Here is a 72,089-nt window from a genome sequence, read left to right as displayed (position 1 = left end):
TCTAGCAAGGAGGGAGGAGAAATTGAGGGTAACTCCGACAACACGAGGCGTGGTGGCGATGGAGTATGTGGCTCTCCGGTAGGGCTTCGCCAAGCATGCCGGAGGAGGAGAAAGAGGTGGAGAGGTAGGGCTGCGCCATAGGTGATCAAATCAGGTGTGTCCACTATATATAGGAGGGAGGGAGAGGGGGTGCACCACCCCTAGGGAAACCCCACGAGGTGCGGCAGCCCAAGGAGGAGGAGGGGTCGCGCCCTAGGTGGGTGGCTTGCCACCCAACACAGCCCCCACGCCTAGGGTTTGGCCTCCCTTGCGCATTGGGCCTCCTCCCCTTGGTGCACCAGCCAAAAAGGGGCTGGTTCCTCACCCCTTTCATCCCATGTGGTTGTGCGGGACAGGTGGACCCTCCCGATGGACCCTCGGTACCCTTTCGGTGGTCCCGGTACAATACCGATAAACTCTGAAACCTTTCCTGCAACCGAAACTGGACTTCCCATATATAAATGTTTATCTCCGGACTATTCCGGAACTCCTCGTGACGTCCAGGATCTCATCCGGGACTCCGAACAACCTTCAGTAACCACATACATGATTCCCATAACAACTCTAGCGTCACCGAACCTTAAGTGTGTAGACCCTACGGGTTCGGGAAACATGCAGACATGACCGAGACATCTCTCCGGCCAATAACCAACAGCAGGGTTTGGATATTCATGTTGGCTCCCACATGTTTCACGATGATCTCATCGGATGAACCATGATGTCGAGGATTCTCAATCCTGTATGCAATTCCCTTTGTCTACCGGTATGACACTTGCCCGAGATTCGATCGTTAGTATCCGTATACCTTGTTCAATCTCGTTACCGGGAAGTCTCTTTACTCGTTTCATAACACATCATCCCATGTCTAACTCCTTAGTCACACCGAGCTCATTATGATGATGCATTATCGAGTGGGCCCAGAGATACCTCTCCGTCACACGGAGCGACAAATCCCTGTCTCGATTCGTAGCAACCCAACAGACACTTTCGGAGATACCTGTAGTGCACCTTTATAATCACCCAGTTATGTTGTGACGTTTGATACACCCAAAGCACTCCTACGGTATCCGGGAGTTGCACAGTCTCATGGTCTAAGGAAATGATACTTGACATTATAAAATCTCTAGCAGACGAACTACACGATCTTGTGTTGTGCCTAGGATTGGGTCTTGTCCATCACATCATTCTCCTAATGATGTGATCCTATTATCAATGGCATCCAATGTCCATGATTAGGAAACCATGACCATCTATTGATCAACGAGCTAGCTAACTAGAGGCTCACTAGGGACATGTTGTGGTCTATGTATTCACACATGTATTACGGTTTCCGGTTAATACAATTATAGCATGAACAATAGACAATAATCATGAACAAGGAAATATAATAATAACCAATTTATTTTTTCCTCTAGGGCATATTTCCAACAAGCGGCTCAAAGGGCGCAGGGGCCGCTGTTGTGGAGTAGCGATCGATGGTAGAGGGCCACTGAAGTGACGTCGGCGACGAGGGCAGTATGCATGGCCCGACTCTTGAACTATTTCATATGGCATTCCTCCAGACGGAGATAGGCCACAAACTTGGCGAAGGAGGGATAGGTGATGAGGGAGAGGTTGGTCGGGGCTTTACCTAAGTCCTTGTTGAGGCTGGCAATGAGCATGCTGAGAAGGGTGTCATTGGCAATCTTTGCACCATTGTAGCGGAGCTCATCAGCAAGGGTCTTGAGTCGGAGACAATAGTCCTTGATGGAAGAGTTATCTTGGCGGCGTTGGAGGCGATTGTCGGTGAAGAGTCTGTTCAGCTTGGTCCAGAAGGCGCAGACATCATCATCGTCGTTCATCGTATGAAACAGGTCGGGCGAGAGGATGAGGAAGAACCATCGGATGAGCGTGGCGTCGATGGAGGAACACTCATGATGCGCGGGCACGAGGCTTGAGTCAACCGAGCCATCCACGTGGTCGACGAGGTTGTACTCCCGGAACACAAGGGAGAAGTAGGTCTTCCAAGCGTAATAGGAAGAGTCCGTCTAGGTAAGACAAACCAGAAAACGCTCGTGGATGTTAAGGTCGTGGATGTCGGCTGCGTCGGGAGGGTTGGCATCGGCAAACGGGTTGGAGCCGGAGGACGTGTTAGAAGCCATGAGGAGGGTGTGGCGGTAGCGGTGCTAGGGATCACGACAGGGGTGGATGGGTGATGCGGCAGTGGTAGCACAAGGGAAGCACGGCGGCGGCGGGTGGATGAAGCGTTGGCAGCGGTGCGAGGGAGGCGCGACATCAGCGACAACTGGTGAAGGAAACGACATTGCGAGGGAGGCACGACGGTGGTAGGTCGGAGATGCGATGATGGCACGGTTGGAAAGGAGGCACGGCGGCAGCGCGCGGAAGCTAGGGTTAGAACCCGGATACATATACCATGTATGATGATGGAATTGCACGACATATTGATCAGGTGCAACCGCACGTATATATGATGTATAAGGTGGGCCACGACCTCAACTATACAAGGAACTAGGAGGTGGGCCAAATACACAATATGCACAGAACATATATATTCGACACCCCCCATAGTCGAAGTGTCACCATTGCTGACTCAAAGACTGGATCAAAACTCCTCAAAGGACGCCGTGGGCAAGCCTTTGGTCATGATATCCAAAAATTGTTGGGATGTGGTAACGTGTAGTACACGAGCGTGGCCAAGGGCCACCTGATCCCGAACAAAATGAATATCAAGCTCAATGTGCTTGGGTGCGGCGATGATGGACCGGGTCCACGGACAGGTAGACATCTGAGATGTTGTCACAGTACACCACCGTCGCCTTATTAACAAGGCACGAGAGCTCAAGAAGAAGCTAATGAAGCCATGATCACTCGGCGACAACATTCGTGATGACGCGATACTCAACCTCAACGCTAGACTGGGAGACCGTAGGCTGCTGCTTGGACCACCACAAAATGGGTGATGGACCAAGGAAGACACACTAACCCGAAGTGGATCGCCGTGTGTTGGGGAATCCAACCTAGACAGCGTTGGTGTAGGAGGTGAGGTCGGCGGTGGCGGTGGCATACAACATGATGCCAAGATCCATAGAGCTACAGACGTAATGGAGGATCCGGTTGACGAAGACCCAATGAACATCCCGATGAGCATGCGTATGAAGATTGACCTTTTGGGCGGCATACTGAAGCTTCGGTCGAGTAAGGGTGAGGTACTGTAAAGCACCAACAATGGAGCGGTAGAACGCAACATCCGAAGCAGGAGAACTATTAGTGGGAGAGAGCTTGGCCTTCGCGTCGACACGCGTGGCCACGGGTTTGCAATAAAGCGTGGCAACGATCAAGGAGCTCATGAGCGTACTTCCGCTGGTGAAGAAAGAAACCATTAGGATGATGGAGCACCTCAACACCGAGGAAGTAGTGCAATAGACCCAAGTGCTTGACATCAAACTGAGCGCAAAGACGGTGAGTGAGCCGACTGAGAAGTCGAGGCATGCATGGTGTCAGAATGATGTTGTCGACGTAGAGGAGAAGATACGCATGCAGTATCAGCGTCCCCGTGATAGACAAACAGCAAAGCATCGGTGCGTGTAGAGTTGAAACCGAGATGATGAAGTAACGCCGTGATGAGTTGGTCCCAAGCGCGACGAGCCTCCTTGAGCTCATATAAGGAGCGCGAGAGTAGGCACACGTGATCTCGATACTTTGGATCAAAAAACCGCGTAGGTTGCTGACAGAATACCTGCTCCTGAAGATGACCATGAAGAAAGGCGTTGGAGACCTCCATCTAGTGTACCGGCGAGGCACGAGAGACCGCAAGCTGTAAACAGTGTGGATCATGTCGGGCGTTATGATCAGAGCAAAACTGTCGGTGAAGTCGACGCCGGCACGTTGACGGAAGCCACGAACAACCCAACGCGCCTTGTAGCGGTCAAGCATACCATCAGGTCAGAGGTTGTGCTTGAAGACCCACTTCTCGGTAATCACGTTTTTGTGTCGGGGTCGGGGAACAAGCTGCCAATCTGGTTCCGCTGCAAGGCATCAAACTCCTCCTGCACAAAAGATGGCCGTAGGACCGCGGGTAACCAGACCAACCGGAGGACCGGCGGGACCAGTCGCAGGTGGCAGCACTACTAGGGAAATGATTATAGCTAGAACATCAATTGTAGCACTGGAAGATATGCAGCGCTGCTACTACTTAGTAATAGCGCTGGATTTGGACAACGCTACAAGTGATGCCTTAGGAGTAGCGCTGGAAATACAAGTGGTGCTACTGCTAAGTTGGATCCAACGAGTCCACCGATGCTAGCTGTAGTAATAGGGCTGCCCCAAAATACAGTGCTACTACTAAGCACCTTAGCAGTAGTGCCGGCTGGAATAAAGCGATGTTGCTTAGTGGGACTCAACGAGTCCACCGACGCTAGCTGTAGTAGTAGCACTGCACAGAATACAACGCTACTGCTAAAGCCGTTGAAGTAGCGCCCTTCTCGGCCCCGGGCTACATGTAATTACTACCCTCGTGGACTTATCATCTTCCTCGTGCATGCCCCTCACTCTCTCCCTCTCTCCCTCCTCACTCCCTCCCTTCCACCGCCGCCGTTCCTCCCAACGTGACCCCGCGCGACTCTCTACTACCCCCGGCGAATCTCTACTGCCCGACGACCCCGACCACGACCCCGACCAACTCTGCTGCCCCGACGACCTCGACCCCGGCCTATGCTTCTTCTCCGGCCGTCTCCTCCGTGCGTTGGCCATCTCCTTCTCTGGTGAGACACCCCGACGCCTCCTCCACCCATTTGCTTGCTAGGGTTTCGGTGGATTTCTAGGGTTCTTGCTAGGACATTGTTTCTGAAATTGTTTGTGAAATTAGATAGTTAATAACAAAACCGAGTCGAAAGTGAGTCAAAAATGTGTTTCAAAAATTAACCATTTCTGAAATAGCAAAATTGAGTCAAAATGAGTAAGAAAAATGGTTTTGATGCCCAAATTCAAAGGAGATGATTGCTGTCCAAATGAAAATTAGTATTAGTTTGGCATGCAGTACCTATTTGGACATGTTTTATATAATGTCCTTTATGAGAAAAAAGAAATTGTTCGCATATTTCTAAGAAGATAACCAGAAAGTAAAACACTAAACGATAATAAAATGTTCTCATAGGAATTTATTCTCGACGTTGATGATGCCCGGCCTGCATCCTCGTCGTCAACATCCTTGAGAGGTGCCATGTCCGGGAGTGGGCTCCGCATGGCTGGCAATGGGAGGTGCTACCTTCCGAGGCGCACAACTTAGTGAGTAGTCGGGGTCTCGTCGACGACCCGAAGCTTCTTTGGTGGCGGCCGCGTGGGCCACTATCGGTGCAGAGGGAGTGGGCCCCCACGGAGGTGGTACGTTTCCGTGTCAGGGAGGAGGACGAGCACGTCCATCGCTACATGGCTGTGTTGGATGCCAGGTTCTCCAATACCCGACATGTTCTTGAGAGATCTCACCTGAGTTATGATCCTATGATGGTTCCTTCTTTTTGGGTGTCCATCGTCCGCGGCTCAGGAACGGTGAGTCAACTAGATTATTGGATAATATTCGATCTATATTAGTGATATTATATGATAATATGCGAGATGTATTAGTGATAATATTCGATGATACATTAACTGGATTATTCGAGATGATGTGTTAGTGATATTATATTCCAGTTCATTATCAATTGATTAGAAATTGCATGAAAATAGGTCTACAAATTTTTAGTAAAAAATAGGTACTTTCGGTCTGTCATTGCTCCTTGTGTGACTTTCATGTGTTTTCGTGATGGAGGAATCCCGATTATTGTCGTGGGGGCGCTTTCTCCTCTTCTCTTCTTGCGATATATACCTTGGTATAATGCGCAAGCAGAGGAGAGAAGATGTGTCCATCACCGACGGTCGAACTACTAGTGTGAGAGAGTGTCCACCAACATATATACACCACCATATCAGTGTGAGAGAGTGCGCATCAACACACTATGAGATATGAGAGTTATTTAAGGAAAGTCTCGACAAACCGAAAGTCAGTTGATATTGAATTAGGTCTATTTGGACATGTGTATACGTATGTTATTGCAGGGGACACCTCCTAGTGCCTATGTTTTGCCGGAACGTTGATTCATTTATGTTCCGTCAATTTTCAGGCACTCAATATGTCTTATTTTAGTAATGGTCATGCCAAATTTTTTAATCATGAACACATGAAATGTCTGACGGTGATTGAGAGTGTGAACTGTGCAGCGACGATCGTGGTTTGTGTGACAGGCCTCACCTGTGAGATGACATGTTCTTCACCATCAAGCTTGACGAGACCTTCATTTTTTGTACGATACGCAATGATGACAAGAATTTTTTCCGTAATTAAGCATGACTTCTGTTTCTTTGCTTCACCAAGTAATTTTGTTTTATACAATTCGAGTAGATCATCCCCTGCCATGCAATACGGTATGTCTTGGAGAGGCTCGGTTTCGAAGACCATGAAAGTATGGAGACGAGGAGAGCTAACCTGAGGACTAAACATGATCGCACATTTCTGGTCAAAGTAATGAATGCAGTTGATAACACAGAATTAGGGTGCTCAAATTGACAAGCTCTAGCCAAGGCATATGGATTTCAGGAGGATATGGAAATAACCCCTTCGATCTTCGTCCTCAAGATCATACTGAAGGTAATATCGACATTTGGATGGATGTTGATATGCTTCCTGGTTTACCTTCATGTGAGTTTATCAACCATATTTGTCTAGTAATTTGCATTGTATATTTAAAAATTGTTGGTGTTCATCCATACTAAATTTGTTAATTTATAATTTACAACGTATTTCCTTTTTTCGAGTGAAACATGGAACATAGTTTAGACGAGACACTACACTTATGGATCACATCTAACTTGGGACGAGAAGGATGTTCTTGTCACCTTTGTTATTGGTGTCCTGTTTGGTAGGGACAACTTCCTGTATAATATGGGACCTGGCACAAATTGTACTTCATACATGGCACTCGTGCATAGGTTGAGGGCTGATGACATTCACGCAAATATCTTTGTAAGAGTTATTAATTAAGTACACTACTATTACGTAAATGGTGTTGATTACATTGTTAACTAGGCTACTATTATGTTCTTCAACAGAAACTACCAAATGATGATGTGCCTTCGTTGATGCATGACAAAGGTCATATGACAATTATAAGCCCTACAATGGTCCAGTTCACTTTTCCATACTCGACTGAGTGCAAATCACAAGTACAACTCCAAATTGAAGCATGTGGAGAAATAAAGAAGGATCGCAAGCCACAAGTTGGATACCATTGGATCCCTCTGCTTCATCACGGAGACCTAGGGGTTATTATGTTTTATGACATTTTATCTAGGAGAGAGGACTAGGTCCTATGAGTGAGAAGTTGTTCTGGTCTATATTAACTTGGCATGATCAATTAGGATGACGATTATTATAATGTTTTTTTGTTTTATGAGATTTTAACTTGGTATTATTAAGATGATGCTGAGTTGTTAGATGAGTAAGATGATGATGAGTTATATGACATAATATTTGATTAAAGTGGATGGATGCGAGTGATCATGTTGAATTAGAGGTAAATATGATGTTGCGAGTCGCAACATCATATTTACCTCTAATTCAACATGATCACTCGCATCCATCCACTTTAATCTAAATGATGTTGGTGGCACAATAATTTTTGATGTTGTAGATTAATATGTATAACCGTGTATAAATACAACATAAATATTAAAAAAAATATGTGCGTTTAATAGTGGCATGGGTTAGAAAAGTAGTACTAGCACTGGTTAAGAAGTGCTACTGCTAAACTTTAGCTGTAGCGCTAGGAAAATGGTGCTACTGCTAAAAATTAGCTATAGCGCCTTAGCAGTAGCGGGCACCGACCTCGGCCGATGGGCCGCTTCAATGGTGGATGCAATGGGTTCTCGCATTGGCCCTGAGCTTCCTTCAATATGGAGCGGCACACCCTACGACGACATGAATGTGGACAACTGGTGTCGGGTGGGAAGCGCACACCGGAGGAGTCCAGGTTTTTTATGTGTCAGGGCGGTCAGAAGGGAGCTTAGGTTCGGTTGGGTCTCCCGCAAACCTCCCCCACGTTTGTCTTCGGTTTACAGGAGAAAACGTGTCCGGACCGTGCCGTGGACTGATACACGACTGTGTTATATGGCTTCCGCAGTCGGCCCAATGCAGTCCAGACGGTTGCGGGAGGTTTACGGGTCCGCCTTGGAGATGCAGTTAGAAGTTAGTTGTTCTATATAGAGGTAATATCACGAGTGGTGCTTAAATTCGCCGTTTGATGTTCATTTTAGTGTCTAAAATTAAAAAAATACGATAAATTACTTTAGTACTTGGCATGAACGTGCAAATACGACAATATTCTCATCTGTAAACGTATAATGTGCCGACCTGACACCATATTTTAATTAGCATGCTGAGGTGGTATGGGACCCACTTAGAACACACGGCTTGCTTTATATATATATGCCTCGATGACTATGTCAACACATAAGGAAATGAACAATTATGAATATTCTAAATGATACAAAATTGATTAAAGAACAGACATATGAATTAGAAAAATATGCATATAATTATTCAAATGTTTGTATAACTAAAATAATATATATGAATTATAATTCACAAAATATATGTGTTATTCTAAATTGCATAAAAATTATAATAAAATTACTATTTTATGTATATATGATATTTTCAAAAATAATACATCAATACTTTTTAAAACTAATTGAATATTTTGCTAAATAAGTTACCTTTTGTTTGTATAATATTTATAGGGAAAAGTTTGTTTTTTCCACTCTAGTTTTTGCCCACTTTGCTTATGCCACTCTAGCATTTGATATCTCAGTTTTGCCATTATTAGCTTTTGATAATACATCACAATTGCCATTGTGTGGCAAAAGCAGTAATTTTTTATTACATTTTATCACTTGTAGTTTTTGACAATGTATCACATTTGCCATTCTGGAAATTTTGTTTTACCGTTAGGATGATCATGATTTATAGTTAGGATCGTGTCTCAGTAGGGCCCCTTTTGTAAGGGCCATGTTAGATAACTAATGTACATATTGTTGTCGCACATGTAGTGCTTCCTTTGCTTTGCTAGGTGTTGTATTGTAAAGACTTATTTGCCGTATGTGATGTGATATATTGTGCTTGTGTTTGTTTCCAATTTGCAATCTATCCCAGAAGACTCAGATCCAAACACGGGCTAATACGCAGGGCACATCAGGTTTGTTGAGCCGGGGTGCAATATTAGGGTTGTGCTAAAATTGCGAAAGTTGGTGTGAAGGCCCTAAATACATACATAAGAGTTTGCAAATTTTAATACTGTGTATCCAAGCCTAAGATCAAAAAAATAAACATGGGTTTGATAAAATCAAATAATATTAGTTATAAAAACTAATTGTTTCAAGGTATTCAATATTTCTGTCACCTGCTTGAAAATATATTGCATGGTGGAATAATGCATGATGCCAAGATGTTTGCAAAATAAAGTATTTTTTATTTGGAGTAGGGTATTACTTAGGATGTTAGACCATGGCGCTTAGATTCATCACATATGCATGTGCCCTGGTGCATAGCACTCACAATCGACATGGTGGGGCTCAAATTCAAGCTATAGTCTCTTCATTGTAAAAGCGATTCTTATGAACACCTATGATATGCAACTTGCTGTTAGTTGATTTTCTTGCTCTATATAAGAACTTTGTAACACTATATTTAATCAGTGGAAGTACTCAATCTTGAAATTGAGTGTATGATTGTCGACTTGAGGTGAGTGAAAAGTGTAAGAAAAAAAATATGGAGCCGACAATATGGCGAATCTCAGTTTGAGCATTGCCTCGGCACGATGCTCATGTCCCTGTGCTTAGTTGTTTTGTTTCTTGAGCATGAACTTTGAAATATAACTCCAACAGAGTTGGCGAAAAACCTCCTAATCGCCACTCAATGCAACAATTTTAGTAAGTCGTGGCGCATCGTAATGGGTCAACCCATCCAAGCAGGTTTTATGGTTTTGGGAATCTTTGGTTTTCTATTCGGCTTTTCTATGTTTTTGGTTTGTGTTTTTCCTGTTTTTGTATGTTTGGTATTTTCTCCTTTATACTTTTCATTTATTTTTTAAAACATGGCCCTCTTTATAATCTATGAATACAACAACAACAACAACAACAACAACAACCAAGCCTTTCAGTCCCAAACAAGTTGGGGTAGGCTAGAGTTGAAACCCATAAGATCTCGAAACCAAGTCATGGCTCTGGAACGTGGATAGCTAACTTCCACGCACCCCTGTCCATGGCTAAGTCTTTGTCGATATTCCAAACCTTCAGAATTAAATTCATGAATATATTTAAAATTTGAGATTTCTGAATTAAATTCATGACTTCTCTGAAATTCATGAATATTTTTAATTTTTTGAGAGTTTTTAAAAATTCATGAACCTTTTTTAGAATCTGCAAATCTCTGCTGGATTGACAAATGTTTTGAAATAAAAAAAATCGGTTTCTCTGTAGCAGCAAAATGGAGCTGAAAAAAGATTGAACTAGGTAGGCGAGCGAGCCTGCGGGATCAAGTTTACTTGGCTCACCCATGTTGCTGGAATCGCCACCGGTCCAACTTAAACCAAATTCCCAATTCTCCATTGTGCACACAAAAAATAGGATGAAAATGGATTGGAAATTTTCTATTTTCCAGAAGTAAAATGAAAGCTGAGAGGAAATATGAAAACGAAAACAGAAATTTGCAAAACATATGGAAATGGATTTTTTTATGAGGAAACAAAAACAATAACTGAACAGTGTTTTTTGGTGTAACACACGAGGAAACATAACTTTCTATTTTCGTGAAATTACTATAAGCATAGCCTGTTTTGTACCACAATCACCAAACAACACGCAATGAAACAATGGTAGAATATATCCTTTGAAGCCAAAGTTCTACTAGCACACATTTACTCAACTAGACACTATACATGATTGTCCGTTCCTACTATAATACTACGCTAGGTTGCCAACATGATTACATGATTATATTATTTTGTAGCCATGTTGCCAATTCATTAAATTTGTTTGTTTTTGTTTGTATTTCTCTACGATTGAAGAGGCTTTTAAGTTCATTTCAACACTCACATCTGTTTTTGTGTCCACTCTATATTTGCTCTTTGTCTTTTTGGTAGTATCTGTTTTCGTATTCATTTTCAGAGTTTCTATATTAGATTCTGTTTCTGCAGAAAAAAAATGTAAAAAACACTCAATTCCGTCTGTTACAGCTTCATTTTTATATCTAAAACGAAAGCCGAATTACCCACTTCCAAGATGTAGGCCAACTCACTTTGACTGTAACCACCTAGAACGTTACAAGAGCCAAGTTGTTTCTGTTCTTTTTTTACCTTTACCAGTTTTTATAATTTTATTTTTGTTTCTTTCTGCTTCTTTTTTCCTTTTAAAAAAACGTGATTCCATAAAATCTATTCACAAGTTCAAAAATATTCGGAAATTTGAAAATGTTCACGTTTTAAGAAAGAATCCAGACTATCAATCCTCTTAAAACATCACGGATCCAGGTTTTTCTCGTTATTCACATATTTTGTTCTTACTTACAAAAATGTTACCATTTTCGAAAAAATAAATCATTATAAAAACTGTTTGTGTTTTCCAAAAAATGTTCAGATTTAAAAAAAAATGTTCTTGTTTGTCAAAACTGATTGTGATTTAAAAATTTGTTCACATTTTACAAATATCGTATTTCTGTAATATGTTTGAATTTTTAAAATTATGAAGAATTTAATTATTTCGTATTTTCAAGAAATACTTTCGAAAAATATTTGACATTCGGAATTATTCATAATTTTCAAGAAATGCTTCAAATCTCGACCCTCGGTGTGTTCTTAAATATTCGCAGTTGATCAATAGACCGCGGTCTTCAGTTTTAGTGACTAGCAACCCGCATTCCGGAGTGGGAGGTCGCTAATTTGATTCCCTCCAACCGTGCTGCCTTTTATGGATTTTGATGTCACGCGCTACAAAACACAACTCGCTTTGCCCTAGTGGACCGGCCTGCCGCTTGGACTTGTTTGCGCCATGCTCCTATATGACACAATATGCGACATGTTGGAGGTTTTCAACTTGCCGCCTTAAGGCGCTGTATAGGAGGATCTCCCAATTTGGGGGTCGAACACGGTTGAGTCATGGGTTGGTGCAATCCACAGTAATCTAGTTAACGAGGAGACACCGACAAACTCGCTCTGAGAAGTATCCGCTAAGTCACTAATATAGACCAGGAGAAGCCGACGAACGCACTCTAAGAAGCAAATCGCTGCCCCAGAGAGAAAAAAAGCACCGATAAAGGCCAACACAAACTAAGAAATCCAGAAAAGATGGCAACCTTTTTGTTGATATTTGGATTTTGTTTTCATATAAAGTCATCTTGTAGTAAGAAATACCATGTTTCCTTGGGAAAGTCTAAGAAGTGGTAGTAGTAGTCAAAAATTTCATTCTTTAAATAAATTTTGGGAGTCTAATCCACATATTTTTTCCGCTCCTGTTCTACCCAATTAGTGAATCCACATACCCACCGAAAGCTAAACTGACCGGATCCTGAAAGACTCGCTGGAGACACAGCTCCTCGTGACCTTCGCTGGTGAAAAACACACCAACGGAACGGGGATAAGCCGAAGAGAACATTAATTCTACCCTGAGGCAACCCTGCCGTTCCATCGCTTCAAACCATGCAAACACGAAGGCTAAACAAATCCTAAAATAATTAGCCATGTTGTACGACAGGTCCTGATTTAATGTTGAGATTACCACTGTACAGAACCGTGCATCGATGCTCTTCTAATTAATTTGGTCTTGAACTTGGATAACTTTCGTACGTGCTCCATGTCGGTAATTAGCATTGTGCCCTCGCCATGTATCTATCTTATACCTCCGTTTCTGCACAAGGAATACTCCTTTCGTCACGGTTTAGAAGACGAGCTTCAAAATTCTCTGAAATCGAGATGATTATTGGCTGCGAGATAGATTAAAAAATAGCATTCACACTACATATGCATATAAAAGTAGTACACCGAATTACTAATTAGCTGTTAGGAGTAAATGCAATACACACTAAACCTTATCTATTGTGAAAATGCATGTAAATTTAACCGTGTCTTCTAAACCGTAATGGAGGAGTATGTTTATGGACCCTAATAATGGGCGAACGATATCCAAGGGAGGTAGTCCTAACGAACCATGCATTAGTTCGCTAGGGTGGGCTCAACCCAGCGAACATTGTCGATCGCTAGGTATAACTTCCACATCTCTAGAATGTCACATATAAATACACACCTAAAGCACAAAAGATTCTAAAAAAAAGCTAGAAAAAAAAATGTCATCATATATAAATTGTGGATGGCAGATCTGAGGATTTAAACAATGGATGTTCTACAAATATTTTCCATGGAACACTAAAACATAGAAAAAAGACAAAAAAATGTTTTTAACTTGCCATTGTCCAATAATTTCAGTTGCCATGTCAATAAAAAAATAAAAAAAATAACATGATAAAAAAATGACATCCTCCTCATAACAAAAATGCCACCCTCTTATGAAAAATGCCATCCACTTATTAATAAAAATGAAATGCTACTACTTATTAAAATGTCATGCCCTTAATAAATAAAAATGCCATGTTACAAAGTAAAAATGCCATGTCAACAAAACAAGAAAAATGATATGATAAAAAATGTCATCCTCTTCATAACAAAATGTCATACTCTAAATGAAAAATAAAACTGGCATCCCCTTATTTTTAAAAGTGCCATGTTATTAATTATTAAAATGCCATGCTCTTAGAAATAAAACTTTCATATTCTTATTAATAAAAATGTCTAGTTTTTTATTATTAAAAGGCCATCCTCTCAACAATAGAACTGCTATGTGAGAAAGTAAAACTGCCATGTCTTGGAAGACAAAAAAATGTTGTGGTTTGGATAAAAAAAGAAATTGCCATGCTATGTGTAATAAAATGCACATGGCAAGATTACAAAAAATAAAATCATTATTAAAATAGGGATTTTTGTTATTTAAAAAATAAAAAAAACAGGATCTTGTGGAATTTTTTCCCAAATGAAAAAACAAATTAAAACTAAAAAAACTCAAGTAAATAAAAGGTGTTTGAGCCCCAAGTCCTGGCAAATATTCACTCTGTCCCAAAATAAGTGCCTTAACGTTGTACTAGCTCTAATACAAAACTATACTAACCTTGAGACACTTATTTTGGGACCGAGGGAGTACTTCTCTAGCCCAACTGGCGGGTGCACATGACTACCTTGTAGAAGGGTGTCCCCCTCCTGGCTTCACACACACACATTAATTTTCCCCCTTCTATATAGCTGACATGGCATATGTTTTACGCCAAGATCTGTGCAGCCAGATCAGACGGCGGGAAGGGCGATCGGCAGCATCACCGCGACTGTTCGCCAAATAGTGTTTCCCAATGTTTATTCGTCTGCATTATTCTTCTGATGCCTGCTGGGAGCTCCTGCCATAAGGATGTGTGAAGCTTAATTTTGATGGTTCCTTTGCTGCAACAGATGGTGAAGCAGGTGCTGGCATGATTCGGTGTAATTCATTGAAAAAAATAGCATGCTATAGTGCTGTTAATGGCATGTTATAGCATGTAGAAAATTGTCTTGATAGATTGATATGTGTATAATGTCTCGCTAATAGCATGCTATAACGCGCTATGAAACGTTAATAATATTTTTAAAGGGCCGCGCTATTTTCTATAGGGCGTTATTTTTTCCTTGATGTAATCTCACACGGCAAGTAATTTTGACTGCAGGTAGACAACTCCATTGACTTCTCGAGTCTGAGCTTGCGGCGTGTGGGGAAGGGCTACGATTAGCTTTACGTACACTGGTCCCAAGCGCCGCTGATGATAGAAGCTGACTGCGGAAATCATTTGAATCATCAATATTGGCGCAGCAGATGGGTGCAGGAATATGTATCAAGTTGCTGACATTGTTGGCCTGCTCAAAGAACGTAATGCTGTAGTCCGCAAGATCTGCCGTGCACATAACAAAGGCTGGGAATGCGATGGGAGCAGTTGGGCGTGGACAGCATGCAGCAAACAGCATGTTGGCTGAGAAATGTACCACCGGAGATTAGCGCAATACTACTCCGTATTATATATAGAGGATTGTAAAACTATTATCACTCAATTAATGAATTGCTTTTCCGCCCGCAAAAAAGAAAAGATGATTGTCGTTTTCTCCAACGGAATATAAGTATTCGTCATCACTAATTGCATTACTGTTTCGACTTGATTGACACTTGAGCCGCACACGTACGCCTCCATCAGCCCGTCATGAAAATATCTCCGCCGCGGCGCACATCAACCTACCGGCCGGGCAAAGTGGTTCGCTTGTCTTCACCCCTCTTCCCCTATCCATCGATGACGACATCGGACGAAAAGCATTCTTCCACCCCGAGAAAAGAAACCAAGTCAATGCGAACAAGGGAAGGAATAGCACACGAACACGTTGCTGGTTATTCCCCACCCTTCTCCGCCCTCCAATCATCCTCCTCCGGCACAACTCCGGATTGGCGCGACTCCTCTCGTCTGCGGGTAAGATCAAGCTAGCTAGCCTTGCCATTTTTCAGTTTCTTCTTGGTTTTCATCTTCCTTGTCACGGCAAGGACTGTCGACCTCAAGCAGTCATGCATCATCGGTAGGGAGCCCTTCCGAATGCCGTCAATTGCATTCGATTACCGAATGAACGAAAATAAGTTCTGTCGGAGCTCATACATGCCGTATTCATGTTATCAGGTTTGTTCTTGCCTTGCGGACCATGGACGACAACGGGGACATAGATTTCACCAATCCGGAGACGTACCTGTGCCCAGCCATGGGCGGCGATCCCCACGACAGTTGCTCCATGTCAATGGACAGCTACTTCGACGACATCCTGAAAGACCCGGAGCACCTCGCATGTACTCGGATCCTGCTGGCGGAGTCGGATGATGTCGCCGAGACCTCTGAGTCGCCGCAAGAGGACGGACCCAAGAAGAAGCGCCCGCCCGGTAACCGGGCAGCCGTGAGGAGGTACCGTGAGAAGAAGAAGGCCCACACGACGCTGCTGGAGGAAGAGGTGGCTCGCCTCAAGGCTCTAAACAAGCAGCTCGTGAGGAGGCTTCAGAGTCAGTCGTCCCTCGAGGCTGAGGCCTCGAGGCTCCGCTGCCTGCTTGTCGACATTAGAGGGAGGATCGAAGGGGAGCTCGGTGCTTTCCCTTACCAACGGCCAGTGAAGAACAAGGATTTGGCTGACCAGGGAAGTTCCCTAGGTATAGGTGGTGCCCAGAAGGTTAGGCTCAGATGCAACAATCCGGTTTACTGCAGTCCAGAGATGCCGGCCACGACAATGGATGACGATGGTGTTATCAGTGGCGAACTGTTGGGTCAAGGTGCAAATGACAAGTGGCTCCCAGGTTTGCCAGATGATGTAAAGAGGTGAAGGCAGGTTAGTTCTATTTATCTTGTCTATCAAGGTGCCGGTGATATCCTCAAAAATACAAGAGCTTTTCTAGCAACATCAATTTGGGGCAATAAACTGCTAGTTACTTTTGCCTTTCAGTATGTTCAAACTCACATTATTAGGCCCTCCACCATGTTATCGGTGCTAAATTGCTGAAAACGGTGCCACGTCATGATGGATGCCAAATAATTTTTTTATGGCACCGGCCTCACAGCGTAGGGCACCACTCGATCTAAAAGAAGGCGACCCCACCGGAAAAAAATAATTACGCCAGAGTGCCTTGACCGAGTTCTTCCTCTCGTCCAGAAAATTATCCTTCGTTTATCCAATCCATTGTCCAGCCCGGCAAGACGAAGACGACGGGCCGGAGAGGCTGGAGGTCGCGAGTAGCACGACCTTTGCGGTGGACCCACAGATAATATGAGACTAACATGTAAAAAAACACAACAACCATGCCGATATCAGTCAACTCAAACTCCACCATCAACATGCCCACAACCCGGAGATGCGTGGGCGAACTCTTCAGAGGCGCCTTCAAGAAGCATCGTCGTCGGTATCCATCGGCCCCCATCGAACCAAGGCTTACCAGAGCAACCCATAATAACCCCGCTAGACGTCGGGATAAGACTAGCCGCACCAACAGCCTTCAAGAAAACCCTCGAACCAAACAAACCGCAATCTAGTGGACAAGAGGAACTCTTCGGCGACAAACACCAAGAAGCATCGTCACCGTATCCTATGACTCCCGTCGAACCAAGGATTTTTCCCAGAGCCCTAAGCTTCTTCATCTATCTAAGCCATGACGAAGGAGCCTTAGCCACTGCCGACAGAGAGCAACCTAACGACATATGCAGATCAACTGCACCGAACCTAAAATCCTCCGATCGAGCCACATATCGCTCAAGAGACAAGCAAGTGCCAACGAATATCATATCGCCTCCGATGCAATTAATGGCGTCACCAACGCCATGCAGGAGCCGCCATCCAGCCTGAATATCATAATGCATATCGTCCTTGCCGTACTTCCGATTGTACCTTAGGTTGTTCTATAACCGGCAGTGATGCATGGCTTTCATTAGTATGTGCATCTGACTTGTAATAAGTAATGACATCATATAGTGGACTGACTATCTTCATGATGTTGACACTGAATGTAGAAAAATTGAGTTAACATCCCAGTATGCGGAAAAATGTTTTTGCCCCGATTTATAAAGAAAGCAACAGCGATGATACATAGTTCAAAGTTCAAACGGAACCCATAAAATAGGTTTAACAAACAAATAATTCAAGTTGAGGGTAGTGGCACAACACACCCACAAAAGCAAAACTAATTGCTATATAACGAGCAGAGAAAGCCGCCCCTTGAAATTTCTTGTAAGCGCGTTGATAGCCTGCGAGTCATGCCTTTTGCTCCGGGGTCTTCGATAGTTGCATGAAATCACACAATTTGTATATAGGTCAATGCCCGAGTGAGGTGCACATGCTCAATTACGAGCTTTTTCCAGTGCCCCAAGCGTCCAAGCCAGGGTGCCAAAGGATATCCACATCAACCTCTGGTTCTGGATAGTACAAGCGGTGGTACTTATATATGCATCGGTGAAGTTGGCAAGGTACCACCCATTGGCCTAGTCGATCTTCGCGGACACAACTCCAAAACCGGGTAGAAACACATGAGACAAAGATATGGTTCATGTCCTTTGCCACCTTGCAGAGAGGGCACTACCCACCCCTAGGTCATGGTGGTTCAACAGTTAGTCACTAGAAGGAAGCCGTCCTCATATTAGTTGCCGAAAGAAAAAATTATGCCTCGAGGAAGAGGCATCTTCCAAAGCTTTGTCATCTCCGGTCCCTATTCTCCCACTATCTTACTGTGAATGATTCCATGAAGAATTGACCTGAAGGTTACAACATTCGTGAGGTAATGTCCGGCGAATTGGAGAGCGAGAGATAGATGAGGCCGCCCACGAAGAACATCCAATACAGAAGCTCGGTTGGACCCAAAGAGAGGTCAAACAAGAGGTTACCAACCCCATGGAAAACCGCCTAGGCTAATAAAATACCACGTTGGTCAGAAATAACAAACATAATAGGAAATTTATCTCTTAACAGACGATCCCCAAGTTACCGGATCATAGCATAACTCTAGGCTTAAAGTATGGCTTGAAAGAATTGCCTCTACAAGTACTTATCTTCGAAAGGTCCAACAACAAATCATCAAGAACAATCCTTCAAATACATTTGGTCATAAGGCAAATATTTATGCACCTAGTAGACATGATGCCTATGCTGGTCCTTCGGTCTCCATATGTCTCCCCCTTAACCATATGGTACTGTTGTTTATCTGCTTCCCATTGCCAAAAGAATATAGATTGGTATTTATCAATGTCTACATGAGAGTCCTCTAGAAACAAGAATAAGCCAATAGCAAAAATAGGGAGGCTAGCCATGGAGGTGTTGACGAGGATGACTTGTGTGCCTTGGAACGAAGTTTATCTTGCGAGTGATCCGCCCAATGTTCGACATGATTGGATGAAGGTCTTGCATGAGAATCCCTGGACCACTAAATGGAAGACAAAGGTAAGAAATCGGGAAGGAACTAATATCACAGTTTAGAAGGTTAGCAATGGTCAACTTTCATGGTCGGAGTAACCCATCACCATAACCTCACTCTTGACGAAATTAACCGTCAAACCCGACATCACCTAGAAGGCGAAACTTCAAGTTAACCATGTCCATCGAAGTTCCTTCTACCCTCAGGAGGATGTCATCAGCATACTGAATATGAGAGACACCACTCCCCTCAATCAAATGGGCATGTACCCCCCACAAGTGGCTCGACGATTTTCACGCTTCGAGAATATCGGTGAGGGCATGCATCCACAACAAGGTTAAACAATAATGGGGAAAATGGATCGCCCTACCCCACTCTCCTCGAGGTTTTGAAGTAGGGTCCATTTTTCCACTCATGTTTGTGGTTTTGCTCCAACTACTAATAAGTTGCAATATCCTAGTGATCCATCCCTTATCGAAACCCTTGTGCTGAAGGACATCCCAAAGGAAGTCCCAACTAAAGTATCGTAAGCTTTATGCAGGTCAATCTTAAAGAAGATTGCCCATAGGCATCTAGTATTAATTTCATGCATGATTTCCTTGAGAATTAGAAGGCCATTATGAATCAGATGACATCTCAATATAAAAGCTATGTTGTGCAAATACTAATAAGTTATATCGATTACTTGTGAGTTGCGATGTACATAGTTTCAACCTCCATTTATATCAGTTAACGACGTGCAAGCCATTTCTTATGTGGAGATTATTTTCCATTGTATTTTCTAGAATTATAGGTGTTGGTGCGGGTGTTTTCTCAGGACTCAAGCAACACACATGTTTTGCTTTTATTTTTCAGGACATGCCAACTGCTTATCTTCTCTTCCTGCTGACTATTGGCTTCATGTTATTAAGGAAGACTAAACATTGCTTGCTTCTATCAGACTGGTTGTGTATGGGTCAAATTGCGTGTTGTCGATGATATCTTTGATGGAACCTGAGTTGCTGCAAATTTGCTAGCTTTGATGTTACCAAGACATGATCTCTCATGTTGCTTTGCTCGGTTTTCAGCTATGTTCATGGAGTTCTAACAACCTCACACCTAGTCTTAGATTCCTCCTTATAATGAGTAGACACATATTGCATTCCTAGTTATTGTAAACAATTAAGATTTTTTTCATCCGTCGTTTGTGCCAGGTTATATATCAGTTTGGGGTAACCCCAAGTTTGTTATTAGTGGATATTAACCTTTGGAAAACCACATATCTACTTGGTGGAATTTATAAATAGATCTTCATTGTTCACAACAACTTCCATCAAGTTGTTGGTATGATTGTCTTGTTGTATCATGTTTGTGACTTAAGAAAATGGGTTCCACCATTGTTTTGACATGTTTCTACATTATTAATGAAACATTTTGTGACACAAACATGCTACGCTTGTGGCTACTTTTGTTAACAATGTTTCTTCTTACTTGTGGTTACGTCTTCAAGGCTACGCTTGGGTGGATGGATGCTAAACATGATCACCGATGGATATACATATCAAGGCTTCCTTCTGCCCAGGCTGATGTTTGAAGATTTAGTTTGCTTTCAGTCTTCTCCTGGCAAAAAGAATATGCATGCTACTTGTTTGTTTTGTTGCTTAGTTCACCATCTCCTGGAGACTATAACCTGAGGCCCTGTAATATAAATACCTCAATAACAATCAATGTTCGTATAAATAAAATGTTACCACCAAACAGTAAAAAATGGATGCAAAAGGAATATTCGTATATTCTATCCATGCTACATTAATATTTTATTATATTTCTAGTTGCATAATTTCTAGATATTTTTTTATAAAATTTAATGAAAATATTAGTGATTCAAAAAGTAGTGCAAAGTTACAAAATTCCTGTTAAAAAAACTAGTACGAAATTACAGAGCGAGCAGAAAAAATCAATAAAATATGACCAACTATCACATCAAACTCACAAACGACAAATGTTAGAAACTATATATGCATAAGCAATTTCTAATCAACCGATTATTAACGTCGCAAATCATACAATGAAGATTTAATATTGAATCATCAATTAATCTCTTTATAAATTATCATAGCAGACTTACATAGGGCATTGGTTTCTTATTTGGATTGAAATGGCACCATCGCGATGCCTGGTGGGGTTGATGTGATCTTCTTTCAGCGACGCGGGCTCTTTTCTCTCGGCGTGGACGCGTGGAAATTGGTGAAGGGATGATTGCACAGAAACAGGAGTAGAAGATCGAGTTGTGCTATCACCTAGCGCTAGCTATAGGTGAAGAATGAGTTAGCTAGGTAAACCAACGACCAGGTACAACTTCCTAGGCTAGAAAACATAGGAGAATGGAAGGTATAGTTTGACTTAAAAAAGGGAGATGAAGATCAATTGGAAAAAAGGAGATCAAGACCAATCACTGGTACACACGAGCGATTTCATCTCTCACTGCTGGGCGGCGTGCCTGTCCGCTATTCTTCCATGGGTCTGCCCTTGTTCGCTCATTTTCATCTCTCACCACTTGTGGCCGTTCCTGGCATTGTAAGGAAGACACTATACAATACCGTTACTCACGTTCCCCAACAGAAAGGCCTCTGTTTAATGCACTGCAATATATTGAGACAAGCAATATTCCCTCCTTAATATATTTGTATGAACTGACCATACTAAACCTTCAAGGAAACAAATAGTGAGAGCACGTGCGTATGACTTTTGGCCTCAATGTCTAGCTCGATGCCTTCCTATGGTGGTGCTCGATTTTCTTTGTTGATTCCATAAGAGACAGTTCTCTGGGTTTTCTCACTGACAAGTTATCTTCCACGTGCAATAGGTTCGACAATAAAATGGCTTTGGGGGCCTCACCCTTACTAGGATCATGCCTGCTTCTCAGTTCGTCTACATCATTGCTTCCTCCAATCTTTTCGTAGTGTCATCCCACACCCCAAGAATGTTGGTTTTGAACCTGGCTTGGAACAAATCACCTTAGCAAAACACACGTATGTAGGCGAATAAGCAACCAAGCAGGCAGCTTGATGGATTCTTGTACGTGGGTCTAGCTGCGGTGTGCGTACGCTGCGTACTTAAGTAGCTATTGTCTCGGATCGGAAAACTTCCTCAGCGAACGAATCAGGAGCGAAACTGGGTGTTTTCGGTGCCTCTAAACTTGCACCTTTACAGATTTTCTCTTACGTATATAAAGGGATACAATCACGTCCAACACGTTACTGAATCGGCGACCAACACGATGCGACCCCGACTCGTATACGAGACAAGTCCGGTTTACCGGACGTAGTCCTTTTCCTAAACAGCATCTATACAAGCTTAGCAAGAAAACTATCTAGAACTCTTTTCCGTTACCATAACCTGGTTAATTACAACAAAGAAAGGTGGAGGATTTATCTCAATGAAGTAGCACCTTTGTCCATTGTCTTATTGGGGAGCAGTGGCCAGGACAAAGGCAGTGGTAGAGCTTCTACCATGTGGATGGTGGGAGTCTCTTGAATGGCGTTCCACACACTTATGTATTGTGGTCAGGTGTTTGCTTGCGGGCGATGGGCATCATGACAATCGGTCTCTTGGTCCTTAGAATCAAATTCCGTCAGTTTTGAGCGCCTTGTCTTGCTCATCGCCCCGCTGGCCACCTTGTGCAATCCTTTCCTTCCGGAGTTTGCGGGACCTCTTGAGTTGGTGTAGAGCATCATGGAGGCAATAGGTTCGACTGCCAAAATTTGCTTATTTTCTTATTTGGCCTAGAGTCTACGCAGTCAAATGGTTGGATATTATATACGGCTTAGAGCCCCTGACATCTAGAGTTTTATGCAACTTACATTCACGAAAATTCGGGTTATGGCGTAGAGACCCTATACCAAAGTCACCAAGGATAGGAGGAAGAGGTAGAGTAATGTTCAAGCCTGTTGGCACATGCCCGATCAAGCGTTGTACGTCGGCTCTTTGACGAGTACTTTCCGTCGACCGAACTCGTACGTACAGTCGACCGAACTCGTACGTACAATACCACGCTGATCGATTCATCCTGAGACAAGGTGCACGTACAAAGCTAGCTAGCAAGCAGCCTAGTAGCTGGATGGATTTTACTCGGTGTCCAGCTAGCTTCGAATACTAGCCAGATCAAGTCGTCGGCAGAACACTGGAAAATACATGCACGCAAGACAACACTAAGTCACCGAGATTGATGGCTACGGGAGCGTGTCGCTCCCGAATATTTTTGTGTATTGCTTTGATCTGAGTTCAATATTACAGGGGTACTTGTACGTATATATAGTAGCTAACCAAGACAACTACTAATCCTATACCTACACGGTGACGGTTCCAAGTCCAAGCCGGACTAGGACTCGTGGTTAATTCCAACAATCATCCCCCTAAACACGATGTCCTCACTTCACAGCTTGGACGCCGATCCTTCTCCGCATCTCTGTAAACTTCTGTCGTCCCAAAGACTTGGTCAGGATATCTGCAAGCTGGTCGTCAGTGCAAATGTACTTGACGTCAATCTTGCTTTCTTCCACGCACTCCCGTAGGTACCGATACCTCGTATCGATGTTTGTGCATCTATCATGACGCACTGGATTCTTCCACAGAGAGATTGTAGACTTGTCGTCAACGTTGTGCACCACTCGTTCCTTACCTGTAAGGTCACCGAGTAGCCTTCCTAGACACACACCTTGAAACACCGCGGTTGCAGCTGCAATATACTCTTCTTCACGTGAGGATAATGCGACCACTTTCAACTTTTGTAATAGCCAACTCACTATATTTCCTCCCAAGAAATATACCATGTCCGAGGTACTTTTACGGTCGTCCACATCTCCTGACATGTCGCTATCACTGTAGCCCAGTAGCTCCAGCATCTCCTTCTTCTCTCTCAAATAGACACAACCAAAGTTTCTTGTTCCTTTGATGTACCCGAGTATATTTTTCACAGCTACACAATATTTCATCGTGGGTGCTTCCATGAAGCGACTCACTATGCCAACAGAATAGGCCAAGTCCGGTCTTTTATTTGTGAGATACCTCAACTTTCGGACCACACTTCTATATTCCGTTGCATCAACCGCATGTGCTTCACTGTCCTTGCTTAGTATAAATCGAGGCTTCATCGGAACATGACTTCGATTGCAATCTTTAATGCCACAACTTTCAAGTAACTTCTTTGCATATGCCTCCTGGCATAATGTGATCTCCTTCGACTTTTGTTGTACCTCGATCCCAAGGTAGTAACACAAGAGCCCTAGATCAGCCATCTTGAATAGCTCCTTCATTTGTAGCTTGAAGTTTGCAATCACCTCTTCGTCAGCTCCAGTTATCAAGAGATCATCCACATAGATGCCCACTAAGAGACGATCATTGCCTTTACCTCGCTTATACATCGTATGCCCCAGTGGACTCTTCTCAAATCCAAGAAAAATCAATGTACTGTCAAGCTTGATGTTACATGCCCAAGGAGCTTGTCGTAGCTCGTACAACGCCTTGTGTAGCTTCAATACCTTGTGTTCCTCTCCTTGTTTGATGTATCCCGGTGGTTGCTTCACATACAATTCTTCTTCTAACTCCCCAGTCAAAAACGCGGAGTTCACATCCATGTGACGTATCCTCCAAGATTCTTGAGCCGCGAGAGCAATAAGTAGCCTCATCGAATACATCCTTGCAACTGGAGAAAACACTTCTTTGATTTCCACACCTTGCTCTTGCACGTTTTCTTTAGCCACGAGTCTTGCTTTATGCTTCACCAAGTTTCCTTCGACATCCTTCTTGACTTTGTACATCCACTTGAGCTCTATGGCACTATGTCCGTTGGGAAGATCCACGAGCTCCCATACTTTGTTGTCTCGGATCGACCTCAACTCTTCATTCATAGCATAACTCCAACATTCTTCCATATTTGCGTCTTCAGAAAATTTCGGTTCCTCGATCTGCAAACATAGTTGCCCTTTACTTTTCATCTTCACCGAATTTATTTGAAACCCTTTCACTGGTTCATGTGGCCTTTCTTCTGTGTCCAGTGCTTTCGAAAGAAACGACACATCTTCTGAAGTTGCCAAACTTCTCGTTTCTGGCATTTCGGACTCTCTCGAGCTGGTTGCATTTTCACCAGATGAACCAGCCATGTAGTCATGCATTTCTTCACGTGCATGTACTTCTCGAGATGTCCCACCAGCGCCTTTCAAAGCAGCACAAGGCCATGCAAAGGCTGAGCCGTTGCTGCTTCCATCGATTGTGGTGGCTGCCACTACTGTCGGCCTTGCTTGCGTTATTTCCAGGACGCCTTCCTCTAGCCGGTTTGCTGCATGGCACTCGAACTTTGTGTTATCCACCTGCATGCATGAACTCGTTGACGTGTCGGTCGCCTCCTTGCTCGCAAGGTCACTTGTAGAGTCTGGTACGAGCATTCCTGGCACGTCTTGCATAGCGCCTCGTTCCCTCGACTCAGTGCGCGTGGCTGACACATCAAGCATCGCCCAACATTCTTCTGTCGTGCCGTCTGATCCGAGTCTAGCTCGACGAGTGTGGTGGTCATCTGGTCCGAGTGCAGCTCGCCGCGTGATGCGATCTTCGGGCGACACGTCTTCGTCGTCTTTTAACGTGACCACACCGTCACGTATTGTGTTATGAACTTCTGGCATCATAACTTTGCTCGTGTCTTGCGCGACCACACCATCACGCCTTGTGTCATGGGCTTCTAGCGTCATGACATCACCTGCTTCTAGCGTGATCACACCGTCACGCCTTGTGTCATGGTTCTCTGGCATCATGACATCAACTGCTTCTAGCGCGATCACACCGTCACGCCTTGTGTCATGGTTCTCTAGCGCCATGACTTCGCCTGGTTCTACCGTGACCACTCCATCACTCCGTGCATCATGGTCTTCTGGCACCATGACTTCGCCTGGATTTACTGGTACAGATGCACTCACCGGATCCATGTCCAGCTGATCATGATCATGTGGATCCTCTTCATCCACCAGCTCGCACATCAGCATCATATCCCCATCGTCTCCTTCCTCGGCCATGAGTGATTGTTGCTTCGGTGCTTCCTCGCAGTCAGCCTTGAAGTGACCGAGGAGGCCACACTTATGACACCTCACTTTCCTGATGTCAAACTTCCTCCTCGGTGGTGCAGGCGCATCCTCGTCGTCCGAGTCGGCGAAGTTCTTTCTTGCTGCTGCTCGTGGATCCGCCTTGTTGTTCTTTTGACAGGGCAATCCATTGTGCCTTTGTCAGCATCAGGTGCTCACTCGCCTCTGCGTCGCCGAAACTGAGACGAATTCTCTCGTCGTGGGCCTTCAACCTTCCGACGAGATCCTCGACCGTGAGAGTCTTTAGGTTGAGACATTGCTCGATCGACGTGACGATCTCGATGTAGCGTGTCGGCGCGGCGCGCAAAAATCGTCGGACGATCGCAACTTCTTCTAGGGTTGAACCATAGCCCTGTATGCCATTGACGAGGGTCTTAAGACGGGAGGCAAACTGATCAACCGTCTCGCTTTCCTCCATCTTCAGTCATTCGTAGCTTCTCATCAAGGACCGAAGGTGTGCTTCCTTGACACGTTCATGACCCTGGTGCAGGATCTTGATGGTCTCCCATGCCTCCTTCGCTGATTTCTTTCCGACGAGGTGTTGCAGCACATCCTTCGGCATGGCGGAGTAGATCGTCGTTAACGCCTGACGATCCGTCCGATACTTTGCCGCGCCCTTCGCGTACTCGGCGCCGCCGGGATCGACAGCTTCCCAGAATTCCGCTCCCTCCATCGCGACCTCCATGTTCATCGCCCATAGTGCCTCTCGATCCAGCCGAGGGAATTGCGACCCCCCAACCATCGGCATCGGTGCTTTAGCTTCCGCCACAACGATCTCCTTGCCCGGGTTTGACATGATCCTTCGATTGCTTTCCGAAGATCACGCCAATAAACCAAGCTCTAGATACCAATTGTTGGCACAGACCCGCGTCGGACGTCGCTCCGGACGAATACTTTCCGTCGAAGCACGTACGTACGCAGCAGTAGAAGACGCACGTACAGCCTAGTTGCGCGTACGTTCCTAAGCAACCAGTCAGGCAGCTGGATGGATTGTAGCAGCGGTGGCTAGCTAGCTTGCACTGCAACTGGGTTGATCGATTTGAACTAGCACAAGTTGCCGAGACACATGAACACGAGGCAGTACAGGTTGGATGGCTTCGGGAGCGTGTCGCCCCGTTAATTGCTTTGTATTGATCTTTGATCTGAGTTCAATATTACAGGGGTACTTGTACGTATATATAGTAGCTAACCAAGACAACTACTAATCCTATACCTACACGGTGACGGTTCCAAGTCCAAGCCGGACTAGGACCCGTGGTTAATTCCAACAAAGCCCCTAGAGAAATTTAGAAACCATGGGAAAAAATTCAAGAAATTTGTTGCAGATTCAAATCCTCTTCATATTTTGTAGGTGGATACCAGCCCCATCTACAACTATGGAGGAGGCATGTCAGTCCCGCTAACTAGGATAACACAAACCTGGTTTTTTTAACCAAAAGAACTCGACAATGTTGTGATACCATCCTGAACAAGTCTTCATTGCAAAGTTCCAAGAAAAGTTCATGAAACATTGCCTATCAAAAGTGTTGTCCACCCACCGATATATTACACGGTAGTATAAAATTTTGCCAATAAATTACCAATGAACCAGACATAAATCTTTGGCACCCCAAGATTGGAGCTGATTAACAACTTCATACACACATTATAAGTGAACAAATCCGTAAAACTTGAATCTTTCGAGGAGAACTGAGGAACTATACCATGTCATCTAACAGTACATCTAAGGAGAAGACAACGACATGACCAAATTAATGCGCCATGTGGAGTGCCAAGAAAAAATGCCTCCTCGATTAATGATATTTATGAAAACAATTCATGATTTTATTGTCCATACTCCATGGCTAAGGACAGGACAGCTCCCAGCTCAGATCGGATCGCCTCCGCCTCCGCCCGCCTCCCAGCTCAGATCGGATCGCCTCCGCCTCCGCCCGCGCCCTTGGACGAGAGCTCCGTCACGCAGCCTCCCGCCCGGCCGCCCGCCCCCGTACCGCACCGCCACCGGACCCCCTCTCCGCCCCCTTCCGCTTCGCCGCTGCCGGAGGGGACGCCGGCGAAGCCGCGCGCGCCCCGGGGATGGCGGCGGCGGGGCCCCTCGCGTCGGCCCTCGGGCTCTGACGGCGGCGCCCCGCGTCGGCGGTTGCGGGATCCGGTGTGATCTCGCCAATCGGCGACGGCGGAGGGCGGATCCGGGGCTCCATGGCCGGATCTGGCGGGGCACTCGGCCCTGGTGGTAGGGAGCGGCAGCCGGGCACGGCTGCGCTGGTCGGCTGGGCACGAGCAGTGTCCAGGGCGCGCGGTGCAGTGGCCTTGGCTGGGGGTCGTGATGGTGCGTGGCGGCCATGCTCAGCGGTCGGTGGCGGTGGATATCCAATGTAGTTCTGAGAGAAATCCTTGCTCCGGTCTTCATCGGATCCGCGACCCGCGGGTGCCGCTATCTTTCTTGGAAGTGTCGTTGTGGAGGTGTGTTGTTCCCCTTCGTCGGCCGCTGCCCGCACCGCCACCTGCGCCCCCCAGGTCCTGATCTGTGGGCCTCTCTCCTGCGGATTCTTCGCGGTGCCGGCGTGGTTGCCGGGGCCCTTCCTGCGGGTGAAGCCGGTGGAGGAGATTCGAATTGGGGGAAACCCCTTTGTTGGCTCAGGACGGCCGCGCCGACGACGACGCTCAAGGGCGCCGTTATTCTTTTTGGAGACGTCGGTATACATCTGCTCCTCTGCTCCCCTTCCTTGCCTCTCGGGTGAAAACCCTAACTCCGGTGGGCGGCGGCGGCATCCTTGACGTCGTGACCTTCCTGAAGGCGTCGCCTTGAGGGCTGAGTGGTGGTGGGCACTGTGTGGGTCCTGAACGGTTTCTGGTGGTGGGCACTGCTTCGGGGGAAACCCTAGAATCTGGTCTTCCAGATCGGACGATGGCGGTACTGCGGTGCCGTTTCTCTCTTGGGAGCATCGTTTGTGGAGCAGCGCTGGCAGACTGAGGCAGGAGATTGAGCGGCTTCGTCTTGCACGGAATTTTGATGGAGCTGTGAAGTCATGCCTGGCCGACAGGTGCTACGCTGAGTCATGCCTGGTTGGCAGGTGCTTCGCACGATAGATCTCCTGGAGTCTTTGCATCTGGACGGATGAGCGCAGGGCGGTGGCGCCGTTGGGCGCCGTGGTGGCGTCGACGGATGATTGGACTGGCAAGGATGATGCGGATCTCTTTCCTGAAGATGGGTCAGTGGTTCGAGGATGATGGCGGCTGGTAAAACGTGTGTGTGAGGTGTGCGTTTTACGTGTGCTGCACCGGCTGTTGTTCCCGATACGTTATGTGGATGGATTGGAAACAACACCGGTCTTAGATATGTTGAGTGAGAGCACTCCACATTATCGAGTTTGTAGGTGTGAGTGGTGGCTTTGGGTGGATTGATATATATTCTTGTTAGACTTTGTGAAATAATTAATAATAAGATGGTTGCATGCATCGATTGATGCAGAGGCCGGGGGTTTAACCTCCTTCTCTTAAAAAAAAACTCCATGGCTAAGAAACACGGGGTTTTCAACAACGAACACCACCAGATTCACGATCATCTCGAGGCGAATAGGAGACCCCAGAGCCACGCGGCAAGATGGTGCTCCTTCCACAAGTCCAAGTTCCATTGAACAAATGAATGTCAGGATCAAGCCCAACAAGTGTCCACCATGCCCCACTAACAAGATAAAACAATAATATGTACTACTAAACCTAGCCTCAGAAACACATGCACCACCCTGTCAATGGTTTTTATTATTTAGCCTCGCAAAAAAGTGCATTACTATTATTGTATTTAATCCACAAGCTCAATTGAAGACAATATATCAACAGTGGCCTCATAAATAGGCATTGAAGTAGAATGCTACAAAATATATTTTATTTAAATATTATATTTACCCGTCTCCCAATGACCACGTATATTCCCTTTTGTACTCACAAAACGATAAGTATTGTATAGTTATATGATAAAGGAAATATATTTCAAATTCAGCTCAGATAAACACAACATACATTCTTCCACATTAGAAGGAAATGATATTTCAAATACTCAAGACGGAGTTGAGCGGTAGATTAATTTACACAAGCCACAATAACATTCCTCCTCTCCCGGCACCTTCATTTATTCACTGCTGGATAAATATGCCAGCCATACCCATTATGATAGTTCAGAAGCAAACACAAGCACGTCAACACAAAGAAAATGAAACACACAGAACTGAAAAATAAACGAAATACTCCCTATCTCATGTTTCTCTCATTCGCTCAATGGTATTGAAACTTTGGATGGGTGATAATTTGTACATCGTCAAGCTTGCACAGCTTTGGCGATTCCATATGCTGCAGCGGAAGCAGCAGCACCGATAAAAGTAGTCTGGAGAGCACTGAAGAGTGGGCGGCTTCCAGTGAAGCGGCCCTTGACGTAGCCAAAAAAGAAGAGCGCGACAAGCGTGGCCACGACCGATGTGAGCATTGCATCATAAGCTGTGGAAATGAGCATGTAGGGCATGAGTGGGACCAGCCCACCGACAACGTAGGAAAGCGCTATCGTGAGAGCGCTCTGCAGGGCTCTTCTAGGGTCCGGCTTCTCTAGTCCCAGCTCAAATCTGAATTAAATAATTAAGAGCAACTTAATATAAATTCCGCATAGTAGAAGACTTGCCTCATCACACATTCATGTAAAGAACAAAAACATACCTCATCATGAACTCGAGCCAAGCTTGTGGCTTTCTACGCAGGCCCGTAACCATAGGGCCATACTCATGGGGTTCGAGTCCATAATTTGACATGATCTCTCCGATCTCAGCAGCCTCTGGATGCTCATAATGATAATGCCTAAAATTAGAACGCCAATAGTTAGAATTCTGCAACGCGCATGTGAATATATACATATGTATGAGTACGTACTTTTTGACTAACTAGCAAAAGGGCCCGTGCGTTGCAACGGAAGAAAAAAATACCACACGCTTTTAAATTTTTTATAATCATTTTGATTTATTAAAATAATAAGCTAACTAACTAATGTAGTCAGTCCTATCCTATTTTGTTGAGAAATCAACCCGTCCATTGTTAATTCCACCATGATGAGAAATTGAGCGGGACAAGCAAAGCAAAACAAAAAGGCTACGTGAATTGATCAATGGATTGTTATCTTATTTCACTCATGGGATAGAGAATGTGGGATCAGATGACAAACTGAAGGTGGTGTTCCATTCTCTGTCTCTACAACAATACAATCTTACATTTAATACATTCATTAATTATCAAACAAATCCCCACAAAACAAAATTTTTTGCCGGTGTTTGGCACACGGTTAGAGGCATGGGGAGGGAATCTCACCAGGTGATGAGTTCCTGCCGGAGGAGGGGATACGATGAGGGGAGCAAGGATTAGGCGTCTCTATCTGACCATAAGGAGTCGCCGTTGCCGCGCCATAACCTTGGAGTTCCCCGTGTGAGTCATGGAGGCCCGCCTCCACCTGCAAGTACTTCGCTCCGCCGCGCCTTATCCGCGCGCCGCCGCCGTTCTGCATCGAGCAGACGCATCATCTCAATCAATGTAGCTGTCGCGTTGATTTGATCCAGAAGTTGTGCTCGAGCGCCGAAACGGGGGCAGCAAGCGGGCAGAGGTACGGCCGCGGAGGCGGGTGGGTTGAGATCGACAACGGTGGTGGTTGAGGTCGGTCGCGGCGGCGAGTGGTGTGGCAGCGGCCTGGGCACAGGCCAGGGTGGACCAGGGTCGACGCGATGCGCTCGAGCGCCGCAACAGGGGCAGTGAGCGGGGAGAGGTACGGCTGCGGAGGCGGGTGGGTTGAGATCGGCAACGGTGGCAGTTGAGGTTGGCCGCGGCGGCGAGTGGTGTGGCGGCGGCCTGGGCACAGACCAGGGTAGCCCAGGGTCGACGGGAGGAGGCGATGCGTACGGGTATAATTTTTTCAGCGAATCGTTTTTTCCTTTTGCGTTCCAGATAAATGATGGAGCGCGGGTTGAATAACAAAAATTACAGGTTTTTTTTTGTAAAAATGCCTCGGTGGGTTTTCCGACGGAAGCAATAGCCTCTTTATTATTAGGTATAGATATAGACTAATAATTGGGAAAAAAACATGTTCAATATTTTTGGTAAAAGAAAACATTCAAATTACCGATGTCAGGGACCGTGATGATCTCCTCTTGCTCCCTACTTAACTCCCGCTCGTAATGATCTGCCTCGCTCTTAGCCGCCAAGTACCTATAAAACGTTGTATTGCAGAGATGCGAATATATCTCAAGAAGGTTAAGCAAAATCGATAACCTTATACCTGTGTAAAACACTAATTAATTGCATCTGTTTTAAGATACGACTTTTCTAACATCCTTTCTAAATTTGTGACCGTTCAAGATGTGAAGCCCTGCAATGCGATAATACGTCAACCCTCTCTACCATGTCAACTAGGGTAATTTCAAGACACTATCCAACTTACTCCTGAATCCTGATAAGAGAAAAATAGTTAATATTTGATTCTGACTACTTAATGATAAAGTGCAAGTTTTGACACAAGTTATATAAACAAATGTTCCAAACTGATTTAATGATCACTTCCATATAAAGAAAAAGACACTAGTATGTGAGAGGCGAAATGGTAGCGTGCATGGCTACCAAGATGAACAGTAAAACATGCCCAGGTGTATGTGAGAGACTAAATTTTACATGTACATCAAAGACATAGACATATGCATTTTCATGATTTTAATAGACTTTTGAAATTTGGGAAATTAATTTACAACGCTAGAGTACATTCTCAGGTGTACGCTTTTTAATTTCTTCTTTGATATACCTCATAATACATACATCTTATATGTTGAAACATTATCATTATCTTACTATGTAATATGTGCATGGAATAATTATATTATGTCCTCTCGGAATGGGGATCTCGAAAAACTTACCAACATTTCAACTTAAAATTGTACTTTCGTACTTACAAAAAGCACATATGATGTACCACATATATTAGAGTTTGAGTTAAATTGCCAAGTAATTAATTGTACTTGCCACCTCAACTCCCAATCATGGATAAAAATGGTTGCAGCTAACATAACACAAATAAAAAATTGTACATTTACTCTACAGATTTATTTTTGGAAAAGAAGCTTAATTTGCTAACCCTGGTTTATTCACTAATGATACACAAAGCCAAATTATTATTATTTTTGACCGGCCAAAGCCAAATTATTACTCCGTGTATTCACTATTATAAGATGTTTTAGTTTTTTCCTGATTCTTGTGTATTTAGAAGCAATTTAGTATGTTTGTTCACTCGTTTCACTCTGTATGTAGTCCATATTGAAATATCTAAAACATCTTATATTTGTGAATGGATGGGGTACAAGATATGGAGAAAAGACCATGCTAAAATGCAATAAGAGAAGCATCAAGTTAAATCTAACATAAACAAAATCATATCCTAAAACTAATAATTCCCGCACTATAAAAGCATGTGCCAGAACTCTATGAGCCAATAAGCCGCCAAGAACAGACACTGTAAATTGAACATACATTATAAGTTTACAATATTGTTTCAACTCGTTCTAATAAACATCAGGAGCACGGCGGGCAAAGTCTAAAGCCCGTCCAAGATATCAATGACTAAAACCTCTTGTGCCATAATCATTAGTTTTTTCAACTTTAGATGTAAAATTCCTTTAAGACGCTCCGACTTACCTCCTACATGGCAATATGAATATTTAATCCTAACCATCCATTAGCAAAGGTTGGTCATGCCCAAGTTTCACTTATGGCAAGTGATTTTGGATGTTTTAGAAATGAAGGTTTCATTGCAGAACATAAATTTATTTCCTAATCATAAAGAACCCTGAATATACTGCTGGAGATAGAACACCTATATACTTATCTTGTTCACAGCAAATATTAGTACCACACCAGTGAATTACAAACTTCATGTTTTGTATAGATATCACAAAACACCATTTCTTGTGGAAGATATTCGTGTACAACATTCAGAGTGAGGAAATGAATGTATAGCATCTGGACCATAAATTTGCATTTTGTATTGGGCAGTGTACGTATCATATATCTATCTAAAATGTAGACAATGCAAACAAATATAGGTTAAACTCAACTATGCACCAGAGTTAGCTAGTAAATAAAGCAAGATTGATAGTACTTTCTCCATATCAATTTACATTGCACATTAATCTTTTTTTAGTTTTATCAAATTATATCATGCATATTAGAATACAAGATAAATGTAACCAATGTGTGCACGATCATCTAGGATAGACGCTCCATCAGCCGATGCAAGAGGACGAAAGGACGAAATCATTATTCTGCCCTTCTCAGCGATCTTTGTCATAAATTAAACTCGACATGCAAGTATTTCACGATCTGACCTTTTAACAACGACATAGCCCGTTGCGGTACTGTCCAATATAGAAACGCCGAGCTAGATAGCGTTTCTGTCCTTGCTCACTGCCAGGCCGAGCACGCGTATGTGACAGGCCAAAAACGCAGAGCTAGATGTCAGAAACGCCATTGACCCCGGCGTTTCTATGTAGGGCAGCAACGACGAAGTCCTTGACATTTCTATGTTGATTGGAAACACCAAGGCCTTTGGCATTGCTGCCCTACATAGAAACACCAGTATCAGTGGCGTTTTCAGAAACGGGATCTAGTTCTACGTTTCTAGCCTGTCACGTACGCGTGCTCGGCCTGACAGTGGCAAAGTGCAGAAACGCTATCTAGCTTGTCGTTTCTATGTTGGACAGTAACATCACAGGCTATGGCGTTGTCAAAAGGGTTAGATCGTGAAGAAATACTTTCATGTCGAGTTCAGTTTGTGGCAAAGATTGCTGAAAAGGTCAAAACAATGATTTCGGCCGATGCAAGAAGCCTAAACAACCCCTCTTAACTTGGTTTTGTTATGAGTAATTTTTATGGTATGAAATTTAAAACGAAACAAAGAGAGTACATATAATCACTACAGTTAGTTAGGGCTGTATTTCAATTCCAGCAGCATGTATAGTCGTTGAACATTTATTTAAATATTATTTGCATGCGGTGAAATGTCCATAATAACCACACGCGGTTATAGATGGACTCTTAGGTAATAATGTTATGAATCATCAGATCACACAGAATAAATGGGTCATATATTCGTGGGTGCGTCTGAATATTTCTGTTATGCGTAGAGTACAGTGAAGAGCTATACGATCAAACTAAGCGTTTCACTAATGATGTTTTCTCGGTATTGAGCTAGTAAGAAGTACTCATTAACTAGGCTAGGCTAGAACAGAGTAGCTGTAGATGTGGCTGATACTTATTGGTGTCTAAAAGAGCAAGTGATTACCCTCCGAGTTCCATGGAGATGGCGCCTGCTGCTACCTCGGCGAGGCCAGTGGTGAGGACGAGCGAGGATGGTGCGCTCGCTCCCGACAGCCCTGCGGCAAGGGCGAAGGGAACGGTGAGGCCGTCTGAGACGCCCATGATGACGTCGCGCACCACCTCCCCCGCCGTGAAGTGGTGCTCCTTGTGGCTGCTGATCAGCTCCTTCTCTAGCATCGTCGGCTGCTCCCGCCCTTCGCCGGCGCCGGCCATCTTCACCAGGCGAAGCGAGCACGCTAGACTACTGGAGATAGAAGGACGGGCTGGCTAGCTCTACGCGCACGTTCTTCTTTCCAGGGCTTTGGTACGTTCGGCTGTCGTGACGCGCGTGTGCTCTCCACGGACACGAAGAACCACTCTTATGTACTTCCTCTGTTTCAAAATAACTGTCTCAACTTTATACTAGCTTTAGTATAAAGTTATACTAAGCTTAAGACAGTTATTTTGGGACGGAGGGAGTAGTACATGAGCTCCTAGCAATTCCTGTTACCAGTGTTAGACTATATATACGTAGCCCTGTATGCATATACTGTATATTGTATTGTATCCTTGGGTACCCTTATATAATGAGATAGCCACATCCCGTTTAGGGTGTCGAGCACTTCCCAAAACGTTATGTCTTACATGGTATCAGATTAGGTCACGATATCTTCCGCTGCACCGCCGCCGCCACCACCGCCACCGACCCCTGGCGCCGCCCCGACTGCCGTGGCGCCGGCCCTCGTCCCCGCGTCGCCGTTTCTCGCCTCCCGGCCCCTGGCGACAGCCTATGGGGCCCCGGCGTCGCCTTGCAATCCGAGTGGATCGGATCTCACCACCCCGCCTGGGGCTACTGCCACGGCCGGTGCACCTCATCCCGGCCATGGCGCACCGCCGTCGTCGTCCTCCTGGACGGCTCCCTATGGCGCGTCCTCGGTGCCGCAGCACTACGCCGCGCCTCCCCCGCCCTACTATGGCGCGCCGCCGCCGCCGCACCAGTCCATGCCACCGCCGCCGATGATCTGCGGGTCGTCTACCCCGCATCACTACTCGCCGCCGACGGTCTACCCCGCGCCGCTCCAGTCGTCCCAAGGAGCCGCCGCCGCGTCACACTACGGGGCCCCTGCCATGGAACCCTACGCCCCCCCCCCCCCCCCGCGCTCGGCTCCTCTGGTGCCCCGCCCTACTCGGTGGCCGCTGGTCATCCCGGGGCGGCCCCGTCGATGGGGTTCTATGCACCACTACCGGTGCATGCTGATCCGGCCGCCCTGCCGTCGCCGTTCTACTTCTCGCATCTCCTGCCGGTGAAGCTGGCGTCGGACAACTACTTGTCCTGGTGTGCCCAGGTGCTGCCCCTTCTGCGGAGTCGCTACCTCGAGGGCTACGTCGAGGGCTCTATCCCGTGTCCGCCGCCTCATCACCCGGCGTATCACACGTGGGTGGCTCAGGATCAAGCCATCCTCTCCGCCATCCAGTCCTCGCTCACCCCGAGCGTCTCCTCGCTGGTAATCTTCGCCGCTACATCCCGGGAGGCGTGGGCGGCGCTTCACACCAGCTTTTCCTCCCAGTCTCAGGCACGTGCTCATTCTATACGCACCGAGCTGGGTGAGACTAAGCTTGGTGACCTCAGCATCACGGACTACTTCAACAAGATGCGGGGTCTAGCCGACACGTTAGCCTCTGTTGGCCAGCCGCTACAGGATGAGGAGTTCACCACCTTTGTGCTTAACGGGCTTGATGATGATTATGACAATCTCATTGAGAACGTCCACGGCCGTGATGATCCGCTCCCGTCTCGTGAGCTCTATGCACGGCTCCTTGGCCGTGAACAGCGCATCAAGGCGCGCCGTGTCTCCCCTGGCCTTGCTGCTGCCAATGCCGCGACTCGTAGCAAGCCCTCGCGGTTTTCTGCCTTCAACACCAGATCGGCGTTGTCACCAAAACAGGCTTCACGGGGCAACGCTCCGACCATCACGGGCGGCAACCGGCCGGTGGCGTGCTGCTCCTCTTGTGGCGCCCCGCAGGCCTGCCAGCTCTGTGGAATTGAGCGGGACATTGCCTCTCGCTGCCATCGTCGCTACAAACAAGACTTCCTTGGCCTTGGCAACAATGGCAAAGGGAATGATAAGCAGGCTGCTGCTGCGGTGACGGGTCATGATTCTGGACGCACGCCATCCTACTCCATTGGTCCTGCTTGGTACATGGACACTGGCGCCACCAACCACCTCACCAGCGAGATGAGCAAGCTCTCTACTCAGGAGCCATATCGCGGTCATGATCGGGTTCACACCGCAAACGGAGCAGGTATGCGCATCTCACATGTTGGTCAGGCCTCTCTCCTTACACATAATTTTCGCCCATTGCATCTCTCCAATGTCCTTCGAGTTCCCTCCGCTACGCGCAGTTTGTTGTCCATTCCTCAACTCACTCGTGATAATAATGTCCTTGCTGAGTTTCACCCTTTTCGTTTCTTTATCAAAGACCGGGACACGAGGGCCATTTTGCTTAGTGGTCGCCTTCGGCATGCCCTATATGCTCTTGATGCGCCGCCACCACCTTCCACGCCGTCTTCTCCCCAGATGTTCACTAGTGTACGTGTGCCATCTACACACTGGCATGCACGCCTTGGTCACCCGGCGGACCCCATAGTTCGACACATATTGCATCGTCATGATCTACCAGTTGTGTCCAATAAAAATGCTGAAACTATCTGTGATGCCTGTCAGCAGGGCAAGAGTCATCAACTTCCGTTTTCAGATTCTAGTCGTGTTATGACACATCCTCTTGAGCTTGTATTTTCCGATGTATGGGGTCATGCCCACACATCCGTGAGTGGTCACAATTATTATGTCAGTTTTATTGATGCTTACAGTCGATTTACTTGGCTATATCTTATTAAGCGCAAGTCTGATGTATTTGATGTCTTTGTTCAGTTTCAAGCCCACGTTGAGCGTCTCCTTAAGCACAAAATCATTCATGTGCAATCTGACTGGGCGGGTGAATACCACCACCTCAACTTGTTCTTTAACAAGCTTGGGATCTCCCATCGTGTGTCATGTCCTCATACCCATCAACAAAATGGAACTGCCGAACGTAAGCATCGTCATCTGTTCGAAACAGGACTAACCCTACTAGCTCATGCTTCTGTCCCTTTTCGTTTTTGGAGTGATGCCTTCTCCACAGCGTGTTTTCTTATAAATAGGCTTCCCTCACGACTTATAAAAATGAAAACCCCACTTGAACTCCTACTTAATGAAGTTCCAGACTACACCTTTTTCAAAGTGTTCGGGTGTGCATGTTGGCCTCATCTACGCCCGTATAACAAACATAAGCTTGAGTTTCGGTCCAAGAAGTGTGTTTTTCTAGGGTATAGTTCTCTTCACAAAGGGTACAAATGCTTACATGTCCCTACCAATCGCGTCTACATCTCCCGTGACGTTGTGTTTGATGAAAACGTGTTCCCATTTTGCACACTTCCGACTCTTCCTACCGGTCAGCCGTTACAAGTACCCATGCCTATACCTTCACCTGACCAATTTGTTGATGTTGCATATACCCCTGTGTTGCTTCCTAATCATGCTGCAGGTATTGGACGTGGCGCTCGCCTGGAACTACTTGAGGAGAGGATTCCGGACGGTGCTTCTCCGGACGTGCATGGGCCATGCATAGCGGGTGGAGCCTGCAACACCCGCCCGCCCGTTCCTGTCGCGCCCGTGCTGGCGCCCCTGCGCGACGTGCATGGGCCATGCATCGCGGGTGCTGCTCGCTCCGCCCGCCCGCCCGACTCCGCCCCGCCCGTGGCCTCCGTCCCGTGCGATGTCGCTGCGCCCTGCCCAGCGGGTGGAGCCCGCTCGCCTGTCACGCCGACGCATGGCTCCACGCTGCTGGTCCCGCCGGCGCCAGCTGAGCCTGCCTCGCCTGGTGCTCAACTGGCCTCTCCTGTGTTGGCCACTGCTACGCCCGGCTCTCCGTCGGCCTCGCCTGGGCTGGCTACTGCCTCGCCGGATCCCGGGCTTCCGAGCAGCCCTGCGTCAGCGGTCTCGACTCCATCATCTCCTACGCCAACACTGCCTGCCCCGCCCGATGTCATGCATCGTCCTCGCACACGTAGCCAATCCGGTGTTCTTTGCCCCAAGCAACGCACGGATTGTACGGTTGCGTGGCTGGCTGCGTGTATGGCTCATGTTGCTGCTGATCCCACTGCCGAGCCTCGTCACTTTCAGGCTGCACTCAATATTCCACACTGGCGTATGGCAATGCAACAGGTAGTTCAGGCTCTTCATAAGAATAATACTTGGCGTCTTGTTCCTCCAGTTTCTGGTGTCAATGTTATTGATTCCAAGTGGTTTTTTAAAGTAAAACGACATGCTGATGGCTCCATTGAACGCTACAAGGCAAGGCTGGTTGCCAAGGGTTTCAAACAGAGGTATGGTCTTGATTATGAAGACACGTTCAGTCCAGTCATCAAACCCACTATCATTCGATTGCTACTGTCTCTTGCTGTTACTCGAGGATGGTTCCTTCGTCAGCTAGATGTGCAGAATGCTTTTCTCCATGGAGTTCTGGAGGAGGAGGTTTATATGCGTCAGCCACCTGGTTTTGTTGATCCGGCTCGCCCTCATCATCTCTGCCGTCTGGTTAAGGCATTGTATGGACTCAAGCAGGCCCATCGTGCATGGCATGCTCGTCTTGGATCTGTTCTTCGGGCTCTTGGGTTTACTCCCTCCACTGCTGATACGTCGCTTTTTCTCCTACAGCGCCCTGAGGTTACGATGTATCTTTTGGTATATGTTGATGACATCATTCTCATCAGTTCCTCTGACTCTGCTGTTGATCGTATGGTGAGTGCCCTCAGTGCTGATTTTGCTGTCAAGGATTTAGGTGCTCTGCATTTTTTCCTTAGTCTGGAGGTTTCACGTTCTTCTGCTGGGCTGACTCTCTCTCAGAAGAAGTATTCCTTGGACTTGTTGCGACGTGCTGGTATGCTCAAATGCAAACATGCTGTCACCCCGATGTCTGCCACTGATCGGTTGTCTGCTCTTGATGGTGATTCTCTATCCTCCGATGATGCTACTGAGTATCATAGCCTTGTTGGTGGTCTACAATACCTCACCATCACTCGACCTGATATTTCCTATGCAGTCAACCGTGTGTGTCAATTTCTGCATGCACCCACGACATCTCATTGGTCAGCAGTGAAACGCATTTTGCGCTATGTCAGCCGTACTGCTTCCTATGGCTTGCTACTACAGCCGGCACCTTCGTTGGAGTTGTCTGCTTTTTCTGATGCGGACTGAGCTGGTAGTCCTAACGACAGGCGATCCACGGGGGGATATGCAGTATTTCTGGGTTCTAACTTGATCGCCTGGAATGCTCGTAAGCAAGCAACAGTGTCTCGCAGTAGTACTGAAGCTGAGTACAAAGCTGTTGCTGATGCAACTGCTGAGATTATATGGGTACAGTCTCTATTGAGAGAGTTGCATGTTACTCAAGCTCATCCTCCAGTTCTGTGGTGTGACAACATTGGTGCTACCTATCTTTCATCCAACCCAGTGTTTCATGCCAGGACTAAACACATTGAAGTGGACTATCACTTTGTTCGGGAACGTGTTGCACAGAAGCTACTTTCCATCAAGTTCATCTCATCAAAGGATCAACTTGCTGACATCTTCACGAAGCCTCTTCCACAACCACAGTTTGTAGGCTGTAGGCGCAATCTTAACTTGCTTTGTACTTCAGGCCACAGTTAAGATTGAGGGAGGGTGTTAGACTGTATATACGTAGCCCTGTATGCATATACTGTATATTGTATTGTACCCCTTGGGTACCCTTATATAATGAGATAGCCACACCCCGTTTAGGGTGTCGAGCACTTCCCAAAACGTTACGTCTTACAACCAGTACAGAAGTGGTTCATATTTTTGTGATTTTGTTATACTCGATTGTCATACCCACCCGATACAAGCATGCTAGGAAATAACCGGCCTCTGAGTAGCAAAATACACATAGCCAACACATCAAACTCTCAAGAAAAAAACATGACATCAGAATTTAAACAAATAAAGAAACAAGGCCTAGGTACTGGGGTGCATCTCTAAAAACTACACCACTATCCATGCAAGGAGAAAACCTCCCTCACCCTATGCTACCACCCAATTTATCTAGAGCTGCCACCAGATCCCTCGTCCGCCGCCATCTCACCTGACACCCCTTCCTCCCCCGCCGCACCTTCTTCCCCTCGCCGCCGCTTAAGCCATCCTCCGCCAAAGTTTGGATGGCTCTGAGGAAGGCGGCAGCGGGGCCCTTCTCCGGCTTCACGGTGCGGGTATGACGGCTGCGTTTCATGGATTAGGGACGGCGGTCCCTTTGGTGAGGCTTTCCCGTCCGATGGTGCAGTGGGGCTGGCGGGCCGTCGGAGGTGGGCTTGGGTGACTAGCGGATGGAGCCGTTTTGTTGGTTCGGGCTGGCGGGCTCCTAGAAGTCGGCTTGGGCAGGTCTGGTGATGACCTGGTGGCTGACAACGCCATTTTGTCCGCTGCCTACTATCATGCCTAGTTGTGTTCCAATCTTGCCAGACTTGGCCATGTTGGCTAGCTAGCCGGTCATTAGTTTGTGGGCGGAGTGGGAGGTGGGGATCCAGATCAGGATAATTCCATATTCGGCACCTGCAGGCCAGCCATGATGGCGTTGACGCCCGCGGGTTACAATTTTCTTCTTGAAGATGCCTTTTGGTTCCTCCCTACCTCTTCCCACCCCACTGTCTATCGGGTGAAAACCCTAACTACGGTGGGCGGCGATAGTGCTTAAGGCGTCGTGTCCTTCCTAAAGGTGTTGTTGTGATAGCTTTGTGCTAGTGGGCACAATTTGGATTCGTTGGCAGGTACAGGTAGCGTGCCCCTCTTCCTCCAAGGGGCGAGGGGCATCTGTTTGAGGGGAAACCCTATATCAGGGTCTCCGGATCAAATGATGACGGAGATTATGGTGCCGTTTTCTGTCCTGAGGCATTGTTTTGGAGTAGAGACTTGCTGGAGGCGCCAACAAATGGAGCCGTGTTGCATATACCACATTGAAGATGAGGGTCTCGGCGATGTGGAGAAGTGGAGCCTCGGTGTTGGACGCGGTTTGATGGACGCGCATAGGCTGGTGGCATTGTCTGATGACGTGGCGACGTCGATAGTAGATGCGCTCGACAAGGTATATGCAGTGATTCCTCCTGAAGATGGATCAACGGAAGATTGCGGTGTCGGAGCCGGGAGCATGCGCATGTGGTGTGTGTTGTTGGACCCCTAGACCGTTTGGTGCTCCATGCTTGCGAGGCGGGTGGCTTTGTGAGGCGACAATATTAGAGGATGTCTGTTGATGTCGTAAGGGCACTCTTTATACTTGTACGTGTAACGATTTTGTTCGTCTCGAAGGTGACTTTGGGTTGGTCTTTGTATTTTTTTAAGACTTTGTTGAATACCCTAATATAGATGGTTGTATGTATCATTTTGATGCAGAGGTTAGTGGTAATCTTAGTTTTTCCTTTTTAAAAGTATATTAAGGATTTCCGTGCGGCGAGAGCTAAATAAAACGAGTTGACGAAAATTTGCCATTCAGATGTAAATTCCATCTAAAGCCATGTGGCTTGTCCCTGAATGGGTATCATATTGTCAACAGCTCATTCCACCCAACAAGGCCTGGAACCAACAGCCTATTTGATAGCCAATTGGGTAGGGGAATGGAAATTTGCATCAGGGGGTTTACGAAGGGTTTATACATGGGAAGTAGAATTTTACTTCCATTTTCTTGTTTGGTTTATGATGAAAATTAATGTGGGATGAAACTCTGCCCATGAATTAACAAGGTACATCCCAGGAAGAAAACGGTGGGAGTTGGCTTTCGCAACTCCCATGCCCCTTTCCACTTAGACTTTCATTCCCTCTAATTAATCAGTAGACTTTTAATCTCTGCATCCCATAACTCCTATTCCCTATCTCTAATTCCCACGAAGCAAACACGTTGTAAGTCCCTACCGAAAGAAATGTCAGGTTCGATTCGTATTTTCCTAGTGGGGACGTAGTGTTAAATTTACAGATTTTTTTTCTGAATAATTTTCAGATCAATTGCATGAACGATAAATGATTAATTAACCAGTTGACATTTCGTTTTGGTTGTTCGTGCATGCCATACCATACCATGTGTACTACTGTGTACGCCGCGCCGGGATGCATGTCCTGTTTATGTGCCATTGTGTGCACATACAATTATATATATTCAAGTGGAGTTGGTACTGACAGTCTGCCAGGTATTAGTTGGCATGACCGCACAATCACTACAGCACTATATCAGCTGGTCGGATTTGATTGTTTCCCATAGTCTAGCAGATAAAATTTTAGGGTTTCGACATCTTATTAATTTTATATAAGAACTACTTCTTGAGATGTTGGTACATCTGGATGCACAGGCTGACAGGCTGCAAAAGATGCTTTTCTCTAGTATCTAAATGAAAGTTGATTTGACACTTAAGATCAAGTGAGCCAACAATGTCGACACCACCATTCTAGAGTCAATCATCAAAGTAGGCCTTGCAGCCGGATGCCAAAACCAGAACGGTACACGCGGGAAAATGACAAGCTCGAACGTATGCGGGCTTCCCATTCGCATCTGACATCAAAATTTGTAGCAAAACCATATATATGATCGTGATATTGTTGAGGGAGACAGTCCCACGCATGATAGAAGATTGATTAAATTCCTACCATCTGCGAACCACTTCACATGCACCATGAGTCATGCCGTTCCAGGGGATGGGCAGAAAGCTCGAAGCTCAAAGCACGACGCTCGGTTTAAGGCTCAGAGGGCGAACTACCTGAGCCCAACCCTCTGACCAGTTTCTGAAACTCCCAATCTCGATCGAAGGCACACACAATTTTTTTAGACATGGCCTTTGAAAAAAAAATCACAATATAGGTAAGCCTTCATCCATAAAATATCCTAGCACTTTTTTCTTTCACCAATAACATTCAGTGCCGTCAAACCATATAATCCCATTTCTCTATTATCTATTGACAGTTAAGATCAAGTGAGCCAACAATGTCGACACCCCAGTGTATAGAGTCACTCATCAAAGTACCCCAAAACTAGAATGGTACATTCGGGGAAATGGTGAACATGATCGTGCGCAGCATTCTCATTTGCATTTAGCATAAAATTTGCTAGCAAAACCATTAGATGGTCATGACATTGTTACGTGAGATGGGGCCACGCGTGGTAGCTGATTGATTAAATTCCTACTACTTCCGAACCACTTCGCGAACCACCTCACGCGCACTAGGAGTCACGCCGTGCCAGGGAAGGGCAGAAAGCTCGACACTCGAGGCTCGGGTCAAGGCCGAGAGGACGAACTAGCTAAGACTGGGGTCATTAGCTCCCATGCGACGCCGTTGAGTTGAATTATCTCTCATGCGACGTCGTTGGTTATAATGGCTCTCATGCGACATCTCCGAGCGCAGAAATAGCTCAAACAACACAACCCGTTTACGGGGCTGGCTGACTGTTAGTTAGGCTGAGATTTGGTTAGGAATGTGCTCTGACTGGTGGGGTCCACCTAGGGCCACGTCGTCAAGAGTCAACCGTCCACTACTCGACCAGTGATTGTGTGACCATACTCGACTCGACCGTGCATGACTGGGCGAGCAGCGCCGCCGTGTGCATCTTCTCCGGCAGAGGCAGCAGTTTCTTCTCCGCGGTGGTGGAGCGCCTTTCTCGGCAGCGGCAGAGCTATTGCGAGTGAGTATTTTCGAAACCCTAGTCCCATTCCCCAGAATTTTGGATAGATCTGTGGCCTCATGCTCTGTTTCTTGGCGATTTAGAATCTCGATTGGATAGGAGCGCCGGGGCTGAATTAGATGGAGCGAGGAGACAGTGCTTCAAATCGGTAATGCCACCCCTCCCTCTTTTCTCTTTTAGCTGTTATCAAACTCGATTTGGTAGTGACCGTAGCTTACACTGTCGCTGCCCGCCATTGACAAAACAGGGGAGGTTCTGGTTCTGCCACCACATTCGCAATAATAGTGGATTTTTCCCTGTAAAGCCAAGCTCAGTGATGGCAGTGTCCAAGACATTTATAGAGATACCTCCGTGAGGTTGGATGTCGAACTTGCAGATGTTGATCCCCAGGAATTAGAGAACATGAAGGAGAAGGCCGTGGGCAATTTGGTGGAGAGAATTGGGGAGAGTATTGTTTGGGGTCCAGAACAAGAGGTATCTCTGCAACGTTTCGACAACTATTATGGTGAATATGTTAGAATTGAAGATGGAGAATCCATGGTTGCTGAAATTGATCAGAAAGAAGGGTGGGCATGCAAACAAGTAACATTTTATGCAGAGCTAATTGATCTGCAAACTAACTCCAGAGTTGGTTATATGCCATCAAAGATGGCTGCACAGCTGGAAGATGATGTGTGGGTTTCACAAAAGAATGGTACATTGGCATTGTTGACTGAACCGACTATAGTAGATGAAGATACAGGGATTGATGCAGATGGAGAGGAGGGAACCCATGGTGCTAGGAAGATTGTTGTTGACTGGAATGTAGTAGAGTTGAATGAAAAAACAGATTTGGTCATTGCACCAATATCTGACATTGATATGGCCGAAATGTTTGGCATTCAAGTTGATGACAAAGATAAGGAGAAGGATGACAGTTCCTTGCCTACTGATGGTAACACAGGCCCTAGAAATGCAAATGAGGATGAAGAAGAGATGATGAGAATGGCTGCAGATGATGTGGATGGTACAAATGATAATGAGCTGGTTTGTTTGTATGACAAAGAGAACCCAGTTATTGAGGTGGGAAAGTTGTGGCCAAGCATGGTTGAGTTTAGCATGTCTTTCAGAACCTATGCAGTGAAAAAAGAGTTTGAGGCCAAGACTATGTGGGCTGATCGAAAGAAATTTTATGCTCGGTGCAAAGGTTATGGTGGTGGTGGCAATGCTTGCAAATGGTACATATCTGCCAGACTACAACCTGATGGAAGTACAGTAAGGGTAAATCAAATACCACACCAGCATGTATGACCACTTCACAGAGAGTTTCAAAGATGACATCTCAACTTTGGATTACAGAGAAGATTACTCCTATTTTAGCCAAGACTCCAAACAGTATTGCAAAGAGGCTTAAAGTTGACTTGTAGAAGCTGTACCCCATCCAACTGCAATATACCACAGTGTGGGAAGCAAAACAAAGGGCCATGAAATCATTGTATGGTGACTGGACAAATACATTTAGGATGTTGTATAGTTTTAAAGCAGAGGTGGAGAAGATGTCACCTGGAAGTGTGGTGGAGATAGATACAGAGGTAACAGCGGATGGCAAGGTTTAATTCAGCAAGTTTTTTATGTGTTTGAAGCCTTGCGTAGATGGATTCAAAGCAGGTTGTCGTCTATATTTGAGCATAGACTCATCTTTTTTGACTGGATAGTGGAATGGTCAGTTGGGTGCATGCAATGCTCTAGATGGACACAACTGGATGTTCCCAGTTGCAATAGGAATGTTTCAATCAGAGACGGAGGCATCATGGATATGGTTCATGATGCAACTGAAAAAGATGCATAGGGCCAGTTTCTCCTTTGGCCATCCACACAGATGCATGTAAAAGTTTGGAAAATGCAGTAAAATAGTTTCCCCCCATGCTGAGCAGAGGGAGTGCTTTGGACATATGTGGATGAATCTGGTAAAAAAATTCAGAGGAGATGAATTTGGGCGCATGTGGCCGGCAGCAAGATCGTACACCAGACAGACACATTCCTATCACCTTGGTAAGATATTGACATCATGTAGTGATAATGAATTTGCTTCGTGGTTGAACAACCACCATTCTCTGTTATGGTACAGATCAGGTTTTAATACTGCCATAAAATGTGATCATATCAATAACAACTTGGCGGAAAACTTTAACAACAAAGTGAAGGATTTGAAAGACTTGCCTGTGCATGACATGGTGGACCAAATAAGGATCATGATCATGCGTTTGTGGGAGTTGAGAGGAAAAATTGCTAATGTTTTGAAAGGGGACAAGCTTCTAGTAGTGGTAAAACAGGTGGTCAACAGGAGTAGAAATCTTTCACATCTATCTGTTGAGAAATCTTCCTTCTTGGATGCTGAAGTTAGAGATACAAAGAGTGGCAAGAGGCATATGGTAAATACTGAGTTGCATGAGTGCACTTGGCAAGAGTGGCAACACACTGGAAAACACACTGGAAATAGAATTTACCTTGTGTCCCTCTGTCACTAGAAGAAAGGATGGGATGCAAAAACAGAGCAGATTCAAAGCTTGGCTTGAGAAAGGTGGTTGTAGTAGGAAGGGGAAAAAGTAAAAGGAAAAGAAAAAGAATAAAAAGCCCAAAAGGGCTCAACAAGTTAACAAAAATAGGTGCAAGGTATGTGAGGTACTTGGGCACATAATTGGTTCATCCAAATGCATCTACACTCCTCAGAGGCCAAAGTATGTTTATGTTACTGTTTTTGAAAGATTTTGATTTTGCTACTTGTTCTAGTATCTAACCAAGTGAAATGCTTTATGTTTTAGGAGGAAACGTGCAGAAAAAGGCCCACCTCTTGTTTTTGAACAATGTTGTCTAGTGAAAAAAGCAAGACTCAATGGCTTTAGAAAGAAAAGAACTATTACTGCTGAACATGAGCTAACTGAAACTGTTAGTGCTGATCATGAGCAAACTGAAACTGTTACTGCTGAACATGAGCTAACTAAAACTGTTATTGAATCTTTTTTGCAGGCGCTAGGACAATCTGAAACTATTGTAGATGAAGCAACTGTTGTGCTGCCATGCCTGAAATTTGTGCTGCCAAGTGTTGAACATGAGAAAATTGAAACTGTACTAAATCTGCTTTGACAGCTGTGTTGCCATGTTTGGAGGTTGTGCTACCAAGTGTTGAGTTGCAAACTGAAGAAGTTGAACTATGTGTGCCATCTACTCAATCTGCAGAAGTGCGAACTGAAGAAGTGGGACATGGTCAGGTGCAAAAGTTGAGGGGGACTAGTGTAGTTGTTGGCAAGAATACCAAGAGCGTCAACATCAACAAACTGTGCGTCGTGGAACCAAACAATGGAAAAAAGGAGAAGAAATTGAGTGGTAGAAAGAAGCAAAAGAAATAGAGTCGAAATCATTCAAATGTGACGTGATTTGATTTGAAAACTTAAATTTGTTGTCATTTGATGTGAAAAATTATGTTCTTTGATGTAAAACTTATGTTCTATGATATTGATTTGACTTGAAAATAAAATTCAAATTTGAACCGACATTCAAATTTGAACCTATCTCCAATATTTTTGGAGTTCATTTGTTTGTTCTGTGATGTTGCACTGTTTTATATACTACTATGCACCTTAGTTCATAAATTCAACCCTTTTTGCGAAGTCCAACTCATAGTCACTGAAAATGTTGTCCAAACAGGCTCCAAAGTAAGGGAAAACGACCCCATTTCTAAGCAAGTTTTTTTCAACCTTCTCAAAATCACCCAAAAAGATTTTCTTAGCTTATATTATACCTATATAGGATCGATACGAAGTCTCACCTTTTTTTGAATAAGTATTCATATTATTAATTTATTTTTGAAAAAACACCCTTTAATACAAAGTCAGCAACAAAAAAAGTTTAAAAATGTAAAATATAAAAATAACTTCAAATCCTGCTTAGTCACTCCAAAATGAAGCTAAGGTGAGGTTTCCTGATTTTTTGTATTTTCAAAACCTGAAACCCTCTTCTCACTCTTTTGAAGTATATGCAACCTCAGTCGAGATAGTCCAATTTATGAAGGTTTTTTCATGCAAAGATCATTACATCAAGTTTATCATTTTATATCATAACTATGTAACATAACAAGACTATATGCGCTGGTTTTTCATTTTTTAGTTTTTTTTAATTTGTTAAACACATTTGAATGTTCGGTCAAACCTTTCAAAACCCCGTTGACTTCCTCCAAACCCCATCTAACCCTAACAGCTTCTCAAAATCACCCAAAAAGATTTTCTTAGCTTATATTATACCTATATAGTATCAATACGAAGTAGCACCTTTTTTGAATAAGTATTCATATTATTAATTTATTTTTGAAAAAACACCCTTTAATACAAAGTCAGCAACAAAACAAGTTTAAAAATTTCAAAATGCAAAAATAACTTCACATCCTTCTTAGTCACTCCAAATTGAAGCTAAAAGGTGGATCTGGGAGGGCTCTGGTGGAGGCAGCGAGCGGGTCTCGGTCGCGGGATCCCACGAGGGAGCAGGTGGAGGCGACGGGGAGGGGGGGGGCAGGGTGGCTGCAGCAGGGGGGCTGGGAGAGGGAGTGGGGAACGCTAGGGTTGCCCCTAGCGCTGGGGGCTTATACCCGAGGGGGTTGGGCCCGTGCGGTTGTGGCCAGCTGACCCACTTGGCCCAGTTGGCGAGGGGGGGGTCTCCTTTTTGTTTTTTGTTTTTTGTTTTTTTCTTTCTTTTTCATTTTATTATTTTATTATTGATTTTATTTTATAAATACTTTCTTTTATAATTTTTTTATTTATTTTATAGTTTCTCTTTAAATATATAGGGTTTATAACAAATTCTGAAAATGCCATGTTTAACTTTATAAATCATTAGGGAATTTTTATATCTCCCCCGACATTTTTATTTTAACATCATAAAACTTTTCCCGCTTGATTTCATTTTTAAATTTCGAATTCGAATTGTTTTTGAACTAATGCGAGATGAACGATAGGGAATCACGGTGACGTGGCATCATTACCGTGTGATCACTGTAGCTTAATTACAATCATCACTCTAGCAAAAGGTGAGGATGTCACAACTCTCCCCTACTAACAAGAATTCTCATCCTGAGAATTAAGAGATAGAAGGAAAGAGCTTGGGGTATTCATCACGAAGATGATCCTCGCGTTCCCAAGTGGCTTCATCTTCAGAATGATTTGATCACTGCACTTTTAGGAACTTTGTGACTTTGCAACGAGTCTAACGTTCAACCTGGTCAAGAATGCGGACCATATGTTCTTTATAAGAAATGTCTTGTTGCAGCTCAAGCATATCATGATCCACTGCTCGAATAGGATATTTGAAGCAGCGACAGAGCTGAGACACATGGAATACATCGTAAACCTGAGAAAGGTTCGCCGGCAGTTCCAATTGATAAGCCACTTTCCCACGCCTTTCGAGAACAGTGAAAGGACCAATATAGCGAGGAGATAACTTGCCCTTGATCCCAAAGCGGTGTGCAACTCTCATTGGTGTGACACGAAGATAAGCCTTTTCGCCAGGTTGATAGACCATATCTTGATGATGACGGTCATACTGATTCTTCTGACGAGACTAAGCAGCCTTCAGATTCTCAAGAACATCGCGGATTTGATCTCCAGCGCGTTGGGTACCATCCGGACCGAAGAGTGATCGGTCCATTGATTGGTGGCTCTGGAATTCCATACGAAGCAAAGTGTAAGGATACTTTAGAGTCAAAGATGTACAGGAGTCAGGTTTCAATCCTGTGGAACTCTGGGATATGGGTCCATCATGTGGGCCGAGAGTAGGCAGAGGGGTGACATATTATACGGTCTTGGTAGCAGGACATGTCAGATTATAACCTGCTAATTATGTCGGCAACAACATCGGTACCAAGCCGGGGGATAACTAGAACCATTTTCTTGCTCGTTGCAAACGAGGCGGACCAATAGGCAAGGTTCTCGTCCACCGGCGGCTACCGGAATGCTATCCATAATAGTAACAGGGTTTTACTGATAGAGTTGTATACCGTTGTATTACCTAAGCAGGGAATTAACACTGCTTAGATAAGTAATGCCACAAGAAAGTTCAAACAGACCAAGGGAAAGGAAAACGCGCTTCCACACACACAAGTATTAAACATACCATTCCCGAACAAAAATAGGGTATGGTATACGTGGTAGGTCATCAAGTACTCAACCATCTTGATAAAGAGGCAAGAAGAATCACGAGGTTTACCCATACAATACGGTTTGGATAATTCATCAGGAACAATTTAGCATTGCGCTTCCAATATTCCTGTTGAAATTTGAAGTACCACATCCGTGCTTCGGGGTAGCATCGACATGGTCATCAGATAACTGTCGGACTTACGGGTATACAAAGAGGAACCATGAGGAACAACTTATAAAATTAAGTCATACAATTCCCGCATGGTATAATGGCAAATCTTACATATGGAAGAATTTATAACAATAGGTCCTGCGGCCCGGTGTGCCAGACCAGACATCATAGTACCGGGTTACATAAGACCAAAGTTATAATTATTGGGAAAATGTTCCATCCATCATATCTGCCCGAGATTCAGATCTGATTGGTGTCGGGACACCTCAGACTCAAGATGCGTGAGAAGAAAAATGAAGATGCAAGATTCTCATGATATGAGCTACACAAGCAATTCTTGAATCAGGAGTTTGAGTGTAAGACATATGAACACAATGCCAAGACACTCGTGCCCACGTGGAATTCTTACAAAGAAATGCAACTGAGTTCTCATTTGGAAACCATCATCGAGGATAAGAAGGTTCCATGTGCAAATCTGGATTAGCTCTTATGAAGGAACTTCTTTTCCCTTGATCAAATCATTGAGTGACTTGGCGTGCTATTGCTACCTCTTGAGCTTGCGTTGGTTTTTTCCCTTGAAGAGGAAAGGGTGATGCAACACAGTAGCAGTAAGTATTTCTCTTAGTTTTGAGAACCAAGGTATCAATCCAGTAGGAGTATCAAGATTAAGCACCGATGTACCTGCACAAAAACAGCAAACTTGCACCCAACGCTACAAAGGGGTTGTCAATCCCTTCACGGTTGATTGCAAGGTGAGATCTGAAGGCGGAAAGTGCAACAAAGTAAAAGTGTAAGGCGGAAAATATGATGTGAAGTAGACCCGGGGGCCATAGTGTTCACTAGAGGCTTCTCTCAAAATAGCAAATATTACGGTGGGTGGACGAATTACTGTCGAGCAATTGATAGAACCGCGCAAAGTCATGACGGTATCTAAGGCAATGATCATACATATAGGCATCACGTCCGAAACAAGTAGACTGATACTTTCTGCATCTACTACTATTACTCCACACATCGACCGCTATCCAGCATGCGTCTAGTGTATTGAGTTCATGACAAATAGAGTAACGCCTTAAGCAAGATGACATGATGTAGAGGGATAAATTCATGCAATAGATATAAACCCCATCTTTTTACCCTTGATGGCAACAACACGATGCGTGCCTCGCTATCCCTTCTGTCACTAGGTTAGGTCACTGCACGGTATTAACCCAAAACCAAGCACTTCTCCCATTGCAAGAATCATAGATCAAGTTGGCCAAACAAAACCCACAACTCGAAGAGAATTACAAGGATATGAAATCATGCATATAAGAGATCAGAAGAAACTCAAATAAGATTCATAGATAATCTGATCATAAATCCACAATTCATCCGATCTCGACAAACACAGCGCAAAATAAGATTAGATCAGATAGATCTCCATGAAGATCATGGAGAAATTTGTATTGAAGATCCAAGAGAGAGAAGAAGACATCTAGCTACTAGCTACGGACCCGAAGGTCTATGGTGAACTACTCACGCATCATCGGAGAGGCACTGGTAATGATGAAGAAGCCCTCCGTATTGAAATCCCCCCTCCGGCAGGGCACCAGAACGTGCCCCAGATGGGATCTTGCAGAGACAAAAGCTTGCGGCGGCGGAAAAGTATTTTCGTGGATCTCTCTCGTGGTTCACTACTGGAAAACGGTTTTTTGTCATCTGCCTAATCTTTGCTGTCTGCTAGCTGATGGCAAAGAGTGTCTTTACCGTCAGCTTCCACAAAGCAGATGACAAAGCACCGGCTGATGGCATAGAGTGTTTTTGCCATCAGTCACATCTTTGCCGTCAGCTGTCTGCTAGCTGACGGCAAAGAGTCTCACAGCAGACCGCAAACATGTAGACGGGCCCACCTGACCGCGGGCTGGTTAGGTCAAACTGGAGTCTATTCTTTGCCGTCTGCTAGGAGACGGCAAAGAGTCCGGAGGCACACGGCAAAGAGTCTAGACTCTTTGCCGTCCGTCGGCAAACGGCAAAGAGCTAACTCCGTTAAGGGCTCTTTCCCCCCACCCCGCCCCTCTCTCTCTCACCCACACTTTGTAATGGCCCTCTCTCTCTCCCAATCCCCGACGCCCACTGGCCGCCGCCACCACCGTCACGCCGCCGCCCCCGTCGTGCCGCCGCCCCCACCGCCGCCCCTGTCGCCCCCGCCGCCACCGTCGCGCCACCACCACCGTACCACCGCTGCCCCACCTCGCCCCCCCTGCCGCTGCTCCACCACCGTCGTGCCGCCGCCCCTGGCGCCCGCGACACCGCCCCGCCACAGCCACCCCTCCCGGTGAGCCACCACACCCCGCCCCACCCCCCCACCCCCCCCGCACCCGCATTATTTTTTGGAATTAGATTATAACTACCGGCATGATTTTTTATTGTTGTTGTAGTTGTTGTTCTTGTTAGTAGTTTTAGTGGTAGTAGTTTTAGTAGTTGTTCTTGTTAGTAGTTTTTCTTGTTAGTAGTATTAGTAGTTTTAGTAGTTGTTCTTGTTAGTAGTTTTAGTGGTAGATTTAGTTAGTTGGTAGATTTAGTAGGTAGTTTAGTGGTAGATTTTATTTTGTTAATTAGTGGTAGCTTGTTAAATTAGTTAGGTTAGTTAGTTAGTTTGGTTAGTTAGGTGGAGGAGGAGAAGAGGAGAAGAGGAGGAGGAGGAGGACGAGAAGAGGAGAAGAAGAAGAGGAGTAGGAGGAGGAGGAGGAGAAAAAGAAGAAGAAGAAGAGGAGAAGAAAAAAATAAGAAAGAGAAGAATAGGAAGAAGAAGAGGAAGAAGAAGAAGAAGAAGAAAAGAAAAAAAATAAGAAGGAGAACAAGTAAAGAAGAAGAGAAGAAGAAGAGAAGAAGAAGAGAAGAAGAGAATAAGAAAAAAATAAGAAGGAGAAGTTAGTTAGCTTGGTTAGTTAGCTAGATTATTTTTTAGTTACTTAGTGGTAGATTCTGTTTTTGTTATTTTTTTGTTGTTTAGTGCTATCTAGGTTTAGCGATAGGTTTAGTTAGCTTGGTTAGTTAGTTAGCTTAATAGAAAGAATAGGAAGAAGAAGAGGAGGAGGAGGAGAAGAGGAGAAGAGGAGGAGGAGGAGGAGAAGAAGAAGAAGAAGAGGAGGAGGAGGACGAGAAGACAAAAATAAGAAGGACAAGAAGAAAAGAAGAAGAGAAGAAGAAGAGAAGAAGAGAAGAAGAATACCTTCTCCTCCTCCTTCTTCTCCTCCTTCTTCTCCTCCTCCTCCTTCTCCTTATTCTTGATTTCTTCTTCTTCTCCTCCTCCTCCTCCTCCTCTTTCTTCTCCTCTATCTTATTCTCCTTACCTTATTTTCCCCAACAATGAGATAATTAGCCCATTTAGCTACAAAATGGCATAAAAACCTTGGTTAGCTCATGAATATTATATTCTTAACTTGTTTTCCTCTAAAATGTCATAATTAGAATATTTGTGTTGATCGGGTGGATTTACATGTGATAGTTGTCTCGTCGCTGTGAGGTCTACTGTGCGAAGACCTCCCCGTGCGTTGTACGAGCTCCGCCCCTGCATTCGTGGGTCAATACAAATTTCATCTCCTCCCCGCCCCTTCATTTACTGTGGCTCGGTTTCCGGATGAAACTTTCTAGATTTAGGTAATTAAATTAATTTATCAGTATGCCTGACCAGTATGCGTCTCCCGTTCAAAAAGGCGACATCCATAAATATGCATGTCTTTGCATATTTATAACCGCCATCCTTACGAATTGTCCAACATTATCCATGGACAGCCCGAGTATGTGTAGATTGGGTTCGTTTTCCCGTATGTTGTGCTCTGGATCCGATGCGGAATTTCCACTAGTGGGGATGGGGCCTTTAGCCCCGGCCCGTAAGGGGCTTTAGTCCCGGTTCACCAACCAGGACTAAAGGGGCGGGACTAAAGGCCTAACCTTTAGTCCCGGCCCTGTTCCAAGCAGGGACTAAAGGTGCTCCACGTGGGTGCCTCGTAGCGCCCCAGGGCAGGCCCTTTAGTCCCGGTTTGTTAAACGGACCGGGACTAAAGAGTTTCAGATTTTGTTTATTTTTGGGTTTTTTTTATGAATGAAATTATTTTAGGGTTTTAGGGTTTAGGTGTTCGGGATATTAACATGATGCCTCGTTTGGTGTTCGGGAATTAATTTTCATATAATTTAAATAGAAATAATTATGCATATATATATATATAAGATTAGCTTATCTTACAATTGAGCATATATATACAATTATATGGAGATCTGAATTATCGGTACTAGAGCCCGTCTATTCGATTACATAGACGAACATCAGTAATGGCCCGTAGCTACACTAAATCATCCTTTGTCATCTATAGCTTCCGTCCTCACAAAGGTCGCAAGCTCCTGTGCAATAGCAATCGCGCGTTGCTCTGGTAGGACCTTCGTCCTCATGGCCGTGTACTATATAAGAAGAGGAGATGAATATGAATATCAATCATGATAACAAAGAATGACGGGTAAAAATAAAGGTGTGAATGTTCATTGCTTACGTCGAATCTGTGATCCTTGTGCTCAGAGGTAAACGTGCGAATGGTCTCGGAAACATAGTATCTGCATAGATGCGTTCCCCGTGGCTGCTGGTCGCACTTTACGAGAATAGAATATATATAATCAAAATAATAATCTAGCATCATAAATGTATTGAAAATAGAAGTATATCATACTACTACTTACCTGAGCCGCTCTAAAGGTCAGCTTCTCAGGCTCGATACCGGGAGTCACGCACTTGAACCGCGTCCAAACCCTGCCCGACAAGGATAATGATTTGCTAAGTTTTTCATTAATTGATATATCAGAAAATCATCGAAAGAGACCGATAGAGCGCAAGAATGATTGAAATTACCCTTGGAGCATGTCCTGCAGGCTTTGGAACTGTTCCAAGGGTCTCGATAACGGGTCGAAGGCATCAACTCTTCCCTTATCAATTTGAATGTCCAACGGAATCCAATGGAAGCTGCACATGTATATATATATATATATATATGTGTGTGTGTGTGTGTGTGTGTGTGTGTGTATGTGTGTGTGTGTGTGTCAGTAACTTATCAATTACACTTATAAGTGAATGGACACAACAGAGTAAAGACCCTCACCTGAAGTTGTATGGAAACAGTATGTGGTCACAGAAATTTTGATCTGTTAGAAACCTTAGAAGGTTTTCCTCCGTCTCCTTGGGTTTATCAGTTAGCGTTGCTATATGTATTATATCTGGGTCAATAAACCCAATATTTAGGATGTTCCTACTTTTACAATCCAGAATCTTCATTCTGCATAACAAAGTACAAGTTATATATAGACAATGAATTGAAATAACTAAACAAGTTATATGTAGACAACGAATTGAAAAACTTACAAACAATAGCAACTCATAAGCGATTTGTTGAGGGCGTCGCCATTGTACATCTGGAAGAGTTCATCAAAGTCGATATGGATTTTTTCGGGGCGGCCGTAGTACTCCCGTGGGACACTCACCACGATCATCGTTCTCCCATTCTTTGATTCACTTAAGTACCATGTATGCAAGTAACACATATTTGTTGGGAGATCATCTTTGCTGACCAAAGGCGCTCCCGTGACAAACTGTGGCTTAGGGGCTACCACAGCCTTGGGTAACCTGTCGTCTTGGGAAGCCAGAATGTCTTCAACCGGGATACCCCATTCAGCCGCCCACTTCTTTGCTAATTCGAAATCTTGCCCCTGCACCGGAGGGGGGACATTCTCGGTTAACACCCTGAGGGGTGGGATCGACTGTTTGGCCTGTTGTCCAAGCTGAGGAACGTCTGATTTTTTCTTGCTTGTAGTTGAACTTGATTTGCTCCCACTTGCACTTGCACGTGATGTGCTCTTTTTCACTTCCTTCTGCAATGTGCGTGTATAGTCATCAGGCTTATGGTGTAAGTCATACTGTGATGGAAGGGTCGTGAAGTATTTTGCAAATGCTATTTGCTTCTCGGTGTATTCCGGGCGGGGCTCGGGTTCCTTCTTTTTCATCTACGCATCATGATGTTCCTTTGCTATCCTGGCGTTTTCCTCGGGGGTACGATCATAAGGTCTGATAGGAAGATTAGCATGAGGTACCTTTGGGAGGGGCGACCGTTTGCGCTTTGGGGGGCTCCGTCGCTTAGAAATCGTCGGCGGAGCGTTCTTGCTGGCACGCTTCCGCTTAGTATCCAGAGCGGGCGGTGCCGGAGACGGACGACCCAAGTCCGGCGGCGGTGATCGAGACGGACTCGTGTTGTGCTGGCCGACGTCATGTGGAGGGCTTGGAGGTAATGGAGGTGTAGGTGACCTGCGACGACTCGGAGGCGGTGTTATCCTTGGGGCCGAGCCTGGAAGCATGACGTAGTTCTTGTCCCATAGGATGACTCCACCCAGTACTTCTCCGAGTGTCCTCTCATCTTCGGGTCCAGCTATGTCGAGCTCCAAATCATGAAACCCCGCCATGATTTCATCCACCCCGACTTTAGCAAAGCCAGTTGGAATCTCACGGCCATGCCAACGTGCATCAGGGCCAGAAGGTAAAGCTTGTCCGACGGTCACCTTCATGGATATGTTCTTGAATTTCTGATGGAGTTCACATGATGTTGACTCCTTGATTCCATCCACGGGGTAGCCGGGACCGCCCTCTATCATTCTTCGTGCATCGTCGGGCGGGGGCTCAGATTCAGCCACGCTGCTTTTCCGCTTAGATGGGGCGCCGGTAATATCAAATGCAGGGTCTTCCTGGCGCGCTACTCCTCTAAGCTCATCAATCTGCTTCTGTTGCTCGTTAATCCTAGCAAGCAACTGGTTGAACTTGTCATTCTCCTCATCATGATGCCGCTTCTTTGCTCTGTCTCGGCTTTTGTAAGTGTCTTGGTCTCTGGCAAACCCAAGCCACCACGGGTAAGAAGGACCGAAGCCTCGCGTTCGTCCTCCATGTTCATCATTGCCGAGGACCAGTGTGAGCAAATCTTTCTCTCTATCTGCAGTGAACTTTCTTTTTCCCTCGTTAATTTCTTTCACTATCATTTTCCAATTCTCCCTGGGTATCCTAAGACCGTCACTATAGATGAGGTCCCCTGTTTCTTCGTCGTACGAACCACCATGCGCAAGGAACCAATTTCTTGCTCTCAATTCCCACTCATCACGGAGTGGTGCAGGTACGATGCCTTTAGCTAGCAGATCTTTCTCTTTCTTATCCCACTTTGGGATGGCAGTCTCATAGCCCCCTGGCCCCAGCTTGTGGTGATATTTCTTCTTGTCAGCATTTATCTTGTTCTTTTCTCATAATGCATGGGCATCTTCTGACTCCTTGTACTCTTGAAATGCCTTCCAGTGATTCGCGTGCTTGGCTAGATACCCCTCGAATACTGGCACTTTCTTTGTCTTCAGATAGTTTTTCCATAGCTTCTTATTCCAGCTACGGAACAGTTCGGCCATCTTCTTTAGAGTCCACTGCTTGACTTTGGCCCTCATTTTGTCTGCGGCGTCTTCATTCTCACATTCTGGTAGGTTGAAATGTGACATGAGATCATTCCAAAGATTATCTTTGTACCTTTCAGCGACATAGTCACTATCGGCTGCACCTTTACGCTTGTTCCACTCCCGAACGCTGATCGAGACGTGATCCCAAAGGATAACTCCGCATTGCTTCTTGAATGTGTCAGCAGCATTCTTAGGAAGCTTGGGTTCGCCCGTAGGCAATATCACCTCAAAGGTGTAATGCATCCGTGCATCCAACTTTCTAGTCGGGCCTCGTTTCGTAGCTTTGCTCGATGTGGAGACCTAAGAGGGAGAAACATTCGTCAAATGAATGTATATGTATACAATATAGAGCTATCTCCAATATTTTTCACATATTACAAGTGATTGTCGAACTTCATATGTATACCTCGCCGGACTTTATTATTTCTTCACCGGCTTCTCCACCGGCTTCTCCATCAGTGGAGCTATCACCTTCTCCGTCATTGGACCTATCTCTTGCCCCATCGGCTTCATCTTCATGTCGGTCGACCTCCATTCCATATCCGGAGGGGTTTAGATATGACGACAAAGATTCAGCTGGTTCAACGTCGGGGCCGTCTTTGATTATATCTTTGAGAAGTTCTTCCTCTTCGAGGTTCCTGATATGTGGATCCATAGTTCTGCAAAAAACGGACATTTGATTAACTAATAAACTAACAAACTATAGAAGAGGGGTTGGAAACTTTGAAGTGTCGTTTTATATAGGAGGACCTTTAGTCCCGGGTCTTGGCTAGAACCTAAACTCTAAAATATGTCTAACGGATTCTCTTAACCTTTGTACCAAAAAAGAATTATTCTATCAGGAACTCCGTTCCAAAACAACTTTAGTCCCGGGTCATGGCTATACCCGGGACTCCTAGATTTCTGCATAGTATTCAAAGTAGGAGTACTTTTCCAATTTGAGCATTCAATAAGCAAAATCAAATCGTAAAATAAAGTAGTATTCAAATTAGCATGCATTCAATTATAAGAAAATACATCATCTCTTTTGTCCGTACATCGTCTAATATTATCACTAATACTCCTCGAATACTATCATACATATAACATCACTGATACATCTAGAACCGTAGCGCCCGACGGGTATCAGCGCGGGCGGTGGACACCCAAAGAGAAGGAACCATCACAGGATCATAGCTCGACTGAGATCCCCAAAGAACCTGCCAGGTATGCTCGAACCTGCCCTCCAACGCAACCATGTAGCAACGGACGTGCTCATCCTCCTCGCTGACACGGTGACGTACCACCTCCGCGGTGTCCGGAAGCCTCGGCACCCTCACTGGCCCACACGATCGCCACCAAACAAGGATCGGGTCAACGACGGGCTGGATCCTCACGAACCTACGCCCCCCGGAAGGTAGCAACTCCCAATACCAGCCGGGCGGAGCCCAGTCCCGGACAGGGCCCCTCTGATCAAGCAGGTGTCCTCCGCCGAGTCGACGACGAGGATGCGGGATAGGCATCGTAAAATGAACTAAAAAAATAAACTAGTTCTATTAATTTTCTTGCTAAAAATAAACTATTAACACTTAAGCATATACAATTGCAAAATTAAACTATTAACACTTAAGCATATACAATAGCAAAATTAAGCAATAATCTAAGAAACACTATTAACACTTAAGCATATACACTATACAATAGCAAAATTAAATGACAAAAAAATATTTCTTCTTCTTGTAACCCTAAACTAATTTTTCCTCTTCTTCTACTTCTTCTTCTACTTCTACTTCTCCTCTTCTTATACTACTTCTCCTCTTCTCTTCTTCTACTTCTCCTCTCCTCCTCTTCTAATTTTTCTCTTCTTCTACTTCTCCTCTTCTTCTCCTCTCCTCCTCTTCTTATTCTCCTTTTTCTTCTTTTCTTCTCCTCCTCTTCTTATTTTCCTTTTTCCTAATTCTAAATATTACTAACCCTAATAATCTAGCACAAACCTAATAACAATAGGAATTAAAGGACAAAAAAAATATTTTTCTTCTTTTGTTCCCTTTTTCTTCTTTTCTTGTCCTTTTTTTTCCTTTCTTCTCCTTTTTCTTCCTTTCTTCTCCTTTTTCTTCCTTTCTTCCCTTTTTCTTCTTTTCTTCTCCTTTTTCTTCTTTTCTTCTCCTTTTTCTTCTTTTATTCTCATTTTTCTTCTTTTCTTCTCCTTTTTCTTCTTTTCTTCTCCTTCCCTTTTTCTTCTTTTCTTCTCCTTTTTCTTCCTTTCTTCTCCTTTTTCTTCCTTTCTTCTCCTTTTTCTTCCTTTCTTCTCCTTTTTCTTCTTTTCTTCTCCTTTTTATTATTTTCTTCTCCTTTTTCTTCTTTTCTTCTACTTGCCAGAGTGTTGGGAGGAGGGGGCGGGGGGCTTACCGGCCGGAGGTGTCGACGGCGCGCGGCGAGGAGGAGGGCGACGCGCGGCGAGGAGGACGGCGGCGGCGAGGAGGACGACGGCGACGGCGAGGAGGACGGCGGGCGGTGGCGAGGAGGACAGCGGGCAGCCTGACGGCGTCGTCGAAGTCGTCGTTGTGCCGCGCCGGGTAGGAGAACGAGAGGAAGAAGAAGAGAAACGAACGATTTGGGTTGAATTTTTCTAACTCCCGCTTATATAGGTGGATCTTTAGTCCCGGTTCGTGGCTCGAACCAGGACTAAAGACCCCCTTTAGTCCCGGGTGGAGTCACGACCCGGGACTAAAGGCCTCTTTTCGGGCAGACCAGAAGGCGGGAAGCAGGGGCCTTTAGTCCCGGTGCGGAGCTCCAACCGGGACTAAAGGGGTCCTTTAGTCCCGGTTGGAGCCACGCACCGGGACTAAAGCCCCTCCTCGGTAGGCGGCAGGCGAGGGGCTTTAGTCCCGGGGCGTGGCTCCACCCGGGACTAAAGCCCCTCCTCGGCTGCACGCTAAGTTTAGTCCCACCTCGCCCAGCGAGGGGGACTAACACTTGTTTATAAGCCCCGTTGCAGCTTCTCCATCGAGCTCCTCTCTAAATCAGGCTTACGGGCCTAAACTCACTGAAAATTGAAACTATATTCGAAATTATGGAGAAAATTCAACCTGAATTCCAAGTGAGTTCACTTTGAATTTAGGTTGAATTTTCTCTATAAATTCTCATATAGTTTCAATTTTTTTCTATTTTCAAAATTAATTATTTTGACTATCCAAACTATTATCTATTTAGTTATTTTCAATTAAAAACTATGTTTATTAAAAATTCTTTTTGCATATTTGAGAATTTGACAAAACTATGATAATGAAAAGTGTTTGAAATTGAATAAATAATTCAAAACTATTTTCTATTTTCAAAATTAATTATGTTGACTATCCAAACTATTATCTATTTTGTTATTTTCAATTAAAAACTATGTTTATTAAAATTCTTTTTGCATATTCGAGAATTTGACAAAACTATGATAATGAAAAGTGTTTGAAATTGAATAAATAATTCAAAACTATTTTCTATTTTCAAAATTAATTATTTTGACTATCCAAACTATTATCTATTTTGTTATTTTCAATTAAAAATTATGTTTCTTAAAATTCTTTTTGCATATTTGAGGATTTGACAAAACTATGATAATGAAAAGTGTTTGAAATTGAATAAATAATTCAAAACTATTTTCTATTTTAGAAAGTAATTAGTTTGACTATCCAAACTATTAACTATTTTGTTATTTTCAATTCAAAACTATGTTTATTAAAATTCTTTTTGCATATTTGAGAATTTGACAAAACTATGATAATGGAAAGTGTTTGAAATTGAATAAATAAATCAAAACTATTTTCTATTTTCAAAAGTAATTATTTTGACTATCCAAACTATTAACTTATTTTTTTTTTGAGCTAGTTGACCCTCAAATTGAAAAGCACTACAAATGAACTCTGAAAATTTTCAAAGTTGGCATGCTATCATCATTTCACCCACATAGCATGTGTTAAAAAGTTGAGAGGGCTATGACAAAAACTGGATGCAGTTCGTGTACAAAACGGACAATCTCTCTCGAAGTATCAACGTTTCGAAGGAGAACTCATCTCTTTCAAAGGGATTTCATTTTTTGAACTTATTTGAACTCCATACTTTTTGTGTGTTCAAAATGCACCATTCAAAGGCACATCACAAAATTTCAACAATTTCTGACTTCATTTGGTATTCTTCGTGCATTTACTTATTTTTTTTTTGAGCTACTTGACCCTGAAATTGAAAAGCACTACAAATGAACTCTTAAAATGTTGAAAGTTGGCATGATATCATCATTTCACCCACATAGCATGTGTTAAAAAGTTGAGAGGGCTACGACAAAAACTGGAGGCACTTCGTGTACAAAACGGACAATCTCTCTCGAAGTATCAGGGTTTCGAACGAGAACTCATCTCTTACAAAGGGATTTCATTTTTTTGAACTTATTTGAACTCCATACTTTTTGTGTGTTCAAAATGCACCATTCAAAGGCACATCACAAAATTTCAACAAATTCTGACTTCATTTGCTATTCTTCGTGCATTTACTTTTTTTTTGAGCTAGTTGACCCTGAAATCGAAAAGCACTATAAATGAAATCTGAAAATGTTAAAAGTTGGCATGCTATTATCATTTCACCCACATAGCATGTGTTAAAAAGTTGAGAGGGCTACGACAAAAACTGGATGCACTTCGTGTACAAAACGGAAAATCTCTCTCGAAGTATCAGGGTTTCGAACGAGAACTCGTCTCTTACAAAGGGATTTCATTTTTTTGGACTTATTTCAACTCCATACTTTTTGTGTGTTCAAAATGCACCATTCAAAGGCACATCACAAAATTTCAACAATTTCTAACTTCATTTGGTATTCTTCGTGCATTTACTTCTTTTTAGCTAGTTGACCCTAAAATTGAAAAGCACTACAAATGAACTCTGAAAATGTTGAAAGTTGGCATGCTATCATAATTTCACCCACATAGCATGTGCTAAAAAGTAGAGAGGGCTACGACAAAATCTGGATGCACTTCGGGTACAAAACGGACAATCACTCTCGAAGTATCAGCGTTTCGAACGAGAACTCTTCTCTTACAAAGGGATTTCATTTTTTTGAACTTATTTGAACTCCAAACTTTTTGTGTGTTCAAAATGCACCATTCGAAGGCACATCACAAAATTTCATGACTTCATTTGGTATTTTTCGTGCATTTACTTTTTTTTGAACTAGTTGATCCTGAAATTGAAAAGCACTACAAATGAACTCTGAAAATGTTGAAAGTTGGCATGCTATCATCATTTCACCCACATAGCATGTGTTAAAAAGTTGAGAGGGCTACGACAAAAACTGGATGCACTTCGTGTACAAAACGGACAATCTCTCTCGAAGTATCAGTGTTTCGAACGAGAACTCATCTCTTACAAAGGGATTTCATTTTTTTGAACTTATTTGAACTCCATACTTTTTGTGTGTTCAAAATGCACCATTCAAAGGCACATCACAAAATTTCAACAATTTCTGACTTCATTTGGTATTTTTCGTGCATTTACTTTTTTTTTTTGAGCTAGTTGACCCTGAAATTGAAAAGCACTACAAATGAACTCTGAAAATGTTGAAAGTTGGCATGCTATCATCATTTCATCGACATAGCATGTGTTAAAAAGTTGAGAGGGCTACGACAAAAACTGGATGCCCTTCGTGTACAAAACGGACAATCTCTCTCAAAGTATCAGGGTTTCGAACGAGAACTCATCTCTTACAAAGGGGTTTCATTTTCTTGAACTTATTTGAACTCCATAATTTTTGTGTGTTCAAAATGCACCATTCAAAGGCACATCACAAAATTTCAACAATTTCTGACTTCATTTGGTATTCTTCATGCATTTACTTTTTTTTTAGCTAGTTGACCCAGAAATTGAAAAGCACTACAAATGAACTCTGAAAATGTTGAAAGTTGGCATGCTATCATCATTTCACCCACATAGCATGTGTTAAAAAGTTGAGAGGGCTACGACAAAAATTGGATGCACTTCGTGTACAAAACGGAGAATCTCTCTCAAAGTATCAGCGTTTCGAACGAGAACTCATCTCTTACAAAGGGATTTCATTTTTTTGAACTTATTTGAACTCCATACTTTTTGTGTGTTCAAAATGCACCATTCAAAGGCATATCACAAAACTTTTTGTATTACATTATTGCACCAATATTCCTATCTATTATTTCTGTTTTCTTTTGGGTCGTAGCCATGGAGAATCTTCATCATTCAGTAGGATGCTTGGGTCAGGTTTCACTTTGAAGGGCGGAATTTCATGAAACTTATTATAATCTTCTGACATGCCTGTCTTGTCATCTACTCCCATGATGTTTTCACTTTGTAAAATGTATTCCCATTTATCTCATACCCTTGGAAAGTACATATAGTCGAAGATGGTGGCCTGGCCAAACAGTACAGCTGATCTCCAACGGTGTCGTCATTCATGAGATGTGTCTGCAACAAACTGCCGAAAGTCTTCTCGTGTTCCCCTTTAATCCAAGAGTCAGCCTTCCCCGGGTTTTCGAAGCATAGAATATTCTTGTGTCTCACGATATACGGAGCCACCACGGTGGAATTGTGTAGAACTGTGTAGTGTGCTTGAGAGAAAGAATGCCCGTCCATACATACTTGTGCTTTCCTTCCTAGTGTTCCTTTTCCTGTCAGCCTACCCTCATACCGAGATTCAGGAACACCAATCGGCTTAAGGTCAGGAAGAAAGTCCACACAAAACTCAATGACCTCCTCTGTTCCATAGCCCTTGGAGATGCTTCCTTCTGGCCTAGCGCGGTTACAAACATATTTCTTTAAGACTCCCATGAACCTCTCGAAGGGGAACATATTGTGTAGAAACACAGGACCGAGAATTCTAATCTCTTCGACTAGGTGAACTAGGAGGTGTGTCATTATATTGAAGAAGGATGGCGGGAACAACAACTCAAAGCTGGCCAGACATTGGACCACATCAATCTGTAAACCGGATAGACTTTCTCGATCGATTACCTTCTAAGAAATTGCATTGAGGAATGCACATACCTTCACAATTTCCAGGCGAACATTTTCCGGTAGAATTCCCCTCAATGCAACCGGAAGCAACTGCGTCATAAGCACGTGGCAGTCATGAGACTTTAGGTTTTGGAATTTTTTGTCTTTCATATTTACGATTCCCTTTATATTCGACGAGAAGCCAGTCGGGACCTTGATACTGAAAAGGACTTCAAAGAAAATTTCCTTCTCTTCCTTAGTAAGAGCGAAGCTGGCACGCCCATGAAACTGTCTTGGATGCATGCCATCTCTTCCTTTATGACGTTCCTGGTCCTCCCGTGCTTCCGGTGTATCTTTTGACTTCCCATACAAGCCCAGGAAGCCTAGAATATGATGGGAAACGTCGCATGGGAAACAAAAATTTTCCTACGCGCACGAAGACCTATCATGGTGATGTCCATCTACGAGAGGGGATGAGTGATCTACGTACCCTTGTAGATCGTACAGCAGAAGCGTTAGAGAACACGGTTGATGTAGTGGAACGTCCTCACGTCCCTCGATCCGCCCCGCGAACAATCCCGCGATCAGTCCCACGATCTAGTACCGAACGGACGGCACCTCCGCGTTCAGCACACGTACAGCTCGACGATGATCTCGGCCTTCTTGATCCAGCAAGAGAGACGGAGAGGTAGAAGAGTTCTCCGGCAGCGTGACGGCACTCCGGAGGTTGGTGATGATCTTGTCTCAGCAGGGCTCCGCCCGAGCTCCGCAGAAACGCGATCTAGAGGAAAAACTATGAGGGTATGTGGTCGGGCAGCCGTGAGAAAGTCGTCTCAAATCAGCCCTAATTGCTCCATATATATAGGAGGAGGGAGGGGGGACCTTGCCTTGGGGTCCAAGGACCCCCAAGGAGTTGGCCGAGCCAAGGGGGGGGGGAGGACTCCCCCCCCAAACCGAGTTGGACTTGGTTTGGTGGGAGGAGTCCCCCTCCCTTCCCACTTCCTCCCTCTTTTTTTTCTTTTCCTTTGATTTCTTATTCTTGGCGCATAGGCCCCCTTGGGGCTATCCCACCAGCCCACTATGGGCTGGTGTGTCTCCCCAAAGCCTATGGGCTTCCCCGGGGTGGGTTGCCCCCCCGGTGAACTCCCGGAACCCATTCGTCATTCCCGGTACATTCCCGGTAACTCCGAAAACCTTCCGGTAATCAAATCAGGTCATCCTATATATCAATCTTCGTTTCCGGACCATTCCGGAAACCCTCGTGACGTCCGTGATCTCATCCGGGACTCCGAACAACATTCGGTAACCAACCATATAACTCAAATACGCATAAAACAACGTCGAACCTTAAGTGTGCAGACCCTGCGGGTTCGAGAACTATGTAGACATGACCCGAGAGACTCCTCGGTCAATATCCAATAGCGGGACCTGGATGCCCATATTGGATCCTACATATTCTACGAAGATCTTATCGTTTGAACCTCAGTGCCAAGGATTCGTATAATCCCGTATGTCATTCCCTTTGTCCTTCGGTATGTTACTTGCCCGAGATTCGATCGTCAGTATCCGCATACCTATTTCAATCTCGTTTACCGGCAAGTCTCTTTACTCGTTCCGTAATACAAGATCCCGCAACTTACACTAAGTTACATTGCTTGCAAGGCTTGTGTGTGATGTTGTATTACCGAGTGGGCCCCGAGATACCTCTCCGTCATACGGAGTGACAAATCCCAGTCTTGATCCATACTAACTCAACTAACACCTTCGGAGATACCTGTAGAGCATCTTTATAGTCACCCAGTTACGTTGCGACGTTTGATACACACAAAGCATTCCTCCGATGTCAGTGAGTTATATGATCTCATGGTCATAGGAATAAATACTTGACACGCAGAAAACAGTAGCAACAAAATGACACGATCAACATGCTACGTCTATTAGTTTGGGTCTTAGTCCATCACGTGATTCTCCCAATGACGTGATCCAGTTATCAAGCAACAACATCTTGTTCATAATCAGAAGACACTGACTATCATCGATCAACTGGCTAGCCAACTAGAGGCATGCTAGGGACGGTATTTTGTCTATGTATCCACACATGTAAATGAGTCTTCCTTCAATACAATTATAGCATGGATAATAAACTATTATCTTGATACAGGAATTATAATAATAACTATACATTTATTATTGCCTCTAGGGCATAATTCCAACAGTCTCCCACTTGCACTAGAGTCAATAATCTAGCCTTCACATCACCATGTGAATTACATTGTAATAAATCTAACACCCATACAGTTCGGGTGTCGATCATGTTTTGGCCGTGGAAGAGGCTTAGTCAGCGGGTCTGCTACATTCAGATCCGTGTGCACCTTGCATATATTTACGTCCTCCTCCTCGACGTAGTCGCGGATGAGGTTGAAGCGTCGTTTGATGTGTCTGGTCTTCTTGTGAAACCTTGGTTCCTTTTCTAGGGCAATGGCACCAGTGTTGTCACAGAACAAGGTTATTGGATCCAGTGCACTTGGCACCACTCCAAGATCTGTCATGAACTGCTTCATCCAGACACCCTCCTTAGCCGCCTCCGAGGCAGCCATGTACTCTGCTTCACATGTAGAATCTGCTACGATGCTTCGCTTGGAACTGCACCAGCTTACTGCACCCCCATTAAGAATAAATACGTATTCGGTTTGCGACTTAGAGTCGTCCGGATGTGTGTCAAAGCTTGCATCGACGTAACCTTTTACGGCGAGCTCTTCGTCACCTCCATACACGAGAAACATCTCCTTAGTCCTTTTCAGGTACTTTAGGATATTCTTGACCGTTGTCCAGTGATCCACTCCTGGATTACTCTGGAACCTACCTGCCATACTTATGGCCAGGCTAACATCCGGTCTAGTGCACAGCATCGCATACATGATAGAACCTATGGCTGAAGCATAGGGGATGGAGCGCATATGCTCTCTATCTTCATCAGTTGCTGGGCACTGAGTCTTACTCAATCTCGTACCTTGTAAAACTGGCAAGAACCCTTTCTTGGACTGTTCCATTTTGAACCTCTTCAAAACTTTATCAAGGTATGTGCTTTGTGAAAGTCCTATCAGGCATTTTGATCTATCCCTATAGATCTTAATGCCTAGAATGTAAGCAGCTTCTCCTAGGTCCTTCATAGAGAAACTTTTATTCAAGTAACCTTTTATGCTCTCCAAAAGCTCTACGTTGTTTCCAATCAGTAATATGTCATCCACATATAATATTAGAAACGCCACAGAGCTCCCACTCACTTTCTTGTAAATACAAGATTCTCCAACCACTTGTATAAACCCAAATGCTTTGATCACCTCATCAAAGCGTTTGTTCCAACTCCGAGATGCTTGCACCAGTCCATAAATGGATCGCTGGAGCTTGCACACTTTGTCAGCATTTTTAGGATCGACAAAACCTTCGGGTTGCATCATATACAACTCTTCCTTAAGGAAACCATTAAGGAACGCCGTTTTGACATCCATCTGCCAGATTTCATAATCGAAAAATGCAGCTATTGCTAACATGATTCTGACGGACTTAAGCATCGCTACGGGTGAGAAGGTCTCATCGTAGTCAACTCCTGGAACTTGTGAAAAACCCTTTGCCACAAGTCGAGCTTTATAAACGGTCACATTACCGTCAGCGTCCGTCTTCTTCTTAAAGATCCATTTGTTTTCAATAGCCTTGCGGCCCTCAGGTAGTATCTCCAAAGTCCACACTTTGTTCTCATACATGGATCCTATCTCGGATTTCATGGCTTCTAGCCATTTGCTGGAATCTGGGCCCACCATTGCTTCTTCATAATTTGCAGGTTCATTGTTGTCTAACAACATGATTGATAAGACGGGATTACCGTACCACTCTGGAGCAGCGCGTGATCTCGTCGACCTGCGTGGTTCAACAGAAACTTGAACTGGAGTTTCATGATCATCATCATTAACTTCCTCCACAACCGGCGTTGCAACGACAGAGGTTTCCCCTTGCCCTGCGCCACCATCCAGAGGGATGAGAGGTTCGACAACCTCGTCAAGTTCTATCTTCCTCCCACTCAATTCTCTCGAGAGAAACTCCTTCTCGAGAAAAGTTCCGTTCTTAGCAACAAACACTTTGCCCTCGGATTTGAGATAGAAGGTGTACCCAACTGTCTCTTTTGGGTAACCTATGAAGACGCATTTTTCCGCTTTGGGTTCCAGCTTTTCAGGCTGAAGCTTTTTGACATAAGCATCACATCCCCAAACTTTAAGAAACGACAACTTTGGCCTTTTGCCATACCACAGTTCGTATGGTGTCGTCTCAACGGATTTTGATGGTGCCCTATTTAAAGTGAATGCAGCTGTTTCTAATGCATAACCCCAAAATGATAACGGCAAATCAGTAAGAGACATCATAGATCGCACCATCTCTAACAAAGTACGATTACGACGTTCGGACACACCATTACGCTGTGGTGTTCCAGGCGGTGTTAACTGCGAAACAATTCCACATTGTCTTAAGTGAGCACCAAACTCGAAACTCAGATATTCACCCCCACGATCAGACCGTAGGAATTTGATCTTCTTGTTACGATGATTTTCCACTTCACTCTGAAATTGCTTGAACTTTTCAAATGTTTCAGACTTGTGCTTCATCAAGTAGACATAACCATATCTACTTAAATCGTCAGTGAAGGTGAGGAAATAAGGATATCCGCCGCGTGCCTCTACGCTCATTGGACCACACACATCGGTATGTATGATTTCCAACAAGTCACTTGCACGCTCCATTGTTCCGGAGAACGGAGTCTTAGTCATCTTGCCCATGAGGCATGGTTCGCACGTGTCAAGTGAATCAAAGTCAAGTGACTCCAAAAGTCCATCAGCATGGAGTTTCTTCATGCGCTTTACACCAATATGACCCAAGCGGCAGTGCCACAAAAATATGGCGCTATCATTGTTTACTCTAACTCTTTTGGTCTCAATGTTATGTATATGCGTATCGCTATCAAGATTCAATATGAACAATCCTCTCACATTCCGTGCATGACCATAAAAGATGTTAATAGAAATAGAACAACCATTATTCTCAGACTTAAAAGAGTAACCGTCTCGCAATAAACAAGATCCAGATATAATGTTCATGCTCAACGCAGGCACTAAATAACAATGATTTAAGTTCATCACTAATCCTGATGGTAGCTGAAGTGAAACTGTGCCGACGGCGATTGCATCAACCTTGGAACCATTTCCTACGCGCATCGTCATTTCGTCTTTCGCCAGCCTTCGTCTATTCCGCAGTTCCTGTTTCGAGTTGCAAATGTGAGCAACAGAACCAGTATCGAATACCCAGGCACTACTACGAGAGCCGGTTAAGTACACATCAATAACATGTATATCAAATATACCTGATTTTTCTTTGCCCGCCTTCTTATCTGCCAGATACTTGGGGCAATTGCGCTTCCAGTGACCCATACCCTTGCAATAGAAGCACTCCGTTTCAGGCTTAGGTCCAGCCTTGGGTTTCTTCGGCGGATTCGCAACAGGCTTGCCGCTCTTCTTTGAATTGCCCTTCTTGCCTTTGCCGTTTCTCTTGAAACTAGTGGTCTTGCTCACCATCAACACTTGATGCTCTTTACGGAGTTCAGACTCTGCGACTTTCAGCATCGCAAACAACTCGCCGGGAGACTTGTTCATCCCTTGCATGTTGTAGTTCAACACAAAGCCTTTATAGATTGGCGGCAGTGATTGAAGGATTCTGTCAGTGATAGCCTCTTGCGGGAGTTCAATCCCCAGCTCAGCCAGACGGTTTGAGTACCCAGACATTTTGAGCACATGTTCACTGACAGACGAGTTTTCC

General features: G+C 44.6%; 2 protein-coding genes across 2 annotated transcripts; one reads left to right on the top strand and one right to left on the bottom strand.

Annotated features, from left to right (window-relative positions):
* The first annotated feature begins 15,534 nt into the window (after positions 1–15,534).
* Positions 15,535–16,706, top strand: LOC123411155 (basic leucine zipper 19-like). The gene is made up of 2 exons (XM_045104089.1): positions 15,535–15,706; positions 15,908–16,706. The coding sequence occupies exon 2, from the start codon at positions 15,930–15,932 to the stop codon at positions 16,590–16,592; it is 663 nt and encodes a 220-aa protein (XP_044960024.1). The 5' UTR covers positions 15,535–15,706; positions 15,908–15,929; the 3' UTR covers positions 16,593–16,706.
* Positions 16,707–30,588: 13,882 nt separating this feature from the next.
* Positions 30,589–35,873, bottom strand: LOC123413269 (vacuolar iron transporter 1-like). Its single transcript, XM_045106209.1, has 4 exons — positions 35,626–35,873; positions 32,422–32,507; positions 30,978–31,092; positions 30,589–30,886 (listed from the first exon to the last, which is right to left on the bottom strand). Exons 1-4 carry the CDS (start codon positions 35,871–35,873, stop codon positions 30,589–30,591), a joined length of 747 nt encoding a protein of 248 aa, XP_044962144.1.
* Between the last annotated feature and the right edge of the window lie 36,216 nt (positions 35,874–72,089).

The sequence above is a fragment of the Hordeum vulgare genome, chromosome 7H, assembly GCF_904849725.1.
Source record: "Hordeum vulgare subsp. vulgare chromosome 7H, MorexV3_pseudomolecules_assembly, whole genome shotgun sequence".
NCBI classification, from domain to species: Eukaryota; Viridiplantae; Streptophyta; class Magnoliopsida; order Poales; family Poaceae; genus Hordeum; species Hordeum vulgare.
The sequence above is the reverse complement of the archived record's forward strand: the minus strand, read 5'-3'. Positions and strand labels throughout refer to the sequence as shown.

What these genes read in the sequence shown, in the direction of transcription:
- LOC123411155 (XM_045104089.1), top strand. Translation starts at nt 15,930, where the DNA reads ATGGACGACAACGGGGACATAGATTTCACCAATCCGGAGACGTACCTG.
- LOC123413269 (XM_045106209.1), bottom strand. Translation starts at nt 35,873, where the DNA reads ATGGCCGGCGCCGGCGAAGGGCGGGAGCAGCCGACGATGCTAGAGAAG. An exon ending in ATCTCCATGGAACTCGGAGG is followed by an intron (nt 32,508 to 35,625) that starts GTAATCACTTGC and finishes AACGTTTTATAG; the next exon opens with GTACTTGGCGGCTAAGAGCG. An exon ending in CATCACGGTCCCTGACATCG is followed by an intron (nt 31,093 to 32,421) that starts GTAATTTGAATG and finishes ATGAGCATCCAG; the next exon opens with AGGCTGCTGAGATCGGAGAG.